At 33.7% G+C, this 69,609-nt stretch overlaps 9 protein-coding genes and 4 non-coding genes across 19 annotated transcripts; 8 read left to right on the top strand and 5 right to left on the bottom strand.

Annotated features, from left to right (window-relative positions):
* Positions 1-5,680: 5,680 nt before the first annotated feature.
* On the bottom strand, positions 5,681-7,415 carry LOC107961992 (ATP synthase gamma chain, chloroplastic). Its single transcript, XM_016898195.2, has one exon. The coding sequence runs from the start codon at positions 7,028-7,030 to the stop codon at positions 5,900-5,902; it is 1,131 nt and encodes a 376-aa protein (XP_016753684.1). The 5' UTR covers positions 7,031-7,415; the 3' UTR covers positions 5,681-5,899.
* Positions 7,416-7,530: 115 nt separating this feature from the next.
* LOC107961991 (pentatricopeptide repeat-containing protein At1g11710, mitochondrial) lies at positions 7,531-10,425 on the bottom strand. Of its 2 annotated transcripts, XM_041115963.1 has the most exons (3): positions 10,389-10,425; positions 10,142-10,243; positions 7,531-9,433 (listed from the first exon to the last, which is right to left on the bottom strand). In XM_041115963.1, exons 2-3 carry the CDS (start codon positions 10,200-10,202, stop codon positions 8,235-8,237), a joined length of 1,260 nt encoding a protein of 419 aa, XP_040971897.1. In that variant the 5' UTR covers positions 10,203-10,243; positions 10,389-10,425; the 3' UTR covers positions 7,531-8,234. The 2 variants fall into 2 exon arrangements, with proteins under 2 accessions (XP_040971897.1, XP_040971896.1); XM_041115962.1 differs by lacking the exons at positions 10,142-10,243; positions 10,389-10,425 and having other exon boundaries at positions 7,531-9,860.
* Positions 10,426-21,265: 10,840 nt separating this feature from the next.
* Positions 21,266-24,746, top strand: LOC107961990 (uncharacterized GPI-anchored protein At1g61900). 2 transcript variants are annotated; one of them, XM_016898194.2, is made up of 8 exons: positions 21,266-21,625; positions 22,222-22,401; positions 22,489-23,094; positions 23,215-23,460; positions 23,596-23,607; positions 23,788-23,931; positions 24,063-24,107; positions 24,294-24,746. In XM_016898194.2, exons 1-8 carry the CDS (start codon positions 21,565-21,567, stop codon positions 24,359-24,361), a joined length of 1,362 nt encoding a protein of 453 aa, XP_016753683.1. In that variant the 5' UTR covers positions 21,266-21,564; the 3' UTR covers positions 24,362-24,746. The 2 variants fall into 2 exon arrangements, with proteins under 2 accessions (XP_016753683.1, XP_040971895.1); XM_041115961.1 differs by lacking the exon at positions 23,596-23,607 and having other exon boundaries at positions 21,308-21,625.
* Positions 24,747-26,917: 2,171 nt separating this feature from the next.
* Positions 26,918-27,587, bottom strand: LOC107963439 (uncharacterized). The gene has a single exon (XM_016899957.2). It carries the CDS (start codon positions 27,460-27,462, stop codon positions 27,130-27,132), a length of 333 nt encoding a protein of 110 aa, XP_016755446.1. The 5' UTR covers positions 27,463-27,587; the 3' UTR covers positions 26,918-27,129.
* Positions 27,588-28,726: 1,139 nt separating this feature from the next.
* On the top strand, positions 28,727-28,799 carry TRNAR-UCU (transfer RNA arginine (anticodon UCU)). Its single transcript has one exon. It is a non-coding gene; the product is annotated as a tRNA-Arg (tRNA).
* A 122-nt stretch (positions 28,800-28,921) lies between these two features.
* On the top strand, positions 28,922-32,069 carry LOC107961988 (uncharacterized). Its single transcript, XM_016898192.2, has 2 exons — positions 28,922-29,040; positions 30,672-32,069. The coding sequence occupies exon 2, from the start codon at positions 30,673-30,675 to the stop codon at positions 31,894-31,896; it is 1,224 nt and encodes a 407-aa protein (XP_016753681.1). The 5' UTR covers positions 28,922-29,040; position 30,672; the 3' UTR covers positions 31,897-32,069.
* Positions 30,895-34,193, top strand: LOC107961989 (mediator of RNA polymerase II transcription subunit 21). The gene is made up of 4 exons (XM_016898193.2): positions 30,895-32,711; positions 32,805-32,882; positions 32,971-33,022; positions 33,884-34,193. Exons 1-4 carry the CDS (start codon positions 32,505-32,507, stop codon positions 33,958-33,960), a joined length of 414 nt encoding a protein of 137 aa, XP_016753682.1. The 5' UTR covers positions 30,895-32,504; the 3' UTR covers positions 33,961-34,193.
* Positions 34,173-41,485, bottom strand: LOC107961987 (abnormal spindle-like microcephaly-associated protein). Of its 3 annotated transcripts, none has more exons than XM_016898187.2 (18): positions 40,707-41,485; positions 40,077-40,548; positions 39,902-39,987; positions 39,566-39,679; positions 39,272-39,460; positions 39,111-39,176; positions 38,786-38,842; positions 38,473-38,595; positions 38,275-38,391; positions 37,901-38,008; positions 37,675-37,810; positions 37,165-37,302; positions 36,556-36,732; positions 35,660-36,471; positions 35,164-35,353; positions 34,747-34,972; positions 34,506-34,661; positions 34,173-34,407 (listed from the first exon to the last, which is right to left on the bottom strand). In XM_016898187.2, the coding sequence occupies exons 1-18, from the start codon at positions 41,340-41,342 to the stop codon at positions 34,308-34,310; spliced, it is 3,903 nt and encodes a 1,300-aa protein (XP_016753676.1). In that variant the 5' UTR covers positions 41,343-41,485; the 3' UTR covers positions 34,173-34,307. The 3 variants fall into 3 exon arrangements, with proteins under 3 accessions (XP_016753676.1, XP_016753679.1, XP_016753680.1); XM_016898190.2 differs by having other exon boundaries at positions 35,660-36,468; XM_016898191.2 differs by having other exon boundaries at positions 37,675-37,804; positions 40,707-41,484.
* A 6,457-nt stretch (positions 41,486-47,942) lies between these two features.
* LOC107961986 (derlin-2.2) lies at positions 47,943-50,696 on the top strand. Of its 2 annotated transcripts, XM_016898185.2 has the most exons (6): positions 47,943-48,306; positions 48,667-48,766; positions 49,108-49,322; positions 49,428-49,511; positions 49,734-49,787; positions 50,180-50,696. In XM_016898185.2, the coding sequence occupies exons 1-6, from the start codon at positions 48,208-48,210 to the stop codon at positions 50,360-50,362; spliced, it is 735 nt and encodes a 244-aa protein (XP_016753674.1). In that variant the 5' UTR covers positions 47,943-48,207; the 3' UTR covers positions 50,363-50,696. The 2 variants fall into 2 exon arrangements, with proteins under 2 accessions (XP_016753674.1, XP_016753675.1); XM_016898186.2 differs by lacking the exon at positions 49,734-49,787.
* A 1,024-nt stretch (positions 50,697-51,720) lies between these two features.
* TRNAW-CCA (transfer RNA tryptophan (anticodon CCA)) lies at positions 51,721-51,792 on the top strand. Its single transcript has one exon. It is a non-coding gene; the product is annotated as a tRNA-Trp (tRNA).
* A 622-nt stretch (positions 51,793-52,414) lies between these two features.
* TRNAW-CCA (transfer RNA tryptophan (anticodon CCA)) lies at positions 52,415-52,486 on the top strand. The gene has a single exon. It is a non-coding gene; the product is annotated as a tRNA-Trp (tRNA).
* Positions 52,487-53,343: 857 nt separating this feature from the next.
* On the top strand, positions 53,344-53,415 carry TRNAW-CCA (transfer RNA tryptophan (anticodon CCA)). Its single transcript has one exon. It is a non-coding gene; the product is annotated as a tRNA-Trp (tRNA).
* Positions 53,416-54,497: 1,082 nt separating this feature from the next.
* LOC107961985 (cardiolipin synthase (CMP-forming), mitochondrial) lies at positions 54,498-57,058 on the bottom strand. 2 transcript variants are annotated; one of them, XM_016898182.2, is made up of 8 exons: positions 56,462-57,058; positions 56,324-56,390; positions 56,141-56,215; positions 55,991-56,042; positions 55,500-55,585; positions 55,311-55,385; positions 54,999-55,093; positions 54,498-54,913 (listed from the first exon to the last, which is right to left on the bottom strand). In XM_016898182.2, exons 1-8 carry the CDS (start codon positions 56,953-56,955, stop codon positions 54,820-54,822), a joined length of 1,038 nt encoding a protein of 345 aa, XP_016753671.1. In that variant the 5' UTR covers positions 56,956-57,058; the 3' UTR covers positions 54,498-54,819. The 2 variants fall into 2 exon arrangements, with proteins under 2 accessions (XP_016753671.1, XP_016753673.1); XM_016898184.2 differs by lacking the exon at positions 56,141-56,215 and having other exon boundaries at positions 56,462-57,054.
* Positions 57,059-69,609: the final 12,551 nt, after the last annotated feature.

Here is a 69,609-nt window from a genome sequence, read left to right as displayed (position 1 = left end):
GGCCTAGACGCGCGGGCATGTCTACTAGCTGTGTGTGGTACAACGGCTGGCACACGAGCGTGTGGTCGGCCATGTGACCCAAGTCAATAACCTTTCTAAGATTTTACACGGCCTGACGCGCAGACGTGCTCTCAGCCATATGGTGCAAGTCAGTATGTATGCCCTATTTTCACACGGCCTGTGACATGGGCGTGCCTGGTAGCCATGTGAGGCACACGGCCTGTTCACACGAGCGTGTGACCCTAAAATTAAAAAAATTTATAAGTTTCTCAAAGTTTGTGAATGTTATCGGTTTAGTCCCGAACCACTTCTAAGCATATTTTAAGGTCTCGTAGAATCTTACAAGGGACAATGTGATTGATATGACTAGATTTTGATTATGAATGTATTAATGAATGTGAATTGTGTGTGATTTCTGGTAATGCCTCGTAACCTTATTCCGATGACGGATATGGGTTAAGGGTGTTACACACCCATCCCTACACACCATACTGTACCGAAATGCGACACATAATCAAAAATATGCAGCAAAGCTGCCATATAACAGGCTTAATAGCCGTTCAGACACTTCCTCCAGATAACAATAACCCACCTCGATGCAATGCAACATACAAAAGATGTCATGCTATTATGTAATTATAGTACATGCATTCAGATATCATAATTCATGCTTGGTACAGAAATCAGACAGACAGATCAATCATATAGGGGTCTGAGTAGGGTTTACCGACCCTTTAGTAGGTTCACAGTTGACTTGGGCGACCCGTCCAACCTTAAACAACTTTTCAAAAAAATGAGCTCACATGCCCGTGTGGCCCACACAGCCCACATTGGCCTTGTCCGTGTGATTCATTTTTAATGTAGCCCATGCTAGCTAAATATTCATATATGTCTTCACTATTTACTTATATGTTCATTCAAAGCTGTCTACTTGAGTCATTGTCACTAAATTATTTATATCATGAGCTACATAATTCCAAATTAAGATCTGCTTGATGTTTTTGAAACTAGACTCAAATACCTTTCTATCATAAAATTTTCAGAATTTATAATTTATCAAATAAGTACAATAAAATTTTCAAATTTATCCCTATTCTATTGTTTAACAGATTCAACCTCTCCTTACTAAAAATTATTTATCTCTTAGTACGAAATTTGGATGATGTTTCTATTTATTTATCTTAAAAATAGACTCATTAAAGATTTAAACATATAAATTTAAGCCCCTAATTATATTTTTACATTTTTTTATGATTTTCCAAATCAGATTAGGGGAACCCAAAATCATTCTGACCTTGTCTCAAAAAATTTATTATATCTTATAATTTACAATTCCATTGCTTACACTGTCTCTTCCATGAAAAACTATACTCAATAAAATTTAATTTCATATTTTATTAAACCTCTAACTCAATTTCCACTATTTTTGATGATTTTTCAAAGTTAGACTACTGCTGATGTCTAAAACTATTTTAGTGCAAAATGTTGATTTCCAAGTTTATAACATCCTTATTTTCTTTCTCTACAATTTTTCGCATCAATTTCTCTGTTTTCTCTTATTTATCGATGGCAAGCAATTTCGGCTTTTCGTCGAATCCCGTTTTCTACATTTCGGGTATACACCTGGTATCGATTCGATGTGCAAAGTAATCCGAGCCTTCTAAAACCTATATTTGACCAATATATCCCTTAATTAATCATTTGATTAATCAATCAAACCCAATATAAAACTCGAGAAACTAAAGCAACAACAATTTGAAAACTTACAGCGACGAATCCAATAACCAGCTGCCTCCATACACTGGAATATTCGCTTAAAACAATTGAACAGCACCTGAATGAGAGTAAAATGAACCCTTTGTTAATTGCATAATCGAAATATGATAAATAAGGGGAAAAATTCCACTTACAGAAAAAGATGAAGTTGAAAGTTGCACCCAAAGAGATGACTCACAAAAAATACAAAAACGAAAAGAGTAGGGAAAAGAGAAGAGAATTTCAGCTATAGAGCAAGAGATGAACCGATCAAGAAAACGAAAAGAGAGGGGAAAGAGAAGAAACAAGATTCGGCCAAAGGGGAACAAAAACCAAAAGTGAACAAGAAGGGAGAGAAACGGCAGAGAAACAAAAGTCTGACGTTAGAAAATTTGTTGGGAAAAAAGAAAATAGAAAACTGATAAGAAGAAAATCTTATTTTGATAACTTCTCCCCAATTATCTCTTAAAAACACTCCCTATTAACTCACTAAAACACAACTACTCAGCAGTCCAGTTTAATTTGAACTCCGCCATGCCACACGCCTCAAACAAAAACTAATTCCCCTACTTGCACAGGGACTCAAGCACAAGACCTCTTACACACTAACCCTCCACTTAACCACCAGACCAGTAGGCCCATTCTAATATATTTTTACCAACAATTAAATAAAAGCCTACTAAACAAGAGTAGGGCCTAATTCATTCAACATACCTAAAATTTCCCAAGTGAAAGCTTGAACTTGGGACCTCCCAAACACTCACAGAACACATAACTACTAAAGTTGACAAATATTTGTGTCATATTTTCACAATAACGAAATTAGAAATTTTGGGGAGTTACAAGTGCTATAACCTTCCCTACACGTAACTGTACTCCCGAACCCGAAATTTGGTGATGAGATCAGGTCTAAATTTTTAGGATTTTTCCATAGTATTAATTCTAGATTTTTAGACGATAGGTGGCTAACCAACCTAGCCCTAATTGGTTAGTGGTGACTCTACGTAATTTAGTCCCTCCGTGTCTAGCTTTGCTTACTAGGCCCCCGTACTCTTATGTAGGCAACGTTATGGCAGTTAGCAATAAGGTGGAATTGGAAAAATTTATGAGTAATTCCAACCAAACAGACTAGAGTGGCTAAACCATCAGTAACACCCTTTGTTATCATGGTTGCAACATTAAATCTCTTCATGAAATCAAGGAGGGATTCTTTCTCCTTCTATCAGATGGAAAATATGATAAGTTAGGGATTGTAATGGGGTTTTGTTGACTAAATCTATTCATGAATAACTCGACTAACTAATCAAAGCTGTTGATGGACCTCGAGGGAAGCGATAGGTACCACTGTCTAGCAGTGCTAGAAAGATTTATAGAGAAAGCTCTACATTTCACAACATCTAAAACCCCAAGAATATTCATATGGTTGTTGTAATAGTAAGCTAAATGGTCATTTGGGTCACTCGTACAAGTATAAGACAACTTGGGAAACTTGAAAAAAGAAGAAAGGTTATGGTCAGCACGGAAGGGGTTAAGGGTTCATTAACGTAACTCCAACAAACTTCATCAGACTTAGAACCCTTAGCCTCTTGCAAGAACTCCAATAAGAGGGTTGCAATTTGTTCTTCAATGGAAACAACCTTGTTTTAGGGTTCTCATCCTAGACAATTGATAGGCTGAAGATCTTGTACCACTTCATTATCATTGTGATCCTTCTTATCTTTACAAATAGTAGTTAGTGTCATACCTTCTGGTTCTAGCGGAAGGGGTAGACCACCACCTTCTGCAGCATCTTTGGATGCACGCAACTTCGTGATAAACTGTTCATTATTGGCATTTTGTTGATCCAATAGGCATTGACGCTTTTGTTGTTCTTGGAACTAAAGTTACTAAGCCAAAAGTTTTTCCTCCATAAGACGTATTTTTTCCTACATCTCAGTAACATAGTGTTGAAAACCAAAAAGTTGTTGTCACTTGGAAGCTTGATCTAGAGGAATAGCCACAACAGGGGGTTGAGGTTGGGAAGCTAAACAAGAGAGAATTTGTTCTATAAGGTTATCTATGAGATATTGCGGGGTAGTAGGATATGATGGGGTGTTAGAAATTGAATGAGAGGCCGCAATCGTTGGGTTAGTGGAAAGACTAATGAGGACATTCAAAAGTTGGGTCAAGGCTTCCATGGTGATCATGGCTAGGCGAGTTGATGTCTTGGTTTGTGTTAAGGGAAGTTCAATGTTGGTGGCGTTATTTCCATTCATTAAAGTGGAGGAATTGGCAGGGTTGGCGTCGTTATTCTTATTAATGGGGTTATAGGTAGCATCATTGTGATTCTGAGACATTTTGGATCCACGTACACTGCACCAATTGTTGATACAATGTATAACAAGGAAAGAGGTAAAGAGGAGCAACAAAGAATTCGTGGTGGTGCAATGGATGAAGGCTGGTTCACCTAAAGAGGCCAAGAGCCGGGACAGAGACAAAAGGACAGGTTGATCAAGAAAACAACTGCATAAAGTAGCTTTAAGGTGTTAAGAGATCAATCCTTTCTTCATTGTTTGTCAAGGCATTCATAGGAGAGATCCTCTTATCCGTTAGTATGACGTGACAGGATATACATTTATCTCGTTAAATGAATAAAAGATAATCATGGGCATGTATCATGAGACTTTATAAGTACAAGATTGTCATGCCTAAATGGAATTTTTTAAAAAAATAAAACTTAAAGAAAACAATTGAAAAAAAAATTAAAATAAATAAAAAAATATATATAAAAGATCAAGATTAAGAAATAATTTAAAAGAAAATTTTCAAAATTTTAAAAGAATTGTGAAATGAAAGGGACTAATGTTGCAATAAAAAGAAGTGGAGAAGTGGAAGATCTAAAAAGAACAACCGAAAACTGTGGAAAGGTTTATGAAGCAAAAGCCGACTCAGTTTTGTCTATAAAAAAATAAAAATTCCTTTCATTTTCGTTTCTCCCATTGAATCCTTCTCTCTTTAAATCGTTCTCCCCTATACTTTCTTCATTTACTGTATCAGCAGGTTTCCATAGTCGAAAAACTCAAGTTCTCCAATTTTCAGCGTCACAAAACTTGCATTTCGTTAGAAAATTCGAACTTTATATATATATATATATATATTTTTTACGATCATTTTCAATACTCGTATGGGAGCAGTGAAGGCCTCCTTGCGCCTAAGACTTGAACTCATATGGAGTTTGAATCTTTTGGACCTTTAAAAATCCAGCATCAACTTTGACTAGAAATGAACTTGGGCTTGACCACTAATCACACTTAGTTTGGACCTTAATGAGCTTCGCCTGATCTTAAACAACAATTAATCTAAATAGGAGTGATGCTCAAACACATTCATATGGTTAGCTTTCCAACTAGTTGCCATATATGCTTTATGCAGGATTCTGTGTTTGGTATTTTGTTCCTTTTGTCTGATATATAAATCTGCATATCATTTCGATTTTATTAGGCTCTAAATTGCCAGTAAATTAACTTAGATTCACCATATTTTGTAACCAAAACTTCGGATGTGGTCTGCACTCGGCCGCCGATTCAGGAATCCGGCCTTAAAGACTTAACTTATAAAGCTAAGAATCTAATATAAGCAATGATGTAAATGTAATGAAGCAAATTGATATCTTGGTTTCATCTAAACCCTTTTAATTGTCCAAAGAAACAGATGATAAGATTAAGTAACCAAAAGCTGCAGGGAATCAAATGAACCTGCATGAAAAAAGGCCCCTCTTGAGCAGCTCTAATGAATGAAGCCTAATGAATCTCTCACGGTTTAAATTCAAGGAAGAAAATTATTCTTGCTTGCAATATATCAAAGGCAACTGGAGCATGCGAAAGTCTGATCTTTGACGGTGACCGGACAAGTATCATACATGTAAGGAGCAAATAACATACAAAGATGGGTAAATGCTCTTATTTTTCAACTCCAAAAGACATTGCAGCTCTCACTGTGCAAAGAGTTCATAAGCATTCGAGAATTACAATGCAAAAAAAAATATCAGCATGGCTGTTCTTAAACAAGTATATAGGAATGAATAAGGAAACTACTCATAATTTAATAATTTCTTTGTAATACCTACAAGGGAACATAATTGACGGTGAAACAGGTTTCAAGTTCATTAAGCCAAAGCATTGGCACCAGCAACAATCTCCAATATCTCTCCGGTGATTTTCGCTTGACGCTGCCGGTTGTAGACAATAGACAAGGTCTTTTTCAGTTCCTGGGCATTATCAGTAGCATTGCTCATGGCACTCATCCTAGCTGCAAGCTCACTGGCTAGTGATTCCTGCAAAGCCCTCAGAACCTGGCTGTTGAGATAAAGAGGCAACAAAGCATCAAGAATCTGAACTGGGTCCTGCTCAAACTGCAAAATGGGAGAGAAATCAGCTGTCTCAGTCCTCATAACTTCTCTCTCCACCGTCAGTTTCCCTTCCCTGGTTGTCAATCTGAAGAACTCATCCTCAGCAGCATCAACACAAACACCATTTACATCACAGATTTCACCCTTTGGTGAAAGTGGAAGCAAAGTATGAATCACAGGATCAGACTTAACCAAGGATACGAATTTGGTGTACAAAAGCTCCACTTTATCGACTTCTTCACTAACAAAGAGTGAAAAAACATCATCAGCAATTGCCTGAGCTTCTTTAGCTGTAGGGAGTGAGCTACCATCTAGGAATCTGTCCACTGGGATGTAAGGCCTGCGGATGAAATATGAATTACCCTTTTTCCCCACACTGATTATTGTATAATCAAGTCCAAGCTGCTTCAATTCTGCAATTCTAGCTTCAGCTTTCTTGAGGATAGCATTGTTGAAACCTCCACAGAGACCACGATCACCAGTAACAACAACCAAAGCAACTTTTTTGACAGGCCTGACGTTTGTGAGAGGAGCATCTATGTCTTCAGTCTGGAGCTGTTCATTGATGTTGTAAAGAACTTCAACCAGGGACTCAGAGAAAGGTCTGCCATTGACAACAGCTTCTTGTGCTCTCCTAACTTTAGCAGCAGCCACAAGTTTCATAGCTTCAGTGATCTTCTGCGTGTTCTTTACTGAATCAATACGGTCTCTAAGCTCACGAAGACCACAGTGAACTGGGGTTACAGATGAGGACCTGGAAGGGTTACCGGGGGTTGAGCTCTGAGACGGGAGCTGAAAAGGGCTGATGAAAGAACGGAAAGAGAGTGAAGAAGTGTCAGAAAGAGAGGGTTTTGAGGACACCCACATTGTCAGATTTGAGCAAGACATGGTGACAATGGATCCCGGATCTCTACAAAGGATTGCAAGAGAAATTTACTCTAAAGAGAGCAAGAGAAAGAGCTTTTTCCTACAATGGCTTGTTTTTGTATTTTGATTTTTATCAAGTCTTATCCTTTTGTGTGTTGGAGAGTTGTTTCTGGTATGGAGGAAATCAGAGGGAATGTGTGGAAGTGAGAGGGAGGGAATGGATGAGGTTTTGGGATAAGGATTTTGAAAATTTGGTCCATTGATTTTTCACCATTACATCTTGATGGGGCCTTTTTGAAGTGGCAACCTCTGAATGGTTGTTTCTTGGATCTTAACTTGATAGGTTCCCTATTCTGAAAGGTATATGCTACTCCATGAATTTTGATACTTTTCAACCATACTTACAATATTTACTTGTGTTAATTTCCAGAAAATATGTGTGGAAAAGGTTATGTACCTGATAAGAAAAGCCATAGACTTTATGTTGCAAAAAAACTGATTTTCTGTAAAAATGGTTGGAGAACAGATCAAAAGAGCTTTATGATTTGAATGTCTATCATATTTCCATACAAAATAATCAAAAGATTACATTTCAGAAAACAAATGCGTTGCCTCAGACATATTGCTGGTGTTCTATACCCTGTAACAATAAGAAATGAGGGAAAATAAAGGAACAAAAAAGATGATGAAATTTCAAGGCCACACATTCATGGACCGATACATCATTAGTCAAAATTATGCAGAAGATCATTTCCAATTTAACAGGTCGAAACATCTTGCATCAGAACCGCAATGCTCCATCATCTTCCTAGATCAGTGTTGCAGGGGCTTTTTACTGTCAATGTCTACTCCTTTGAACCTATGAGATTTAAAGCTCTAAGTAATAAGAAAGGAAAGAACAGGCTAATTCAAGAACTTCCAGGCCCCTGAATCCATATCCTACTCATAAACAAAACAGAAACAATCATCATAACATCATCTTTTCCTAAAACTGTTTTTCAAGTAGAAAATTTCACATAATAATACATACAATGGCATAAATTAGCAACCTGTCGTGTTCGACAGCTGCATAATTCGCTACAATCCACACCATAGGCGAAATCTCTATATTTATTTGACATAAAGAAAAAGTTCTCAGTTGTTCATCATCTAATGACAATGAATAAGAAAGAAGGGGGAAAAAATCAAAGGCAACTGAACTAACATGAGTAAGAAAATATAAAAACTAAACTCTTGTCTCCTCATTTTCTTCCCCAAGGAGGGGTCTGACAATAGCTTGATATGTCTGTCGGGAAGGAACCACTCCGTTAAGCACCATGGAGTCATGCAATTCAATAACTTCATCTGCGCTACAATTCTTAGCAGAACATGTAATGAGCATCGTGTATGTTATAAAATCAGGAATCAGGCCATCTAGAACCATTCTCTTCGTTAGTTCTTTTGCTTGTTGAATGCACCCACACTTGCAAAGAAAGTTTATCAATGTATTGTAAGTTACTGTGTTTACAAACCTCCCTACCTTTCGCATCTCCATTAACAGAGAAAATGCCTCGTCCATATTACCACAGCTGCAATAACCGTTAATGAGAGTATTATATGTTACAGCATCAGGTAAACCCAGACTCTTTAATGAATCTATCATCCATCTTGCAGCATCCATTGACATATCCTTGCACAATCCATTAAGAATAGAGTTATATATCACTAAGTTGGGCTTTTTCTCCACCTTCATCTTTTCGTAGACCCAAACAGCACTTCCTAGTTTCCCTTCCTTGCAATACCCATCAATTAAAGCACCATACGTGACCAAGTCAGGAATTAAACCATGGATGAACATGCTACCCACAAGTTGCATGGCTCCTGATAAATCATTGCTTTTACAAAGGTAATTGATGAGAATATTGTGTGAGAATGTGTCTTCAATAACATTCTTTTCCATAATCTGGCAATGAAATTTAAAAGCTTGCATCATATATCCATTTCTGCAAAGCCCCTGTATAAGAGTAGAGTAGGTGAATTGATCAGGGAATACATGCTTGTCAATCATGTCCGATAATACTAAAGAAGATCCCCCAATATCACCTTCTGAGTAAAGCCAATGGAGGATTGAATTATAAACAACTGTATTAGGCATCAAGCCCCTTTCCACCATTTCATCACACAATCTTAATGCCTCCTCCAAACACCCTCCTCGTGCATAACCATCTATCATTGCTGCATAAGACCTTACATCAGGCTTGACACCTGCCTTAATCATATCATTAAGGACCTCTTCTGCAAACGCAACTTTCCCTAATTTGCAAAACCCGTTAATGATAGAATTATAAGTTACGGTGTTGGGCGAAACAAAGTTCTCTGACATTACTCCCATCTTTTCAACTAGCTTCAAAGCAAGCTCTATGCCACCCACCCTACAAGCTCCATCTATTATCATGTTGAAAGTAACAATATTAGGCAGGATCCCACTCTTCAACATCCGATAAAATGTCGAAATAGCTTCTAGCAATTTACATTCCTTACAAAGAGCATATACAACCAAGTTAAAAGTATTCACATTCTCAATATACCCGTAAGAAATCATTTCCTTATACATGTTCCAAAATCTAACAATTTCATTTAACTTCAATAGTTGACTCAAAAAATTATTCCAAGCATGAATAGTAACAAGACGACCCTCCATTCTCAACTTCTTAATGACTAAGTAAGCACCTTCGGTTGCACCACATCGAGTGCAAGCTCTAACCAATGCATCAAAGACGGCTGGACATGACTTACAAATTTCATAACTATCCAACAAACCATCCAAAACTTCCATTGGGATCATTCCATTTACATATATTAATTTCTCCATTAGAGACAATGCATCATCGAATCGCCTCGACTTGACCAACACATGAATTAGAGCACAACGCTATGTCAATGAGAGTGGGAACCCTTTTTTCTCCCCAACCCAATCGTAAAATTCCAAGGCTAACTGAGGTGAGTTCTGAAACTCGCCAACAACACGACTCACCAATGCATTTGTAAGACTTGAGAACACTTGATCCAAGAATTTCCATCTTCTATGCTTTAAATTAATACAAATTGCTCTGAATACAATGTCTTCACTATTTGGGCAAGAGAAGTGCTTACCTAAATGCAATCCTCGGTGGAAAAAGCAACTTCTTTTGGACAAAAAAGAGCAAAAAACCATAGAAATATCGATACCCAATTCATCAAAAGCAACACTTCTTTCTATAAAAAAGATTAAAACAGAAAAAGAAAAACCCAAATCACTATAGCAACATAAAATCTGCTTAACTTACAAGAGAGGGGGAAAGAAGAGAAAGTTGCAGCCTAAAAATGAAACACGGCAAAGAAAGAGATGAACTAAGCTTACAACAATACTACTAGCTTCTAAGCAGCTCCAACGGAGTGTGTCTTGAAGAAAGACTGCCGACGAACTTTTGAGTAAAGAAAATATAAAAGTCACTGCTAAGATTAGTGCAAACAAAAAAGGTGAAATGTTTTTAACTTTCCGGTTGCCACCGGCTCCAATGTCGGCAACTCATGATATCGTTCATGGGCATTGCAATCATGGGTTGTTTGTTATTCCTGGGCTTTAATTTTGTCCAATAATATTTTCCCTTTTTGCTGGGCTTGATCAACCTTATACTGGGATAGATTTATGGGGTTAACTTTCTCGTTGGCCATTTTAAAAATCAAACAAGATGCAAAGAAAATATCATCTGCCAGTTGGGCTAGAAATAAACTTTGTTTTTCGGCTTAATACCACTTTTGGCCCTTGTACTATAGCTAAATTTTCATTTTAGTACCTGTACTATTTTTATCAATTTGACCCTTATGCTTTATTTTTGTTATCAGTTTGGCCCCTGCTCTTAATCCCTGTTACCCATCCAAATTTTTGTTAAAAAAATTAAACAATCAATCAAACACTACCACGTGTTAAGGGGAAAAAATACATAAAATTGCTAAAATTATAAAAAAAATCATTAAAAATTCAACACCCAAAAATTCTTAAAACTCATAAATTATAAAAAAAACTAAAAAAATAATCTATTTTAAAAAAAATTATTTAAAAAATTAAAATTATAAGCATGCAAAACATAAAAAAATCATAAAATTTAAAATATATATTTATTGGGAATTTTATGTTTTTAAAATTTTTAGAATATTATGAAAGTTTTTTAGAATTTTATGGTATTTTTTACTTAAGAAAACTTAAAATTCCTTTTAAAATATCAAAAAATCATAAAAATACAAAAAAAAAATCCTAAATTTTCTCAAAATAATACATGAATTTTTAAAAATTTTCATAAAATTCTAACATTTTTATAAAAACCTTAAATTCAAAACAAATGGATTTATTTTAATTTTATGATTTTTTTTGAAGTTTCACATACTTGTAATTTTAAATAAATAGATAATGATTTTTATAATTTCCTAAGTTTTAATATTTTGGGGATTTTTTGTTTTATTTTTATTTTTTGAAAATTATCAAAAATAACATCTAAAATAACTTTAAATTCTAATAGTCGTTAGAAGTAGATCTACTTCATTTTTACTTCTTACGTATATAAATAGAGAGTTTGGAGAAGTTTTATAAATATTTTCGATTAATCAATAAAATATGCTCTCTCTTTTTCTCTCTTATGTTCTTTGTTCTTTATTTTCTGTCTTTTTATTTTATAACAGTTTGTTTGGAATTTTAATTTTTAGAAATTTTTAGAATTTTTATGAAAATTTTTTAAAATGTTATGGTTTTTTTAAAATTTTAGGAATCTTTGTTTTGCATTTTTTATGAAAATTTTAATATTTTTAAGGAATTTTGAGTTTTTTAAGTAAAAAATACCATAAAATTCTAAACAAAAATCATAATAATTTTAAATTTTCTAAAAACTAAAATTTGTAACCGCCTGTTTTTCAATAGTGTCAAAAACAGTAGTTCGAGGCCACAAATCCGACAAGCGAGCCTGTAAATATTATTATTTAATATTTACGAGTCAATTATAGTATTAAAATAAAATTTGAATTGGCAAATTATGTTGTTTGAATGAATAATTAGGTTCAAGTGATATGACCCTAAAGTTAAGTGGTTTTAGAAAATAAGGTATCGGGACCTCGTTTCTATAAACTAAACCGTAAATATTTTATTAAATATTCATGGAGTGTTATTAAGGTTGTATTAAAGTTTCGTTAAGAAACTTTAATATTTAGATAGTTAATTAATTGAAAAGAACTAAATTGTAAAAGTTGCAAAAGTTGATTTCTATTAGTTAATTGGATCAATTAGCTTTGAAAAGGTGAATTAATGGACTTAAATGGTAAATATGCAGATTGATAGTGGACAATTATGGATATGCTTTGTAAATTTTTAAATTAAAATCTTAAGGGTAAAAAGGTAATTTGATAAATAAAAAAATAAAACAAAAGCTATCTTTTCTTCTCTTCTTCTCCAACCGAAAAAAATAATGAAGAAAGACATTTTTTTTAGTGAAGGGTCGGCCAACTCCAAATTGATGCATGTAAGTCCATTTTTCATTTATTTCTTATAATTTTTATATTTTTTAAATTATTGTAATTAGACCCAGCTAACTCGTATCTCTATTTTTGAAATTATTAAATGTTTTATAATGTGCCATGGATGATTTTGAGGTGTTTTTCAATGTTTATGATAGATTGTTAAGCTTTGTTGTTAAATAGATATATTTTATTAAGTAAATTTTGATGATTTTAAAGTATAATGACTTATTTATGAAAATAGTAAATTTAAAGGAAAATATTTCAAATGGATGATAAATATGGGCTGTTATAAAAATAGGTAAAAATTGGTTTGCATGAATTTTAATTAGAAATGATGAAATTGCAAATTTCGGGTTTAGGGACTAAATTTCAAAAAGGGTAAACTTTGAGGGTAATTTTGCAAATTTTCATTATTATAGGTTATAAGCTAAATTAATTATTTTAAATGCTGGAATGGAATTAATTGAATAAAAATGGTTAATTTGCATGTTTTGAACTTAAGGACTAAATTGTATAAAAGTAAAATGTTGAGGGTAATTTTGTAATGTCAAAAAAGGACTTAATTGCATAAAATGGATTGATTTTTCTGATAGAATTAGAAAATTGAATAAAATTATTTTTTAGACCAAGAATGAGTGGAAAATCGAGGAGAACAGAAAATTACCAAATAGCTCATGTACTTAGTCATTGCTGCAATTTAGTCAGGTAAATTCGTATGAATTGTAATTATTGTAATGTTATCTAAATGGAATTTTTATTATGTATTTTTAATGTAAATAAAATCAATATATATAAACGAATCAATGCTATGATGAATTGACGGATATCTAGTCCCGGTTGAACCTTAGGAATTTTTAAGATGCAAATGCATGTCATTAGGGATTTCATGTTTTGTGTGCTGGTCTTGAATGTCTTACCGATGGCTAACGCCTTACATTTGTTGCAAATTCTCCACAGCTCACGTGAACAACATTGTGTAACTTACATTCCGACCCATAACACGTGTGAGCAGGCCCATTTCACAGCTTGTGTGAGCAATGATGTAAAGGAAATGTTACGGTTATATATAAAGGCACACTTCGTGTGAGCTTTCCCGAGTATCCGATAAAATTCTAGAGGGTTCAACAGGTAAGAAAAAGAATGGAATGATAAGTGACTAAATAGAAAGGTTCATGATTATATGGAAGAGTCTAAAGCTTATGTGATGTATTTTATGAAATTCTGTTTATGATGTAAATGAGTTTACATATGTTGTTGATAAACCTATTAACATGTGAGTTTGATGATGCTTGAATAGGCTTGTACTAAACTTATGGTATTGGAAATGTTAAATATGCAAATGAAATGAATCATGATCTTATGGTAACAATGATGAATTAAATGTTATGTTTATACATGGTTGATCTTATATGTATCATGAACAAGTATGCTAACTTGCAAGTTTGATGATGTTGTATAGGCTTTTACTAAGCTTACGACATTGGTAACGTTTGTATTTGTTCTATAAATTTCATTATTGAAATGGTAGATTATGTTTTATGTTTATACGAGCTTATTAAACATTCATTGCTTATGTAGTTATTTTCCTTGTTTTACAGATTATCGGAAGCTAGATCGGTTGGAAGTTCGTTGGAGATCTATCACACTATCCAGTGAACAATTCAATAGTTGTTGAGTAATTTGATTAAGGTTTATAATGGCATGTATAGGGTGATTTGTAATGGTATTATGGTGTATGTGTTAATGGTGTTTTGGTTTGTATAAGCTTTGGAAAGTTATGTTGGTTTGGTACACCTTGATGCCATGCCAAATTATGTGAATTTGGTTACTTAAAGTACTTCTTGATACGGTTCTCTTGGCATGTTGATGATGGTTTGAAAATAGTTACTTGTGACATGTTTTAGTTCATATTTGAACTAGGTTTTTATGTTTAGAAATGGCAATATTAACATATATAGGGTGGTTTATAATGGTGTTTTTGATAAACATGTAAATGGTAACTTGATATGTTTGAGCTTTGATGTTCTTGTATGCTTAATGGAGTTAAAATGCTTGTTTTAAGTAAGTACATTTGGTCACTTTTTGATAAAGGATATATATGGCATGTTGGTACAATTTATTGGTTAAAGAATGGTTAATATGTGGTATGTTTTAGGTAAGTAATTAAATAGGTTATCATGTATGAATTGTTACAATATTGACATGTTTGATGGTTGATGTCTTGATATAATGTGGTGCCTTTGAATGACATATTGGTTAGTTGAATTAGGGTTTTGAGAATGGTATAAATATGTGTGTGTTTAGGTGAGGTTTTGTAACACCCCTACACGTATCCATTGCCGGAATAGGTACGAGGCATTACCGGAGTTTACTGAATATTTTCAGATAATTCTAAGTCATTTATTATTCATATTTTGAAAATAATCATAACGTCTCTTTATTGGGCCCTCGAAGCCCCAAACATACATTAAAAACCAACCGGAATTAAATCGGGATCATAAAAAATTTCGCAAAATCTTAAATTTTATTTTCAGCTAAGTACTTACCATTTCAATGCTTCTTATAATTAAACATGTTACCATTCAATCAATAGCTTGACCTTTGTCTAAGCGTCAAGCCACGTCATTGTTAGTATACTTGCACATATTTCATATAAATTCAACATTGATATATTTATTTTCTCGACATGTCACACTTGAGTTTAATAATTGTCTTTACTTACATAATTTCCTTGTATCAACATATCAAAGATAATCATATATGTACATGTCATGAAACATATCATTCTCTTACCGTTTCTTCATAAGCATATATCATTCATTTCATTATATCAATATTTCATGCTCCATCATTTCCATATATTTTATGTATATTTATTCCGGTAATAGCTTATATCAATCTTAACATAAATTATATTCCATGTACTTATACTTATTTCGTTTATCTATCTTAATAATTATTTCATATAACCATTCGTCATCTGATACATATTACCTGAATATCAATTGTTCAACAGATGTCATAGTGTCTCCCATCCACGGTCTTATTTATCTTTGACATGATGCCATAGTGTCTTTCAACTATGGTCTTACTCATTTTCTGTCATGTTGCCATGGTATCTTTCAACCATGGTCTTACACATTTCATATCAGGTTGCCATGGTATCTTTCAACCATGGTCTTACACATTTCATATCAGGTTGCCATGGTATCTTTCAATCATGGTATCTTTCAACCATGGTCTTACACATTTCATATCAGGTTGCCATGGTGTCTTTCAACCATGGTCTTACACATTTCATATCAGGTTGCCATGGTATCTTTCAACCATGGTCTTACACATTTCATATTAGGCTGCCATGGTATCTTTCAACCATGGTCTTACACATTTCATTTCAGAGAGCACACTCCCGCGAACCTCATCCTTACAGTGGGATTACCAGTCCAGGCTAAATCCCCTGTAATATAAACTCATAGAGTATTGTCAAGATTACCAGTCCAGGCTAAATTCCCTGTAACGACAATTACTCTAATGAGCTTGGATCTGAATTACCAGTCCAGGCTAAATTCAAACCCTAATTTGGATTACCCGTCCGGGCTAAATCCATTTTACACGTATTCTTCGGGAGGGCTATATCAAAATAGGATCACCCGTCCGGACTAGATCCTTTTTACCGTCAATTCCTTTTCAGAGATCCATCGAATTTTCCTTTCATTCAACCGGGATTTTATTTTCAATTTATATCGAGTATTATCAATATTTCATCAAATATCATGAATTGAACATTCAAATCATATTTTCATCACATAACCACATATTTCAAGTATTTAAAATACAATTCAAGTTACACCAACTTACCTCATTGCTTGTTTGTGTTTATAATTTCATTAATCCGATATCTTTTCTTTTCCATGATCAAGTCTCATATTTGAGTCGTCCGGATCTTTATAAATAAATTTGATCATCATTTTCATTCATTTCATATTCTAATGCATTTAATTAATGCTCTAGGCAAAATTATCATTTTGCCCCTAAACTTTTAATTAATGACGATTTCATCCTTAGGGTCAGGAAAATAAAATTCTTGCAATTTAATCCTTATTTTCAGCTATTATTCTCATGCATATTGATAACAGTCCATGAATTCTATAAAATATTAGAATTTTCCAGAATTTCAACACTTTTCAATTTAATCCCTAAAACATGTTTTCCCCTATCTTGAACTAAATTAATAATTTTATTCAATTTTGTAATTTAAATAATAAAATAATCCATTTCATGCAATTTGGTCATTTTTGATATTTTTACAAAATTGCCCATAAAGTTTTACTTTTATTCAATTTAGTCCCTGAGCCTAAAATATGCAAATTAGCCATGCTAAATGAATATTCATATATTTTTTCCTCCTCTTCCTCTCCATTCCACATCCTTAATGTATATAACACACTTGTAAGTAACATTATCTATATTTTTTTTATTTACTTTTATGAATATTCAAGCTGTCCATCTATGTCATAGTCACTAAATTATTTATATCTGAAGCTATAGAGCTCCAAATTAAGATACAAAATTTTTCCTGAAACTAGACTCATATATATTCTTGCCATAAAATTTTCATAATTTTTAGTTTAGCCAATAAGTACAGTTTATTCTTTAAAGTTACCCCTGTTCTGTTGTCTGATAGTTCTGACCCTTCTTTACTAAAAATTAATTATCTCCTCGTACATAATTTTAATGGTATTCAAGTTTATTTATGTTGAAAATAGACTCATTCAATATTATAAACATATAAATTTAATCCCATAATTATTTCTATCCAATTTTTGATGATTTTCCAAAGTCAGAATAGGGGAACCCGAATTCATTCTGACCTTGTCTCACAAAATTCATTATATTTCATGATTTAAAAATCTATTACTTACACCGTTTCTTCTATAAGAAACTAGAATCAATAAGATTTAATCTCATATTTTATTCATCCTATAATTAGATTTCTACAATTTTTGGTGATTTTTCAAAGTTAGACTACTGCTGCTGTCCGTAACTGTTTTAGTGCAAGATATTAATTACCATGTTATAACACCATTATTTTCTTTTTCTACACCATTTCTCATCACTTTCTCTTATTTTCTCTTCACTAACATATCAAGAACATGGGACCTTATGTAAGAAAACTCTACTATAACATTATTTCCATGCTTTGTTAAAAATAACAAACTTAAAAACATATTGAAATCTTGATGTACTTACCTTTTCTTATTGACTTCAATCTTTAACTTGATTTTTCTCTCTCCTCCAGCTTCTATTTCTTGAATCCAACTTGATATTCTTGCTCCTCATCATCTCCTTGCTATCTTTCTCTCTTGATGGCTATGGAAATTCTTTCAATTTTTAGGTGAAAATAATGAATTTTTGGAGGAAGGACTAAATTGTAAGAAAAGGAAAACTTTCTTTCTTCTTCTTCTTCTCACGTTAGTTGCATGAGAATGGTGATCATCCTCCCCTTTCTTTCCTTACATATATATATATTAAATAAAATAATAATAAAATAATAAAATATCATTTAAAATCAATTTAAAGTATTAATAAACTAATATTTATTTATTTAATTTATCTAAAATATCTCCAACATCATCATTGTCTCTAGATTTATCTCTCTTCCAATTGACCATTTTGCCCTTTGTGATCTTTTAAACTTCCAATCTTGAGTCATCACTTAATTTGGTAAAATTGCAATTTAGTCCGTCATAATTCTTCACCTATTCAATTTGGTCCTAATTCATCAATTTTCCTTGGTTTCTAGATCATTCCACCCTTAAAATATTTGCACTATTAGTCCTTCAACTTTTCATATTTACACTTTAATCTTTCAAATTTTGAGTATTTACTCTTAGGCAACAAAACTTTTCTCACTTTTACAATTTAATCCTTTCTTGAATCAATATGTCATAATATACTTCCCAATATTGACATAACTCAAAATTTCCCTTTTTGTCACTTTATTTCCTTATTTTACTATATCACGGATAATATTTTACTATAAAAATTTTCGGGGTATTACAGTTTTGGTGCATTGAAAGTGTGCATTATTGATCTAAATATTTATGCATGACATGGTTTTGAAATGACTTGATTTTAGGTAAATTTGGGTCCACACAGCCTGAGACACGGGCATGTGACTCAGCCGTGTGAGACACAGCCATTTTCATCTAATGATTTCTTAAAGCTGCAAGTCAGTGAGTTACACAGCCTGGCACACGGGCGTGTGACCACTGTTTTCAAATTTTATAGCTTTTTCTAAACTTTCCAAATTGTTTCAAATTGGTCCTAGTTTGCTTCTAAGCTATTTTTAAGGCCTCAAGGGCTCAAGTTAATGATAGTATGCATGCGTATGAATGAATTATGATATGATTTAAATTATTGAATGTTAAAATATTTTCGATTGTACGGTAATACTCCATAACCCTAATCCGGTGACGGAGATAGGTTAGGGATGTTACCAAATTTCAAATAAACAAAATTTTAAAATTTTATGAAAATTTTTAATTTTTTTTATGTTTTGCATATTTATAAACTTAATTTTTTATACTTTTTTAAAATATATTACGATTTTTTTATATATTTTTATAATTTTCTGATTTTAAATATTTTGGGGTGGTTTTTTTATATTTTTGTTTTTAATGATTTTTTAAATATTTTTTAAACATTTTTATGTGATTTTTTTCTTGAACTGGCATGTTATTGGCTTGTTTAATTTTTTTTTAAAACGAAAATTTAGGTCAGGGTAACAAAGATTAACCGAATGAAAGTACATGCGCTAAACTAATAAAAAAATAGTATAGGTATCAAAATGATAATTTAACTATAGTATAGGGGCCAAAAAGTGGCATTAAGCCTTGCTTTTTCAACCTTAGATTTGGATCCAATTAATTTAAAAGGTAAACTACACAATTGATCGTCTAACTTTCATAAGTTTTCATTTTGATCACCAAAAATGAAAAAGTTTGCATTTTAGGCATTGCCATTAACTACCGTTTTCATTTTGGTCACCCGTAGCCGCCCTTAATTAAATATTTATTTTAGTCACTCAACTTAAATAAGTTCTCATATTGGTCACTCATTTTATCTTTTTAATTTCCCTCTTTTTAGTATTAAATTTATTTTTCCCCCAAATTTACATGAAATTACTTGATATTTATAAGAAAATTTTGGGTTTTTATAGGGAAAATCATTTTATATTCTTAATTTATTTTTTCCTTTTTTATAATTAAGATTAGTTTTTTTAAATAAAAATGAAAATTTAGGTTTTTATGTAGAATTGAGTTACATAGAAAAAACTTGAGTTTATCTTTGTAGCTAAATAATTCAATTCCTTATAAAAACTCAAGGGTTTTTTTTAAATAAAATAAAATTAATTCTAAAAATTAAATAGAGGGTTATAGGTTAAAAAAGCTCTTAAGAAGAAAATGAAAAAAATCAACTAATCCCCTACACTAATCTGCACTCAATTAATGCCTTAGCGGTAACAAAAAAAAATTAATTAAGTCTCTCTACTAACGATTTTCATCTTTGACCATATTGACCAATAAAATAAATTGATATGTCAATCAAATGGTGACATGTACCAGCTTCTAATTTAATCTTATATTTTTCTCATAAAAATAAAATATTTATTTAAAATTACAAATATTAAAAAAATTAAAATCGATATAAACTTATAAAAAAATGTTAAAAATAAAAAAATTTATAATAAAAAAATAAACTATAATAAATTATAAAATTAAATAAAGCATATTTAAAGTTTTATAGAAACATAAAAAGTTATAAAAATATAAAAATTCTAGTAAATTATATTTTTTAAATAGAAATTATAAAAAATTATTTAAATCCCTAAAATCATAATGAACACTTGACATTACACCAATAGTTGGATATGGAAATAATCACCAAATTGTTAGGGTCATGTTGAATAAAATGTTCTCAATATTACACAATAAAACGATAATTGTGAGACCTCATCCTTCTTACTGATAAATTATTTTTTTTAGTTTTAAATTTTTTATATCTAATTTTTTAAGTATAATAATAGTTTAGACATTCTAAGTATTGTATGATATAAAATATTTTTTGTACAATTAAATTCTCAAACCAAAATTTCATTAACTAACTATTAGCATATATCAATACGGAATATTCTGACCAATGTTTTCAAAATCAAATTGGTGGTTGAAATCGTTAGGCTACTAGTTCACTAATTCGATTGGTCCATCTGGTTCAATTAAATAAATTATTAAAAAATAAAAATAAAAAAAATCAGTTTAACAACCCGATTCTCGAATCAACTAGCTTAATCGCTTTCTTCGAATTGGTACTCTTGTTGATTCCACTCCAGTTCAAACAATATTAATTCTACGATTATTCTTATTATCTAACTGTTGATCTAATACTATTTTTTTCTTTAGGGATTTAATATCCGAAACCAAGGAACCAATAAATAAAATTTAAATTTTATATATTTTAGTATTTTATAATTTTATAAAAATATAATTTTAATAATTTATTAGATTTCTTATAAATTTTTATAATATTTATAAAAATATATATTAATAATATATTAAAAAATAATTTTAAAATTTCAATGCAAATAAATTTTAAAATTTAAATTACAGCCCTTATTTTTTATATTTATTAAAAAAAATTAGCTTTAATACTGGGAAAATAGTAGGTGAGTCTGAGAGTATTTAATTTGAGTGTAGGGCCTACTCTCCTTCAAGAGGACAGCTATTTTCATTAGTCATTACTCCTCGCTGCTTTGCTTTAATTGTTTTTAGTCCCCACCACTCTTTGAAGCTCATTCATGGCTTCTTTGGGCTCTCTTCTTCTCTCTGTCTGCCATGTCTTCCTCCTCTAGTTTTTCACGTTCCCAAACTCTCCTAACGTCTTAACCATTCTCCTAATCTCTTTTCCATTTTTGGCTTCCTTTAAGCTTTCTTTCCAACCTTACTTGTATTACTAAGTGAAAGAAGAAGATTATGAGTGCAGGGGTGTCTCTCCTCACTATGCTATTCCTTGAGTTGTTTATGCTTTTCGCCTGTGGGTGATTTTGCTTTCTTGTTTGCTTATTTGGGTTTTGTTTATTTTAGCATGATCTGTTAGTTTCAATAATTGGGTACTTGGGTCATTGTTTCCAAAATTTCAATTGTTTTTCTTTTTTACTAACGGGGAAATGTTAGCCTAGATTTCTTAAATTTTGCTGTGTGTATTTAGGGTTAGAGAAATGGATTCTTCTTGGATTTGTGTGGGGAAGGGTCTTCCTAGAAAATATTACTGCAATTTCCAGTAAAGAGCTACAAATTTGAGTTCTTTTAATTGCTTACCCACAAATAGGTGTTCTAGTTGTTACTCTGTTTAGCAAAACCAGTGCTTAGAAATGTATGATGGTGATTAAAACTATTTGAAAGAACTCCACATTACACCATGGAGGTGTTTGAGATCTCTTGACTAATTGTAAATTGCTTTCGTTGACGTTGTAATGAGAAATGGGAATTGTTATAGCTTCATATATGAGGAACATACATGAGACATGTCTTGTCAATGACATTTGTCTGCTCTACTATTATTTGTACTTGTTGAAAGCCACAAACTTCATGGTAAAGTGTATGATAATTTCATCCTTTCTCTCCTTTCAGGCTTCCATGAATGTTTATCCAGCCCTGTGGATCAACTTAAAAGTTATATCTTAACACAAAGAGGAGCTGATGCTTTCTTACCTGAAATTACTCCGAGTGCAGCTCCTCAGCCATTTCTTCCTCTTCTTGCACCTTCTCCGTTGTCACCATTTACAAATAGTACTATTCCGAAATTATCAGGTATTTGTTACTTGGTTCGTAACATTGGAATGTCAAAACAATTCAGATTTAAGTGTATAATTACTTATTGTACTTGGCCTTTTGTAGGACTTTGTATGTTAAACTTCACTGCTTCTCAAAGCTTAATGACCATGACCTCAACTGATTGTTGGGCTGCATTTGCTCCATTGTTGGCTAATGTAATATGTTGTCCTCAGTTGCATGCGACTCTCGTGATTCTTGTTGGTCAATTTAGTAAAGAGACCGGTGTGCTTGCTTTAAACAGAACCCTTGCGAAACCTTGCCTTTCAGATATTGAGCAAGTCTTGGAAGGCCAGGGTGCTAGTGATGATCTCAAGCAGGTGTGCTTGATTCATCCATCAAACCTTACTGAAGCGTCGTGCCCAGTAAAAGATGTTGATGAATTTGAGAACACTGTAAATTCTTCTGAGCTTCTTGCCTCATGTGAAAAGATCGATCCTGTGAAAGAATGTTGTGACCAAGTTTGTCAAGGTGCCATATCAGATGCTGCAACAAGGATTGCATTGAAAGCTTCTGATCCTTTGAGCATGGATGGAACCCATGTTCTACCGGAGCACTCGACAAGAGTAAATGATTGTAAAAGCATTGTCCTTCGGTGGTTGGCAAGTAAACTTGACCCTTATCGTGCAAAGGAAGTTCTTAGAGGACTAACCAATTGCAATGTTAACAAAGGTGAGTTTGGAATTTCTTATACATAGATAGGATTCACCTATGCATGTAAGAAAATCCCTTTCGATATTGAGTAGCATTCAAATTTTCATTACTTCTTTGTCTTTTTGTTTTCTGCTTCAGTTTGCCCTCTTGTTTTCCCCAATATGAGGCATGTCGCAAATAGCTGTGGAAATGGAATAAGTAACCAGACTGCTTGTTGTGATGCTATGGATAGCTATGTCTCTCATTTGCAAAAGCAGACCCTCATTACCAACTTACAAGCTTTGGATTGTGCTACCTCACTGGGGTTGAAGCTGCAGACATACAATATCACCAAAAATGTTTATAGCCTATGTCATATAAGCCTCAAGGATTTCTCTCTTCAAGGTTAGTTTTGTTTTTCTATATGCACCTCTAATAATGATCTTTAGTGACAATTTTGATGTGGTACTATTACTAACACTTATTTCTTTTTGTCATCACTATTGATTTCGGTACTGATTACAAATTTGTACACATCAGTTGGAAGTCAGGGTAAGATGCTTACAACACTCAGGATTTCTTCCTATTTCTTGCACCTTAAAGAAGTGCAAAATCCTATGACTTATATTTTCTCAAAGCAATAATATTTCTCATATGCCTAGATTATCTAAGACGTGCTTGATTGTTTATAATAAAGTGCATAATATGTAATTTTTTTTCTCGTGCTTTTAGTATCTGGATGTCTCCTGCCAAGCTTGCCCTCTGATGCGACATTCGATCAGTTTTCTGGAATCAGTTTCATTTGCGATCTAAATGATAATATTCCAGCTCCATGGCCGGATCCATCACTTCTACCAGCTTCATCATGCAATAAAAGTATGTACTCTCTAAGTTTATTGCTAGCTGCTAAAATATAATCTATATTAGAAAATGATTTCATATTACCATGATGCTCTTTTCCTCTCTTTTCATCTTTCATTTATTTCACCTGGGTTTTTGGCATGCAGCTGTAAGAATCCCTGCACTACCTGCGGCAACAAATGCTCAAAGCAGTAAGAAGTAGATCATTTTACTCGAATAATTGTAATCTCTTTGAGTTGAGAGGAATTTACATATGTCTTGCCATGTAAACTCTAATAGTTCAATTTATGTCAAGTAGCTGAGTTATGTTGTTGAACATAAGGTTGACACACAATCTATGCCTCTTTCACTCTCTGAGTATTCATTCTCTCTTGCAGGACTTTACAATGAATATGCTGCAGTATATCTTCTCATCGCTTCTTCATTGACCATGATTATACTCTAGTTCGAGGCTGATTCAGTCTTTTCTCCAGAACTGTATGACATAAGATCAGTCTTCTTAAGGACAAATGGATGAAATCCTCTCAAGTTTAACACTGATTCAGGCATGACCACCTGTTAATGGAATGTTCAACCAGATGCAGACTCAAGTCCATGTATCTGATCATATAACGATTCTTGCATGTTTTCTGTAATAATATTTTTGTAAAAAAAGGCTACTTGGGTGCAAGAGAAAAAGTTATGTTGTATCTACATTAGTATTTGAGTATACCATGTAAATTTTGATTGGATATCTATTTACAAGAATTTTTATTCCTGTTGCAAGACTTTGGCTTAAGCCTGTTGGAAGTTTTGTAAGCAGCCAATAAAATCCAAATTGCCTTTGTTCAGTTAGATTGTCGGTGCTTAGATCATAAGACGTGGGCATGAGCTCATTGTTTATGAAGTACTACATGCATGAAAAGGAGAACAACAGTTCAACAACTGAGGGTCGCCTTCAGATAGCATTTGAGGCTACTCTTACTCTTAAGTTGTGACCTTGGGTTGCAGAGACGTATAAATGCTGTTGGGACATGCCTCAATATTTCACATTGAACGCGCAGTACACTGTCTGCAGTTGTGGAGGTAACCCTTTCATTTCGACACGCTTGTGTTCAATTATACCTTTAGTAATAGATATAACTTTTGTTTTTGTTTTTGTTTTTTTTTTTTTTGAAAATTTCGGTATCGAATAGTTATATTGAACTCTAATTAAATCTGAAATCAAGTCGGATCGGATATTTTTGAATGTTGTTTTTTCTATCTACCTTACTTAAAAAGAAGTATGGATATTGATGAATATTTTAGTAAAGAAGTTTGTTATGGAGATAGAATAACCCAATTCACATTCATCATGTGATATCAAGCTTTACTTTAAGATATAAAGAAGTTTGTTATGAAGATACAATAACCCAATTCCTAAGCCCTTCTTTCTTTCTTTTCTTCATTCTTTAACAATAATGGTTAATTTTCAATTTAGTCCCTTTATTTTTTAATTATATAAAAATAGTTAAATTTCAATTTTGTTCTTTATACTATGTTAAAATTTGAGATTTGATCTTTGCACTTAAGTTTTTTTATATAATTTAATACTTCAATGTTTATAATCTCATTAGTTACTTTAAATGTTTTATTCTAATTAAAATGTTAACATAAATTTAAAGAGTTGTTAATATCATTAACTTTTTTGTTATTAAATTCAAGTCCATTATAATGCCATTTTTTGTGACATTATTATTGAGTGAGTATTTAAGAAAAAAAATTAAAATGTCACACCAACAAATTAACAATTGGACTTGAATTTTTAAATTCGAGAAATAAAAGGGATTAAATTCTTAAAAATAAAGATTAAATTCCAAATATACAAAAAAGAAGAAGAAATAAATAACTTAAAGTATATTGTAACCATTAAATTTTAACTATTTAATTCAAAATAATTAACTCAACACGAAGCATGATAATAATATATATGAAAGGAAGGTGGATCTTCCTCCAACTTACACCTGGCAGCCAAATTGTTTGCCCCTTTCTTTGTTTCTTCCTTCTTTTCATTTTAGCAAACCATGCTCCTTTCTTTGTAATTTGGTGCCCAGATTTAACTGCTATATTTTATCAAATAATTAATTAGTATAAATAATTAATATAATTAAATTTTTACTAAAATATTATGTGATAATATAATTGAAGAAAGTCTTAGATATGGATACCAAAATTTCTATTCCTTTTAGGTTTACCTTGTTGTTTTTTTATTTTCTTTAAATTATAAGATAATGATTAAACTTCAAATTCAATTTTCTAATTTTATGATATCATTAGTTAGCCTAAATATTTAATATTGTTAACTATTTCAGTCAAAATACTAATATTAATTTTTCGTAGGGACAATATTCCAACAAAAAATATATATATCGAGCATGATGAGCTCAAATCAATGTTTTTTAAAAAAAAATCCATATAAACATTTTCAATATTATTTTTATTGTTACATGATTAACATGTAATTTTTTTTTAATTTTAAAATGTTACATCAATGAATTTAATAGAAAAAATTAACCATGATAATAATTGGCCCTAAAATTTTAAATTAAAAAAAATATAGAAGATCTAGATTTCTGAAATTAAAAGTAGAATTAAAATATAATTTAATATTCAAATTTATACCTTATAATTTTACACAAATAAATAATGGATTTGATTTTTTACTCCAAACATCACTTTGTTGTTTGTTTCAAAGGTGCTTATGTTATTGCTAGCTACAAATTAGTAGGCATATGCACAGCGGATTATAACTCTTGAAGCATATTTTCGAGAATAAAAGGTTTTTTTTTAATAATTTTATTATAAGTTTCGATTTTTTTTAATATATTGCTTAAAACTATTCATAGCCCATCCCAACTTATAAATAAGAGAATAATGCGCTTCAGCGCACTCGAATTTACGTCCTTCTGCATTGACAATAATACCCATACTAATCTAGTTAAGACTGAATTTATTTTTAAAAATATATGTTATTTGACTGCGAGTTGCAAGTTGTAGTTTTATTGGTTTTTTAAGATTTTTATTTATTTAAAGGGTTTTCACAAAATCTTATTTTCACCATAAATTCTGAAAACCCTGATATTGGCATTCAACAAAAAGAAATAATGCCAAGTCCAACACTTGATAAAAAAAAATGAAAACAATCAAAATTTCTCACTGCAAAATCGAGAAAACCACAACGTATGCATGTGTATATCAAGTGAACAAAGGACGAGGAAGGGTGGCATTAATGGTTCCACCACCACCACGCTTCTTCTTCTTGTTGTTGTTGTTAAACAAGCGTCTCCAAATTTTCAATCCATCAACCACCTGCTTATAAACGCCACCACACTTCCTTAGCTTCTTCAACCTTGCTCCAATCTTCACCTTTAGCCTACACAATCTCATTCCTAGGAACGATGGTTTTCTTCTACAATCAGCTTGATCCATCACCTTGTAGATCAAGAACTGAGCTCGTCGATGGATAATGTCTTGTGGGTCTTCCTTATTCATCTTTGAGTAACCATTTGATCTCCTCATAACACCCATTGTTGTATATGCCAGGTGCTGTGTGACTTAGGGGTGAACCAAATACTTATAGAAGCCATTGAAGATGTCATGTGCATGTGATGATGAAGCTTTTAACATGTGCAGTGGTTTCAGTTTTGCAGAAAATTTTTAATTAGCTAACCTCTTTGGTCAGTGTGAAATGCAGCAATTTAGTTTGAGTCTCTAGGAATTTATATCTTATTATATTGTGATCAAATCATAGTCCATTTAATCATAATATATGCCAAGTCTATCAAATGTTGGATATTAATGTCACTGCATATGATATTCCAGCTGTTTGTGTGTGGGGTTTTGACTTTTGAGAGAGAGGATGGAAGTAACATTTGAGTGTAACAACAAAGCCGACATCATTTAGTTAATTGGATGGGAACAAAGACATGGTGTGAAAATGGTATAGAAGTCAAAAGAGTTTAAGTACTATAAAAGAGACCAAATTTCCACCGCCAGACATTAAGCATCTTTTAATCAGTGGTGAAGTTAAGTCTTCGGTTGGAGCCAAACATAATTTTCGTAATTAAGCAGGAATAATGGTAAAAATGCTAAGAATAGTAAAAGCAAGATTTAATATAAACTTAAAATTGTAAATTAGGGTCTATTATATTAAATTATTAAGAATAAATTTAAAATAAAATTAGATGTGTTAAATATTTGGTCTTTCTCTTAAAGATGAGATATTAAAAATATATATTGTATGTAGTTTGAGACCATAATTCAAATATATAATTTTTGCATCATTAATTAGAAATTAGTTACTAGAATATTTACACATATTTAACCCATTAGGTGATATATATATATATATATATATATGAGCATATGCAGTGTGCAAAGATATGAGCATATGCAGTGTGCAAAGATATGACAAGGAGATGGGAAAGACACAAGTATTTTAACCCAATACAAGGAAAGAAAAATGATAAACAAATCAAATATGTATATAAAGATATATAGGTGGATGTGATAGGATAGGTGTCTACAGCAGTAATATCAGCAATTAGATGCATTGAAACACTATGAAATAAAACATGTTGTGTTGCTCTCTAAGTCTTCCTATGTGCAGTAGCAATTGAAACACTATCAACAGCCATATCAATTGCTAAATTACCCACAATCTAGCTACGTTTATTCAAAGGGATACCCAATTGAAACACTAGAAGCTATTCAAAGTTGGCTTCTTTGTTGGGGTATAGCTTATTACACATACTTGGGGCAATAAGTAAATAATTTGGAAAGCGAAACAGAAGCGCCTGTGGCCTAATGGATAAGGCGTCTGACTTCTAATCAGACGATTGTGGGTTCGAGTCCCACCAGGCGTGAGCTGTTGTTTTATTATAGTTTTTGAGTTGTTTCAAATGGGCCCATTTCAGGCCCAATGAACCAAACAACTGCTCCAATGGAAATCTCGAAAAGTAAAAAAGGTACAAAACAATTAAAAAATGAGTAAAATTTTTGGTTTGCTTACTTACTTTACTGATTATTATTATCTTGATAATTGATCTCACCCACCATTTTTTTCACTCAGCTGATTTGGATTTTAGAATCTCCAACAGAACAAAGGTACAGTATCCTTTCTTTTCTTTCTTTCAATTTAAATACTGTAGCTTTTGTGGAAACATGGCGTTAACAATTTTGTTTTAAGTGAAATAAACACAATTCAATAGTAATTTGTTTTTCTTTTATATTATTGTATTTGGGATTATTTTGGGTTAGTTCATAACTTAGCTGAAAAAGCCTCAGATTCATTACCCTCTTTAGATTGTTAACAAATAATAAAATAAGATGGTACTTTCTTTGATTTCTACCCCATTGAAAAAATCTGAGATACTTGAAATGTGTCAAAAAAGCTGTATTTTCTGTTTTTAAGGTTATGATTAAGGGCTCAAAACAATGTTGTTTTGTTGCAAATGGGAAGTTTGCCCCCTTCGAATGTTTTTCGGATTCGAGTTTCGGGTTTTATGTCTGTTATGCACAGATATTAGAACTGTCTGTTTCATCCTTGTTTTTTTTTTCCTTAAATATATGACAACATTGTTGTTTTCTCAAGTCTCAATATCCTTTGATAATATGAGAACTTGGGATAAGAAATCATCGTTTAAAGTTTAAAATGGGGATTTGCTTAGCATTTTCAGTGGCTGGTATATTGCTGCATGCACAATTTAGACAATCAAGCAAAACCTATGGACTTGAAAAAGACTTTAGCTCTGTGTCAGAATTTCTTGTATCTGCTTACACATCCTTGACAAATCATGTCTGTATTTTTATCTTATCCCAAAAATTGTTCCAGAAAATGACTGTTCTCTTAGGCTTTGCTTGGTAGAGTGGAAAGAAAATTGGAAAGATGGAAGATTGAAGGGGTAGAAAACTAGAGGGATGGAAAACATAATTTTTCTTTCCATACGTGTGCTTGGTAGGAAAGATGAAAAACTGGATCCATTGCTTGGTAGAGTTGAAAAATGAAAGGAAAGCAAATAAAATTTTTGAAAAATATATAATTTTGATCTAACAGACACCTCTCTTGCATTTTCTCTCCTCTCATCTTCCCTATTTGGAAGGATTGGTTTCTATGCATTAGGATGGAAATGGTCATCTCTCCTATTTTTCTTCCTCACTTTTCTTCCCTACCAAGCACACCCTTAGAGATGGCAAGGTCTTAGAGATCCTGATATCCATAGCTCTTATTTTGTGAGCTTTTGTTCCAACTGTTTGTAGCATTAGCAACACCTATCATGAATGTATATTGCCTGCTTAGCTGTACAAATTTTTCGGAACCATCGGTGTAAGATTGAATATGACAAGACATGTCATAATCAAATCTATATCCATCAGGTTTGTTCTTGGGTCTAACTATATGGCATTTAGCACTTATCAATATTGAAATTTTAGACCAGAAACTGACTCTACTCCAAGAAAGACACTTACCTAATGCACCAATAGGTGGTCATCTTATGTTAATAATGATCTAGAGGGTCTTTTGTTATAGTTTGGTACACTTGATTCTTCTGAAATATGGTTGATTAGTATGGCAAAAGAAGCGGTATCTTGATCAACAACAAATTTGTATGATTTTTCTAATGCACTCTGTTCTTATTTGCTCATTGCAATTCTTTTCTGATTGCTAGTAAACTCGAAAAGCTTATTGCAAAAAGAATTATGATAAGATGGTATAAATTGTGCATCCATCTTTGCAGGATGAGCAGCAAGAATCAAGGGGTAAGCTTAACTTCCTCAGCAGAAACCCCTATGAAGCGGGAACGTGGGGACTACACACCTGCAACACCTGAATCTGACAATCTGAAGAGAAACAAGCAGAGTGAGTGGATAAGTGACCCTGCCTCTTCTGACATGTTAGGTCAGATGGTTTCTGGTGTTATTGAAGGTTCATTTGATGCTGGGTATGTTCTTCATGTTAAGGTAGGTGATACCAACACACATCTTAGAGGTCTTGTTTTTCTACCGGGGCTATTTGCTCCCATTACCAATGCGAACGATGTGGCTCCTCATGCTAAGATGCACAAAAGAAAAGATATTCCTATCCCATTTGTAAACCTCCATGGTCATCTCCATGTTTTGAGTCCATCAGGGAAAAGTGAGAAGCCGGTTGAGCAAAAAAATGACGCATCTAACCGTCATGACCGAGGTCTACACATGGGGCTTGAGCCTGGTGCCTCGGTTGCTGGTGAGAGCCAATTTGCTTCTATTCTAATTCCTCCAGCTAGTAACTTGCCAATAAATGAAGCTGGTCTTCCCTTACGACAAAAGGTCATGCAAGAACAAAGCTCGGATTCTGGATTACATAATGAGAAAGCTGTTGGACAGCATCAGTCACTTCAGGGATTTGAAGCCTTCAAACAGATGAAAGGGCCAAGTATTAATGTAGAGGCAACTAAAGCTTCTGAGCTATCTGCAGAATTTGCTGCTACTTTGCAAGCTACTGAAACAATAAATCTGAAGCCTCAGATTCAATACAAAGCCCTGAGTTCTGAGCTTAAGCCGCAGGCATTGATTCATGATCATGACACGATAAGCCTTGACATTGGCAACAACCAAACTCCCCAAATTTCTGAATCTGAAACTCAGGCCATGGCTTGTGACGCTGGAATCAACATGTTTGGTAAACAGGCTTCATCAAGGCAAGACACCCAGTCAGAGCTTGGTCAGAAGTACATGGACGGATTATTTGCTAGTGATGATGTTACGACTAGTGCAACAGCTCCATGCTCTGCATCCATGACTGGCCTACCAGTAATGATATGTGGGGCAGATACTATTCCATTTGAACCCAAGTCTGGTGCCGAAGAATCTGTTCTTCCAACAATGGTTGTCCCTGAAGTTAACAGTTCCCTAGTTACCACTGCCAACACTTACAGTGTGGAATCCAATGCCAAAGATGCCACTCCACCACCACATTCTTAGGTTTTTCGAGTTACAAAAATAGAATGAGGCTTGCAAGGCAAGGCTTGAAAGATGGGCAGTGAATGTCGTGACCGAGAATAGTTGAGAGAGTTTTTAAGGCAAATGCTTAATTTAGGTACTATTTGTCTCTAATTTGGATTATTTATGATTGTGACGGAAACTCTTTGCAGTCTTATGACTTGGTTTCTAGTTCCATTCCCATATGCTTCTATTATATGGCAAAAAAATCAGCAATCAAAACCCAGTTATTAGAAGGAAAATCTCCCAAAACAGGATAATTGATTCAACATGGTGCAACGAATAAACAAATGGGTCTAGTGAGGCCTTTTTCTTTTGATCAAACAATTCCAAATCCATGGGGTTTAGGGTTTGAAACTATACATAATTTCGTGGGCCAAATGACTCCCTATTTTTAACCTACTTAAGCCCATGTGATTTTTCCCCTTCGAGGCTGGCTCCCTACTCAAAGTTGAGCTCCCCTTCAAAGTTGATACTTTACCTGCATCCCGTCTTTGGGTTCTCAGATTTAAGCAGTTTACGAAGCTCCAAGATCGAATTTTCTGAAAGTTAAGATTCGTAAGATTTGAGTTTTTTCTCGCGGTTTTAAGATGGATATCATTTCCCAATTACAAGAACAAGTAAATTCTATAGCAGCCCTAACTTTCAACACATTTGGGACACTGCAACGAGATGCTCCACCCGTTAGGCTCTCCCCTAATTACCCAGAACCCCCTTCCAATCCCACCGAGGACTCTGCCAATTTCGCCGATCAACCTAAGCTCATGAGTGCTGCTCTTGTTAAGGCTGCTAAACAGGTCAGAATTTCTGGGAATCAATCAGTACTCTAATTACAGTTAGATCCCATGTGGGGATGATATTAGTGATTATTGCTCCCGGTATTTCCACAGTTCGATGCATTGGTTGCTGCACTTCCACCTTCAGAAGGCGGTGAAGAAGCTCAACTTAGAAGGATTGCTGAACTCCAAGTAATATAGTTTGTTCAATAATGTTGTTCGTTTTAAATTAGTTGTTGGAATTTTCTGTTTTCATTTTCATTTTACCCCTGTTGTCTAGGCTGAAAATGATGCTGTAGGCCAAGAACTTCAGAAACAACTGGAGGCTGCTGGTACCTTTCCCCCATCCTTTTTACATTCTTTTTTATGTAGACTTGGCTTGGGAGTGAATGTGTAGATTTGCTTTTCCAAGTCCTTGAAAAGCTATATTCCCCGAATCCAGATATGCATTGAGTAGTCGTGTTGTAGCAACATAATCATCTTCCATCTTCTTATAGATAAATAAGAGAGTGAGTTAGGCTGCGCATTTTCAATATATGTTTGAGCAGTGGCTAAGGGCCAGTTCTTTATTGCTTGCTTTTGAAAAGTTACGTGGAGAAGTGCTTTTTGAGAAGTACTTTTGAAAAATGCTTTGGAAAAATTTATGTTGTATGCAAGACATAGGATGTTTGCTTCATCTCTCATTCCTTTAAACTTTCAGTTCATTTTGATCTACTAGTATTTGTGTTGTTTGGTCAAATTCAGCTATTAGACTTTGTACTTTGCTTAAGTTTTGGATTTAGTACTTGGTACTTTTTCGAATTTTGAAATTGTAGTCTTAACAGCAGTTAAATCTGTTTGGTTAAATTCTACTATTAGCCCTGAATTATGCTTAAAAGTTGTAAATTTAGTCCATGTTATCCGACACAACCATTTTTAGTCATTACATTTTTCAAGTTTCAAATTTTCAATCTTAATGCAAACTTCAGTCATTAAATCTATTAATTAGTTTTCTTTATTTTGAATAATATGTTAAAATAGCAAGCTGACATGGTATTACACATGCAATAACCTATTTGCCGCTTCAAAATTTTAAAATAGCAAATCAAAGTACAGGGACTAATAGCAGATTTTAACCTATGTTGTTTTTTACCTAGAGAAATTAAGCTCCCCAGTTTAAAGTTCTAACTATCTGTATGTTATTTCCTTACCAGAGAAGGAACTGAAACAGGTTCAGGAGTTATTCAGTCAAGCAGCAGATAATTGTCTCAACCTGAAGAAACCAGATTGAATTCATTTCCTTGAACAATCCCTCCTTCCATGTTTAATTTTATTGTCTTTATATTTGTTTAATCCTAGGTTTCTAAAGGTTTATTTATATACTCAAAAGTTTGTACAAAATGTTCCACCTGGGCTTTTGATTCTCTGCACTAGAATTCAATCAAATTACTCTTTTATGTTTGTGAAAAAACCATGTTTACTGTTCCAATAGCAGTGTCAGTGTGCATCTAACAATTCAAATCATATTCATTTGCAAAGAATAGAATCTGAATCAGTCACACATACAACAACAAACACAACCTTTGCATTGAGGATGCAAATCAGTCACATATCAACATTTGCTAACAGATACGATAATTACTGGATTCGATAACCATTTGTTATCAGTCTAAGAAGTTGGACTGCCTTCTTCAATCTTCTATCTGTGTTCTCTTTTAGGACAACAGTACGAGGATTCCTGTAGGATAAGAAAACGTCAGTTGTAGGTCATTTTTCTTCCAACAAGAGACATGTTTCTAAAGGGAAATTAGCTTTTATAGTAAAAAAAAGTCTGACCTTTTTTCAGTGTTCAATTTCCTTGTAAGCTCTTCAACAAGAGTGTGTAGTCTCTTCAAAAGAGCAGGAAACTTGTGTACAGCTTTCACACCTTTCGGATTTGAACATATCTTCTTCAAGATCTCGGAAGCAATAAAGTAACCTTCTTCCTTGTTCCTGGAAATATGTATATTATAACCAAATCAGGAACAAAACAACATAAGATGTACCATTTTCTGATTAAGTTGGAAAATAGGAAAACCTGAGCATCTCCCATAAGATTATCTCAACTGATGGAGGAGTGTCGATTAACACTTCGGCCAAATGGGGATATCGGGCTAAGTTTCTGAGGGTTGAGAGTGCATGCTTTAGAACCTGCTGATCAGGGATGCTTCGACTGGCTGACCGAATCTGTTTCAGTAGAATGCCGATTGCACCCGCAGCCACAAGTTCTTCACAGCATTTCTGAGAATGGGCTGTTGCCATATCTGCAAATTGAGTATAATCATAAGCATGTAGATTCAAATCTCATTTTAGCTTTATCAAACTAGCCTCTGCTCATTAATAGGTGCCCTTTATATTCGATCATATTATTTTAGTGTATGTCAAATCATGATGATTATATTTTCATCTATGTTGATCCGACTCTTTATTTTCTTGAATATATGGAAAAACATACCCAAGGTCTCACAATGGTGAAGAATGCCACTGATGCTTTTCATGCTTAGTAGTACTGAAAGTGCTGATAAAAGCCTGTTAATAATACGTTTGCTATCATCAACGTTCTTAGCAGACTCCACCATTCTCAAGCGTAAATCCTTTAGCTGCCCTCTCGATTCTTTCCGGGCAACATAACCTTTCCAATGAGACTACCAAATTCACAAGGAAAAATGAAGTAGAATAAATTTACTTAAAATTGGGTAAGACATGCAAGTGAACATTCAAAGAATATATATTAAGCACATTAGCAAAAGGATGCGTATTGATTAAGCCAGCAATTTTAACTAAATGTGCCATAGTTCCAAATATAAACCAAGCCAAATATTTAGTGCAATCGATTGTAACAAGTAGAAACATCTTATTCTTATAGAGATATATCAGTTTGACCATAGGATGAAGGCAGCTTAAGAAATACGAGGAAACTTCATAACATAAACATGGGAGAGACAACTTACTTGGATCATAACAACAAGATACCTATATCTCCGAGCTTCTCTCCTTGCCATCCATCCACGCACAAAAGATTGAATGATGATCGCTGAACTGTTGGGATTTTTATATTGTTGATAAGTTCTCAAGCATTTTTGCAGTCGGAAATTGCTCTGAATTTTAATTATTGCTTGCTTTTTCTTCATACAATTCCTTCTTAACTGCCAACCACGGAAATGACTCTGAATTTTAATTATTGCTTGCTTCTTCTTCATAAAATTCCTTCTTAACTGCCAACCACGGAAATGACTCTGAATTCTGGTTGCAGCTAAGCTCTGGTTCTGAAGAGTTCTACAGATAAATTCCTTCCAAGCATTCTGAAAGGCCCTCCAACATTTTAGCCGTCGGAAATTACTTTGAATTTTTGTTATTGCTTGCTTCTGCTTCATAAACCTCATCCTCAACCTCCAACCGCGACAATTGCTCTGAATTTTAGTTGCAGCGTAAGTTCGTTTGTGTAGAGATCTGTGAAGAAAATTCTTCCATGCAATCTGAATCCTGGTTGCCGCTTCTATTTCTCTATTATTTAGACCCTTGACTTGGCACTTAGGAGATGCATTCTCAGTGCAAGCATGACCAAGAATGTGGTATGACCTCACCATCCAACCACGAACATATTTTTGAATTACAATGGCAGCTTTGACAGGGTCAAGACAGGATGCATCTCGTCTTTGAGCTATATAAATCTTTGCTGGTTGCTGTGTGAGCAACACCGATTTTCTTAAATTAACAAAATTGTGTCTCTCAACAATAAGCGTTGCAACTCTCTTGAGTTCTTCTGGCAAAGCGAGGGTCAAAAATTGAAGTGAGAAACTTGGAAATGAAAAATGTATATAACAAAAATGCTTACAAGAGCAAATACCAGCTCGAAATTCCTGACCACTGGCAGAACAGAATTTGTTGATCTTTGTATTTTTCTTTATGGTCAACCAGGTCCTTACAACAGTTTGGACTAAACAGATTGCTTTCATCATCTTCAGAAAATTACGACGCTCTTTCAGTCGTCTATAGTGAGACTGTATGATTGTTGCAGCATTTTCTGGAGCATCATGCAGGAGTTGCAAGGTTAAACGAAGAATATTACTTTCCACAAAGATGCTATTTATGGTGAATGCAATGAAAGGTCATAGAAGTCAAAGATACCATATTAAGTTAAATTTGAGTAAGCGATAAAATCAAGACAACCTTAGAAAAATGCATAAATTTTCAAGTATAGTTTCCATATCCAGAGTTTTGAACTCGCTGTGAACAGATTTCCCATGATAACTTGAATTAACAAGAATGCGACAACAATCAATGAATATCAAAATCAAATTGCTTAAGAAGAAAAAACAGCTAAATAATACTGAGAAAATGTCATAGCTAACCGTATTGAGCTCCTAGTTAGTGTTGACAATACATCAACCTGAAGCAGGATAATGGAAAAAGAAAACTATTACCAAAATTAACTAGAGAAGGAGCACAAAGTAACCTCTTAAAATGTCAAAGCTTGTCTTCTGAGCTGTGGAACAATTCGAAATAGAAGTGGCGGATCTTACAGAACTCCTGTAGTTTTGTTCTGTCATATTTCGCCACCAAGCCTGAATGGCCTTAAACTTTTTAGCAGCATCTGCATAAATGGAATGCAAGAGGGAATAAAGACCAGATTTAGTGCCCGATTCCAAAGGCTTGAACATTTAGTTTCCCGTTGATACAAAAAAAAAAAAAACATTTAGTTTCCTGGAAAATGTGAAAACTTCTCATAATAATTTCCTTAAACTAATCACATCAAAAAAGTACATAAGCACACAAATATATATATCTACTCATGCCAATGCACATCACACACAGACTGTATATAAAATATTTAAAATGCTTTGCTCATCACTAACATTAAAAGCCACGAAAAACAACCCTAAAGGATCAAACAGACTAATACTCTGGATTCTGTCAAAAAAAAAAACTAATACTCTGGATTGACAAGAACCATTATTAGAATAACCTTTAGTGGTATCTATGTCTCTTTCCTTATTGTGCACAACGGTATCTGAACTTGCTGACTGTCTTTGAGTTAATGAATGCCTCCTCTCTAGGCTTTGGCAACCGCAACCCAGTAGTTTATGGAAATTCAACTGATCCTGGCAAAAAAATAGAAGAGCTCTTGAAGTGTTTTCTTAGCTATGACAAGATCAAATTGTTCATAAAAGACTTCTGGGATCAGGCGTTACCACATTTTTCTTGACAATAAGCTGGGACAACAGGAAAACGAGCAAAATTACTACACTCTGATCACTGACTGCGCCATTATGCTCAAGTAAGTCGCTTATTTGCAGAACCTATACAACACCACATGCAGACAGTAAGATGTACAATAATATTTTGACAAATAAACAAGTAAATTCCACATGCACAATCACCATTTAAACCACAATTTATCACTTAACACTGTTTTACCTCAAAGGGGGAAAAATCAGCTTTTAAAACATTAGCAGCATCTCTCATAATCTCACTTTTACCACACTTTATCAAGATTTTTAAGTAAATCAGAAATGTATAAGTAAACGGTACATAATCACTTAATAAGCACTAAACCAAACATTACCTCAGGAAAATTTCCCAATAATGTTGTCAGCTTCTGTGATAATATAAAATTGTGAACTGCATCTGTGTAATCAGTAGCAGACATGATTGATTTTTCACCTCTTGGTTCATGAGAATCCTGTTAAGGCATAATAATAAGATAATAATACATATCACAGTAGAAAAGAATGAAAACATTGGGACAGAGAATCTGCAGTACCTTGTTAGAACAAGAACAAGACAGTTCTCTGCGGAAGTAATAATCAAGCAAACACCATATGGCTTTTCCATTATCCAGAGAAGAAAAGCTATCAATCTTAAGATCATACTTTCCACAAATTGCCTACAACATTCATTTATATTCTTATTAACTGCAATGAAAAGAATAAAAATGCAAATTTTAAAGAGTAAACATGAAGAAAAAGAAAATTCCCTAAGCACAACTATTTTGATTAACAAGTATATCAGACAAAAAGTTACCTGAAAGGTGCAGAAGAAGAAGAAAGTAGTATGGTTATGAAATAACAGAATACCTGGATCCAGTTTAAAAGTATTCCCATAAGAGTGGAATTGATTACATTCAAGCTATCCTGTAGTAACCATAGAAAAATGAAACTGAAAATATGAACACTAGGAAACCTTAATATACAAAAGAAAAAAAAAACATTAAAAAATGAACTTATCTAGGTTTTCTAGTACTTAAGCATAAAGCTACTTGCTATACTTCCTACATGCACTTCTTTTTTTCTGTAATGAATTGAAAAACTAAATCAATTATCCAGACCTCCCAATTCCCCACTTCCCACACTTATCACCCCCCTTTTTCTCATAAGAACTCAAGGAAAGTCTCAAGCGTACCATTTTAAAGCCACCTATTTTGGATATCTCATCAGCAATAGTTGTTTTATCAATCAGAAGAGGCAGCTGCAAGTTCAATGAAAACAGAAATGAGAGAGAATGGTATTAACATTGGCAAAAAAAAACTTATCTAAAAATTTCAGATAGATGAATTAGCAAACCTGTAAGTGAACAAATATATTCCACAGCAAGGACAGAGTGAGTTCCTTATCCCCACTAGCAACATCATCTCCTGTAATCCTCAATCCGTCTTCATCACATAGCATGACACCAGCCTGTTTCAAATATTCCAGGGCAACACCACAATTGGCCAAATTCTTTTTCTGCGTATCTGAAGGAACTACTATTTTCTGCACATGCAACAAGCTGCTGAGTTAAAATTACATTCCATGGGCTGCTTAAAATAACTAATTTATCCTGATGTGTTAATTTTAGGGGATGTGAGAAATACTAACCATGAGGATAGAGGGGTCATGTCGCAAAAGTTGAATTACTCTACAGAGCCGCACCCCGTCTTGAAAATCCAAGAATAAATCCGATACTTGGAAATTGAACTCAACAAGGGCAGACTGCATCAAGGTATATTTGGATAGTAAAAAGAATAAGAAAAGGAGCTGAACTTATAATTTCGTACTTCAAGTATGATATAGAGTTGATGATGTATAATCATCAGCATAAAGTGCCCCCAAAATAAGTTAAAGATGATTAGTGTTCAAAACATGCAAATGGTATATACATATGAATCCACAAGCACATAAGAACTATACATGGATTAAATGTAAACCGCATACCTGCTGATGAGAAACTTTGTAACCTACAATCACTAGATGTGCGAGAAGATTACCTTCTCCATGCATAACATCAGATGACAGAAAATCTAGTTCCATATCATAATTAAGACAAAGTTAGCATATATAGCTTTAAATTACGCAACAAAAACATTCAAGCAAGAAGCAATAGAATTACCATTAAGGACTTGACGACTTGATTTTATACCAGATGAAACTGTGAACAGAAGAGGAGAACCTCCATCCACTCCATCAATACCGTACTTAAGACGAAGAGTGGTCTGAGATTTAGCTCGATCAAGGATAAGAACAAGCAACAAAATTCTCTTCAATATAACATTCCCCAAATTCTCATAGTATCCCGGTCTGTATAAGCCTTCGACCTTCTTGTTATAAGCATAAGCCTTTGCGAGCCCAGAGTGCGAGAAAAAATGCTTTTCTATAACCATCTTCAAAAATGAAATATCTTGCATGGAACTATTATCTCCATCAGATGATAACAGGGAATCACCGCCAAAAATAATATACAACCCGATTCGGAGCCAAATAGGGTTGTAAGACATCAGAAGTTTAGTAGCATTTTCCTTCATTCTAACATCAGTAACTATAGGGCAATGTGCCTTCATTTTTAGCCTCCCTTCATCTATATTCTGAAAATTAATTAAGAACGACAATAAGACTGCAATGCCACCACTAACTAATTAAAAATATACTTACATATGAGCAAATCATCACTAGTTTAACAGTCATTCCTACATAGAAAAGTGAAGAGAAAAAGAAAAAAGAAACGAAATTAGAGAAGTGAAACCTTAACGACTTGAGTCATGGCATTGAGAATCTCCTTGCAATTTCCCAAACTCAAATAAACCCGCATCCGCAGCTTCAAATCATCGAAACTACAAACTTCCTTCAAGGAAGACCTCAAAATCGAATACTTGGTGCTGGAGATATCCGCGGCTATGTTTTCCTCTGATTCATCCCCTCTCCACCACAACTCCCTCATCCTTTTGGGGCTTCTCCAGGTACTATCCACTCGAACAACATTGCTATCGTCGCTGCCATTAATGGAGAGATCACATCCACAAGACTTGGGATTCTGGAAGAGGAAATTCAACCAAACGGTGAGAGATTTGGACAATGACTTAAGCGATTGTTCTTTCTTGAGCTGTTCCTTGCGAGCCGACTGAGATTGCTGCAGCTCGAAGGCTTTGAGCTTCGCTGCGGCAGCGGCTTTGGATCTGGAGCGGGAAGAGGAAGGAGCAAAGGAAGGTCGAGAACGGTGACGAAATGACGAAGAAGTCCTCGGGGTTTGCTTGGAAGCAGTGAAGTACTGAGGACATGGTGAGTGGAAAATGGGAAGCTTGGAAGGGCGATTGGGGGTCTTGAAGTTGGAAATGTCTTTGAAAATGAAAGAAGAAGACGAAGTAAGATGTTCTTCCTCCATTTTTGGTTTAAATTTGATCAATAAATTCAAAATTTTCAGCGAATTTATTGGGAGAGAAAGAGGTCTTTTGCAGCAGAGAAAGAATTAATTTAGTGGGTGAGCAGTGCAGGGAAGAGGAAAAGGAGAGGGAGGTTCTTTTTTTGAATTTGAATATCAGGAGCTGGCCAGTAACGTTACAATGAAGCCGGGTCCGGAGACACGTGGGGAAGCCGGCTAATAGCTTTCACTCGTGTTTTTTGTGATTGAGTTTTAAAAGATTGAGTTAGCCCCCGAAGCTGTATCTTAAAGAATATTTTATATTAGTAGTGTAAATTGCGATCCTGTCAATCCAACCCAAACAAAAATGGTATGTTTGTACCCTCGTCGTAATTTTGACACGTATTCAAGTTGATCACTATATTATTTTTAGGGTGTCATTCAATTTTAAAATTTTTCATTTTAATCACTTCCATTAAATTTGTAAAGGGAAATCTCTCGTGGCATTCTAGCTAATTTTTGTTGTTTTCTACCTTTGGATATTAATATACACCTCATGCCTCCAAATAATTATTTTCCTTTATTTTTAACTGTTGGAGATCAACTCGATTGAGCAATGAACAAGTAAAAATAGTAGAAGAAATTGAGAAATTGAACACACAAATTTAACGTAAAAAAACCCTCTCCAAAGAGGATAAAAAATCATGGGTAAAGATAATTTTAGTATAATGACAAAAAAAACAAAGAGTATAAAAGATAGAGATAAAAATTAAACCCCGAAACCCAAAAACAAAGAACCCTCAAAACGTAAATATAAAATTCTCCAAAAGTGTTATGAGTTCTAATATTTTAATGGGTGTATTTTTTAAGGTTATAAAAGAACCTATTTCTAGGCTAAATTAGTAGGTCAAATAAATTATGTTAATAAATACTAAATATATTATAGTAATAAATACTAAATCTTTTAGTAAAAAAAATATATTTTGTTTAACTTTACTTGTAAGCAATTACTTATTTTATTTAACAATCTTTACTTTGACACGAATTCTCACAACGCCATCTTTGTCAAAACCTGCCACAGGCCTATCTTAAACTATGCAGGAAATTAACTGAGTTGAATATGTACTTAGAAATTAGTAGACTTTTAGTGTTCAACTTGTGCACTGCCAAATTAAAACTAACCTGAGTTTAATTTTCACGAACACAATGTCTTAACTTTTCAAAATCTGCATAAAAAAGAGAATCTCTCGTCAACGAAATGATCATACATTTTTCCCTCCTATAACCAAGTTACCTCTACTCCAAACGAGTTGATTTCGACTCCATAACCAATGAGGGACATCCGATTTCACCGGTCACTATAGAACCTTCCAGAATATAAAGACTATTAGTCCTTTTACTTTTTAACAAAACGAGAGCCCTACAATGCACCTTAATGTCGCTTGACTCGATGTTGATTCTACAACCTTTTGAATCTAAAATACTCATAACATAAGGAAGACGTATCATTTTGTTTTGTGTCCATATCAGTAAAACATGCATGCATCTTGTTTTTAACCTAGTAATAGATATCACCGAAAACTATAATTTACCAAATTATAATTGTGCGAAAATGAAAAAGAAAACCCAGCAAATCAATTTTTATCAATCGAAAGTCCACAAAATTGAAAATAAAAACCTTAAAATTTCAACCTAAATTCAATAAGATTTAACATGTGTATGACCCAAACACTAAATCTATATATTAAATTTATAAAATATTAAGAATAAATTATTTTAAAAAAAATCAATTCACTCTCAATTATTTGACATGACGAAGTTTAAATGCCACTTGTTAAAATTGTAAAACTCTGATATAAAATTTAATAAACTAAGATATGTTATGTCAGATCATTAAGAATAAAAACTAGATGCGGTAACATATCTTGTAGTATTAATTTTCCAAAGTAACATATGAGTGTTTTAGAGAAGGTAGATGGAACATATATATAATTTGAGGACTATAACCCTACTATGCACATTAACCTTAATTTTTTATCAACTTATCATTTATTTTGCCCATGCTTTTATTTAATAACTGAAGTTGATTATTTTTTATTCAACTAATATTTTATGATGCTAAATAATAACATATAAATCTTTTTATTATATATGTGATATCTATATTATCCAACAATATAGTATAAAATTGTATATTTAAAATATCAATATAGCTTTATAAAAAGAATTTATTTTAAATCACATATTTTTTATGTTTAAAAAATATTAATATTAATCGATTGAGTCTTAGTTTGATTGACATCAACATTGTTGCCTGTGCAGAGGACATGAGTTCGAGTGTGTGAAGTACATTATCCTCCTATTTTAAGGTTGGGAGAGACTATAAATAATTTTAGGTATTGTACAAAAAGAACAGATATGATAATAACATATACTAAAATTAATGTTAAAAATATTAATATTAAAAATTAAAAAACAAAAAACCTTATTAATTTGTTAACTTTTTATTTATACCTAACAATAAAAGCTGAAGTCGCTTCGATTAGAAAATTTAAGTTATGAAGAGCCTGCCACGTAATCTTATAGTAATTTTGGATATTAACTTGAGTTCAACTAGTCCCTCTAATGTAATTAAATTTAAGGTTTAATATTTATATTTTAATTTGATAAAATTTATAAAATTTATTCAATTTAAAAAAAGTTATATTTGTATTGTTTAATGTTTAAAATAATAAAGTATATAAATTTTTATACATTAATAATTTATTTTTCTTAAATTTTAACAATTTTTTTTATATTTGTGTATGTTTATATTATCTTTCATAATGTGACATATTTACTTAATAATTATATTATCATATATTAAATAAATATTATATTTAAAATTTTAATATAATTTGTCGATCGATTTTTAATTCAATTGATATCGACTCAATAAAAGAGGAGGTGAATTCAAGTATACTGAAATACATTTCTCTTCTTATTTAAAAGTTAGGAGAGATTATACTTAGGCCATTGTATAAAAAAAAAAACATAAATTCCTGAACCATGATGAGAGGCATATTTCTAGTATTGTCGCTAAAAGTAGGCGGTGGCCTTATGTCATAAGGCAATTAACCTCTAACAGAATAAGTAGTGCTACACCTAATTATATCCTTAAAGTCGAAGTATTTTCTCATTCCAATTTGTGATGCCCTTGTCATGAACTCTTTTATCATGATTGATGTAAACTGTCAATCCAACTTATTAAAGCATTTGGCATGAAACACACGATATGAAATTGAGCAGTCAAAGGGTCACTTTGATACTATATTCAAATTGTCACTTAGATACGAGGCCATTATCCTTTTTCTAAATGACATGTGTAATAGGATATGCAACTACTTAAATGGTTTGAGACTTGCCACTTGGTAAACTAAGATGATTGTAGTTTTAGTCTTTGATAATAGTTAATTATTCGATTTAAGTTTTTAACTGTAACAATTCGTTTTTAGTGAAATCGAAACAGTGGTTTTAGGACCACAAATCCGATTCCGTAAGAAAATTATTTTAATATTATTATATGGTCTGCATTATGATAGGAATGTCGTATAAAAATTTCATTAAGAAAATTTTACTAATTACATGTCTAATTTGAAAAAAGGACCAAATTGCATGAAATGCAAAAGTTGAGTTCTAGTAGCTATAAGTATCAAATAGCTATGGAATTTAAAATTGGAGGTCCTTATATAGCAAATAGACCATTAAGAGGAGTTAGTAGATAAGAATGCTTAGTCATCCATGGAAAATTAAATAAAGAAAAGACTAAATTGGAAAGTAAAATTAATAAAAGATGATAAATGATTAAATAAAGAAATATCATTTTTTTTCATCATATTTCTGAAATATTTTTACATGGAAACGCTAGTTAGAAGAGCTTGAAGGTAGCAAGCTTATTTGGCTCAATTAAATGAGTATTGAAGTCCCGTTTTTAATAATTTTTATATTTCTGAGACCGTAATAGCTTAATCTAGCTATCTCGGGGATTAATTTGTAAAGTTATCAAAGTAATAGGGTTTTTCCATGGATGAGTATGCATGAATTATGAAGTTTTATGGTATAAAATTAAAGGTTGTTGATAGATAAATAATTTTTGTAAAGTGAATTTTGATGAAATTGTGATTTAGGGACTAAACTGTAAAGATGCAAAATTCATGGAAACATTCTAAATTTTATGAAAAACACGGACTGTTATTGTGACATATGAAATTCAGCTAGGCTTGGAATAAGGATTAAATTGTATGAATTTCATTTTTTGAGCCTAGGGACGAAACCAGAATTAAATAAAAATATTGGGGAAAAATGGTAATTTTGCCTAAGATGTGAATTGAATTGAATTGAATATGAATTGTATTAAACTGAGCTAAATTTACTCGTATAGATCCGGATAGATCAAATACAGAGCTAAATCAATGTAAAGAAAAAGTAACGGATTAGTAGCATACAAGTTCACGAGCATTATCGAGGTAAGTTCGTGTAACTAAATTGTGTATATTTATATGCTTGAATTGAATGTTGTGTATGTGATTGTATTGTTGCTATGAATATGAAAATTAATATTATGTCCGACAATGCCTGACAAACATAAAGTCCCGATTGAATAAATGAAATTTGATGGATATAGGATTTTTCGTATTGGTTGTGATCCTACATATGTTACGGACACACCACATCTTGAAAGAGCGTCCCGTTATTAGCCCTCTTGAGCTTCCCGTTATATGGTTCTTGCGAGCTTTCCATTAATAGCTCTTCAGAGCATCCCGATTGGTTGTGATCCTGCATGTGTTGTGGACATGCCGCAGCTCTTATGAGCGTCCTGTTATATGGCTTACATGAGCTTTCTGTTATATGGCTCGAGAGAGGGCTTCCCGATTATGTGCTTTAATGAGCACTCCAGAATATGAATTGACAAATTATAAATTTATACACTTCGTGTGTATCACTGTGTATCCATCGATATTTCAAATGGTTTAACGGACAAAGTTTTGATATAAGTTAAGGTGAATTTTGAATGAGATATTACCTGTATCACCCAAAATCACATGGAAATTTGATATTTGATGAGCTCATTCCTGATTCTTGATATTCAAATGAAATACATGACTAGCATGTTGATGAAGTTGTGTATTTAGGCTATTAGCCAAATTGCTTGGATGCATTTTGTATGCTTACCTTAAATGTAAATGAATGGTAAGTTTATTTCCTATTATACGAACTTACTAAGCATTAAATACTTACTCGATTTTATTTCCTCTATTTTATAGTAGCTCGGAAGCTCGTTAAGGTTGGAAGCTAGTCGGAGACACATCACATTATCCATCGACTTATTTCAGTATAAATAGTAAATTAATTTTTGGTTATAATGGCATGTATAAGTTTAAATAGCCAATATTGGCATATAAATGTTTTAGTTGTAATTAGCCATTGGTATGACTTGTGATGAATGTGTTTTAATGTATGTATATATATATATACACGAGATAATGTCATGTTTGATATGAGTGTTAAGTATGAACAATTGATAGTAAATTTCATAAGTTGTCTAAATGTATTTTTGGTAAAATAGGTAAGTTCGGATATATGGATTTATGAAGTAATATATCATGCATAAGACTTAATTTTTGGCTTGGTTTAAATGTCTTGGATTGGCTTGTGTATGTGTTAAAGTGTTTATTTAGGTGGAAGACTAATTGGGTGAGAAAAGAAAATGGCTATTTTTGCCCACATGAGTAGAGACACGAGCGTGTGTCTTAGCCGTGTATGACTCATGGTCTAGCACATGGGCGTGTGGTTTGGCTGTGTGTCCCCTGCATCTTTAAAATTTAAAACAAAATGCTCAGGATTTTTCATACGGCCTGACACATGGGCGTGTGGCTTGGCCTTGTGGCCCCTACACTTACACATGCCCTAACACACAGGCGTGTGACTTGGTCGTGTGACCCAAGTTAGAGAGTTACACGGGTACAAACACGGGCTGGGACACGGCCGTATGCCCCATTTCGAATGCCCACACGGCTTGACCACACGCGCGTGTACCTTGTACTTAGGAAAATTTTGATATTTCGCGAAAAATTCTCTGAGTACCCGGTTTAGTCCCTACTTTTTTTAATGTATGTTTTGGGCCTCGAGGGTTCATATAATGGACTTTATGAATAATATCTGACATGGATGTAAATAATTTGAAATGCCTGTTTTTGATCTGTTTATTCTAGTAATGCTCCGTAACCCTGTTTTGACGACGGATACGGATTAGAGGTGTTACATTAACTATTGATTAATAGTAAAATTATATTTTCGTCTTTCTTAAAAAAAATTTAAAAAATTCAATTTAGGTTTTCTTAACAAAATTTTTTAACCCCTCAAAATAATTTTTGATTCCATCCCTGGATATTTTAATAGAACATAAAATTTCATCTTGATTTAACTTGTATGTAAAAATTTTAAAAACTCTTAAAATAGGTCTAATTTAATCATTTTAGGATATAAATATAAATTTAATTTGATAACACTTATTTAGTGATTAGAATGGTAAGGCTTAGCATAGGGTTCATTATGTAATTAATCCTAAACGAAAGCAATTTGATTGGTTCGTATCAACCACGCGCGTTCTGATTCGCCTTGGATTTGTCATTTAAAAAAATGGTATATAAGTAGGATAATATTTTGTACGCCATTAATCACTTCATTCGGTTCTTCTTTTTGTTTCGTTGAAAAACCAAATCTCTGTTTCGATCTTCAAAGCCCCCCCAATCCATAGTGAAAATCAAATAAACAATTTGATCCAGTTAGTCTTTCTTGGGTTGAATTTTATTGCTATTATAGAAATTTCAAAAAAAAAAAAAAACCCTCAATGGCTCAAGCTATTGAAGAATGGTATAAGCAGATGCCCGTCATCACCCGTTCTTATCTCACAGCTGCTGTAGCTATCACTATTGGCTGTTCTCTCGAAGTATGCCTCTTTTTTTTTATTATATGTGTTTTTATTTTCTCTTTTTGGATTTTCTTTTTCAATCTGGGCAATGGGATTTCGATTTTGCCCTTTCAATTTTCAATGATTTAGGCATGCTTTTTCAAGTTTTTATGCTAATGGGTATAATTATTATAGAATGATTTGATCTGCGTTTATCCCAATGTCGTGAATTTAGTGATTCCCATTGGATTTGATCCATGGGTTTCTATTCATGTTTTAAAGTTGGAAATTTGGGCAGGCAAAGTTTGCGATATATGATTGAGTTTCCCGTCTTGATTTGAGAAGAATATAGAACATGTTTGCATTGTTGTGCTAATCTGATTTAGTTTTCTTTTGCAGATAATATCACCTTATCATCTGTACTTGAACCCTAAACTTGTGGTTAAGCATTATCAATTCTGGCGCCTAATTACTAACTTCCTGTACTTCCGCAAGATGGGTAAATTTCATGTCCTTTTTATCTCGGGTTTGTAATTTCTTTTTCCATGGAACGATGTTATGTAATTTGTCGTGGATGTTTTTGCTTAAATATGTAAAAGTTTCCTGTTGTTTTAAAAGCTTGAATAAGTGTAGATAAAAGTAAAAAGGAGTATGCTTTAAAGACAACAATAACTTCAAATCAACCTTCCTTTTATATACTTTCTTCGGAGTTTAAACCATCAATGACATTAAAGATATTTAAAGTTGGCATTGCTTATCCAGGCATATCTGTATGATTAGGATTGAAGCTAGTACACAAATTGTCGAGCACCTTTAACATGGTATCCATTTATATGCCAGATTTGGATTTCATGTTTCACATGTTCTTTCTCGCCCGATACTGCAAGCTTCTTGAAGAGAACACATTCAGGGGAAGGACTGCAGATTTTTTTTACATGCTTTTGTTTGGAGCTTCTGTCTTAACTGGCATTGTGCTTATAGGAGGAATGATACCTTATCTGTCAGCATCATTTGCCCGAATCATATTTCTAAGCAATTCATTGACATTCATGATGGTAAGCCGATCTGCCTTTGTTTACATGCAAAATTTGTTTTATTTTGTAGTTTATGATCTCTGTTAATAGCCATTTGGAAGCCATCTTATTTACTACTACTTGTAGGTTTATGTATGGAGCAAACAGAATCCTTTTATACATATGAGTTTTCTGGGTCTTTTTACCTTCACAGCAGCTTACTTGCCCTGGGTGAGTGCTTCAATTCACTCCATCCTTTTTTTATGATTGTTATTGCTCTTGATTATGCATCTTCTATTTCGAAGTATTTAAAGGTTTTCAAAAAAAGAAATGTGGTTATTGGTGGAATTTTCCATTTGGAGAAAGTTCAGCCTTCTTTTTGCATTTTTGGGTCTTATCATACTTCATCTAGTTGTTGAGTATAATTACTTCTTTTCCTTGTATATCTTTTAGGTGCTTTTGGGATTCTCTGTTCTTGTTGGTGCTAGTGCTTGGGTGGATCTGTTGGTGTGTTCCTATTTCCAGAGCCTGCTTTAATGTTGGGATTAGTATTATTTGTATGAATTCTCTGTATATATCTGAAATCCATTGTACGTTCACTGAAGTGACTACTAGGCACAAGCTATACTAGTATAATTAAGCTTTTCATAATAGCCATATATCGTCACTGCTGGATCGGTCTTGTTGTGACTAGTGTGGAAAAGGAAAGTGTTAGGATTTGGGGGGAGTAAGTTGCTTGGTCTCATCCGCTGGGTGATAACCGAGAGACTCCCTTATAATTATGCAATGGTCCTATAGACCGCCCCCGGTTCTTGTCCCACGCTTCAGATTCTCAATGCGGCCATGTTTAATTTTTGAATGCCATCTCTTTGTTAAACTAAATATTTTTGTTAATCCAGGGAATGATAGCTGGTCATGCATACTATTTTCTTGAAGATGTATATCCCCAAATGACTGGTCGCAGACCCCTAAAGACTCCATCTCTCATCAAAGCGCTGTTTGCAGATGAGGATGTAGTGGTAGCACAGCCGCAAAATGTGAGATTTGCTCCACCACCTGCAGAGGAACTTCACAGGGATTAATCTGCCGTATGGAAACTAGACCAACGAAGTGTACCTTGGTGGGGTTGATCTCTGCTTGGACACGACAATTGCCTAAAGAAGTGTAGTTTGCCCCTTCGTAAAAGCGTTCAAGCTTACATTGCTAATCATGAAAACAATATATCTTGATTCGCATTAGAGGTTAGCTATTGTATATATGACCTACTACAGTTATGCTGATTTGGAGATTTGAGTTTTGTAATTTTATACCTACACTGAGTGCTTTTGGTTGGTATATGATGCCCTTTGTGCATCTGCTATGACCCAAGCAGCATTTACTCACAAATTTAATGTTTTACCCTCTTTCGTGGCGGAACTCTGATCTTATTGTCTTAGTGGCTTTGGTTTAGTTTATTGGTGACCTCTGTTACATGAAACAAAATGAACCCTGAACTTGTGCAAATTATAGGGGAAAAAATGCCTACCACAAAGCTGACATAGTGGCAACCAGTTGATTGATGTCCCATGTTATTGGAAGACGGTTAACATGATTTTAGGCATGTTTGAAGGGAATATTAGGAGTCCCAATGATAAAATGTGATTTGGGGTTAATTTAAAAGTTTTAGCTACTTGGTCGTCGCTTTTGTTGTACCCACAGCATGAAAAACAATTGAAAGGAGGGTAACAGTAGCACTAATCAACCCAATAAGCACTCCAATTAGTACATTGGAGATTATCTTTAAACCAATTTAGTGTAAAATAATGTTTTACAAGCAGAGAACGTCCTTAATGAGCTCTTACATGTGGGGTTTTTAAATAGGAAAATATTTGACTTGATTTTATTCTGAATGCAAACAAAAGTCGCTATAGGTTTCTATCTAATCTGAAAGGATCTCTAAATTCATGCATACTACACTGTTCAGATTATTAATTTGCCTAAGATATAGGTACAATACTCAAACAGATTGTGAACAAAGACACTGCTGTTTGACTTGCATACAAGAGTAGCTTCAAGTGCAATAAGTCGTATAGTTTTGAAGCTAAGCGCAAGGTTTCAACAAAAATGAAAAACTTACCATAAAGCACCTAATAAGGAAGCTTGTGAAACAAATGAGACTTAACAGATCCACCCTACGGAAATCCAAAATACTAAAGGCTTATTAAGTGCTACAACAACAAACAAAGACTTTTCTAGTCCATACACTAGGCTATATAGTGCCAAGTTAAACAAACCAAGAAATTAGCAGGGACTTAGAATGAACATTAAACTTATGCCATTTTAGAATGTTACTGGAAATTAAGGAAAATACTTCATGGAAAGGAGCCTCCTCTTTTGATTCAGAGTTTAAAAACTTTACTGTGACCAAACAAATATAACTATTTTAAGGCAATGGACAGCAGGATCCGTGGCGCAATGGTAGCGCGTCTGACTCCAGATCAGAAGGTTGCGTGTTCGATTCACGTCGGGTTCAATTTCCCATTACTTAAAGATCCTTTCTCTTTTGTTCTGAAATGAGAAACAAAGACTGCATCAGAATTGCTTGTTGAAACAGTGAAAAACATCCCCTCCCATACTTTTTTGAATCAAATGTCCTGGAATCATTTCCATCAAACACCAGGAAGAATTGACTCACATATATATATCTATATCTATATCAAACAGATGGTGAGCAGTTGAACACTGCCGTACAAGAGTTTGGAACTTAAAACACCTAACAAGGAAGCAGGTGGAGCAATTGACTCTTCCAACAGATCCACCCACCAAAAATGAAATCAAAATACTAAATGCCTTGTAAAGTCCTACAACAACAGACAATGTCCCGGGACAATACCCTTTTTCTAAAAACTATGTTTGACTGCATCTGCTTATATATCCTACCACCTTCCATTTCCTGGCATGACACATACACTAGGCTATATGGTGTGAAGTTAAAAACCAATAAATTAGCAGTGACTTAGAATGCACATTAAACTTATGCAATGTTAAAATTTTACTGGAAACTAACGAAAACACCTCATGGAACTTCTTCCTTTTGATTCAGAGATGCTACAAAATGACTATTTGAAAATAAATGAACCCCTCTAAGAGCAAAAGGATCCGTGGCGCAATGGTTGCGCGTCTGACTCCAGATCAGAAGGTTGCGTGTTCGATTCACGTCGGGTTCAATACCCAGCTAAATCCTGCATATTTTCTCTTTTTTCTGAATTTGGGATAAAATCGCTTTGTCCAAGGACTTTACGAGCAGATTTAAGTTTATCCAGAAATGTTAAAAAAGGGGAAGGTAAGCAAGGTGTCCTACAGTTTTTCATTTACATCATCAATTTTGGAACCTAATCAGGCCTTTTATATTGGAATGAAAGATGAAAATTGCAGTTCTCTCATTAATTCGTTCGTTGAATTAGTAAAAAACATATCTTCTCTGAAACTTATTCGATAAAATGTTGTGGAATAATCATTTCCTTTAAACACCAGGTTTAGTTTATTGGATAAACTATCATGGAACCAAGGTTAATTATAAACAATATAAAATTTTGATTGTGTGTAGTACCTATGAAACTTTAGTCTCATGCAGCATTAGTTACTTTGTTGCATGCATGTTCCTAAAGTGAAGCGGTAGTAATGTCATACTCCTTTGCTTGTGAGTAGAATTATGGTGCATTCTCACAATTATCTTGTCTTGCTTAATTGTTTCTGTCGCTTTTAGTGCAAGATGGAGCAGGCCTTTTATAAGCAACCACTAAGCTCCTTTGGCTCCACATCCGGTTTTCCTTTCTTCCCCATCTACAGCTCTATATGCTCACACACCCTAGAAACTCATCAACTCTGCTCTCTTTCTCCATATGCAATGGTAGAACCTCTGTTGTGGTGGCAGCCACTAACCAACCGTCGATGTGCATATGTCATCAATATAAGCTGTTAAAGAAAATACCTCATGGAGTCTCTTCCTTTTGAATCAGAGCTAGTAATGATTTACTATTATAAAACCAATCAAAATGATCTCTTTCTAAAAGAGTAAACAACGGGATCCGTGGCGCAATAGTAGCGCGTCTGACTCCAGATCAGAAGGTTGCGTGTTCAATTCACGTCGGGTTCAAATCTCCGTTAAACTTTGATCCCGCTTTTTGTTTTCTGCTGTCAAAAGGGAATGAAGCCGAATTTGGGTTTTTCTTTATCGATTTTGATTGATGGGTTGTGTAAGGGAGTGAATTTGGAGGAAGCTAGGGAGTTATTGTATGAGGAATGGAGATTTGGAGGTGGACTCTCACTGTTACTTTGCTTCGCTGTATTGCTTGTGGGGAATTCTGTAATGAGAGTATGGAATTGAAATCGGTTTGTGAGAAGACTTTGCTAGCATCTTTAAACGTTGAGGAGGCAAATGAACTCGTCCACAATTGTCGAGGAGAAGTTCCCAGGTGTAAGCAAGGTGTCCATACTTCTTCAGAGCAAATAAACGGAAGGTATTGTGCACTTGGATGGGTAGTGTCTCGTATATCACCTGCAAGTTTACGGAAAAAGTGTCGTAGTATTAGAAATATCAATTATGCAAGTTTTGCCTGCAGGGGATTGAACCAACAACCAAAGCTTAAATGTCTCATTTTGCAGATCATATTTACATCAACCAACGCATTCCTTAAGGGCTTAAGGGAGATAAAACTCTCTAGTGGGACAATACCTACATTGAAATGAAAATGAACAGTGTAGTTTTCTTAGCGACACCCTGAATTATTTTCATTTTGTTTGTTGAATTACTGAATAATATCTCTTCTCTGAAACACTAAAATGCTGTTTCAGTGGAACTTTAGCGCCGTGGAATCATCACTTTAAATAGCTTGTTTAGTTTATTGGATAAACTATATCAGCTTCTTGTATCATGGAACCAAGGTTAACAGAGGAAAAAAATAAGTCTTGATTCTCTGTGTTACCTATATTAGTGTCATAAAGCAAGTTATGCTTTATTGCATGTATTTTTGTGAATTAGTGGAATTAGTACACCAACTTTTTCCTTAAGAGTAGCAGTAATGTCATATCCTCTTGCAAATTGTGGTGCATTCTGACAATTATCTTGGATCAGCTTCGAGATTTTTTTTTTCATCAAAAGTTAAAAGAGTGTTTACCCTGATCCTCATATCCTCGAATGGAAGCTTTTTTTTTTCATGTTTGAACCAAAACTTGGCATAATTCAAATCACCCCCATTAAAATTGTTGACCAAGACATTATAGAAATCAACATAATTTCTTGAACGGAGCTTAAACACCAATGACAAAACTTTACAAGTTATACTAATAGGATGCTTTGCCAAACCCTGTATTCTTAAATTGTTTCTGTTGCTGTTGTTACAAGATAGTGCAGGCCATTTACAGGTAACCGGTAAGCTCCTTTGGCTCAACATCTGGTTTGTATCCTATGCAATCATTCTTTTCTTCCCATCTACAGCTCTATAAGCTCACACACTGAAGGAACTCATCGATTGTCCTAGTGTTGCACTAGGAATTCAACCTAATGCTTTCTAGTCATCGACCCTGGTCTCTTTCTCATGTGTTGTGCTCCATATGCAAAGGTAGAACCTACTGTTGTGGCAGCCACTAACCAACTGTCGATATGTCATGAAGTATATCAGCTTTTGTGACATCATATATTTAAGTATGATCTAATTAGCTAAGGGGCAGTTTGTTTACCTTAAGTATGTGATGCATGATTGAGTTTCTAGTGTTCCAAACTCAGGTTGAAGGAGAGCTGAAGCAACTAATATCAGCTGGAAAACTGTGTTAACCTGCAAAATTTTGAAATCTTTTCAGATATGGAAGCATTAATGGTCTTCACATGCTGCAGCATTTGGGGTTTTCTGCATTCCGTAGATGGCTTTCACCCGTGTCTTGCCACTTGTTCTCACCGTCTTTTACAGTGTTAAAATACTAAAGAATTGCAGAATCCATTGCTAACTCCAATCCATACTCCCCTCAATTGGGAAATGAAAATATGATACTTACTTTGCTTATAAAGAGAGGCTCAACCTTCTGTGGACTAGTCCCATCAAGATTAAAGAAATCTAGTCGACTTTTCCACTGAATAAAAAAAAAAAAAAGACCCAAGATTTAGATCAATGATTCACAAAGTTTGCCAAGCCATTAAAGAATTGGAACAAAAACATGTGCGACTAAAGTTCAAGTTAAGCCCACCTGCCAACCCAAGCTACTGGCTCTTTGGTACACAGCACCACTAACAAGGGCAACATCTCGAAAGACAACAAGCCCGACAAGTCCAGCTTTACATCACAGAAAACTAATAAGATCAGCATCACCAAACATTTGCAGATAATAGAGTACCTCATGTGTGTAAAATTTAAATATCAAATAACATACACAGATAATTACTGCTCTAAACATCCACAATTCCCTGTATTAAAGGTAGGTGAAGCAGAAATCAAGATGAAGGATTCTGTGGCAATTACTAGAAAAAATTGTTGCTGATATAATCTATAACAAGTACAAACCTTAAACATTTAGTCCAGTTATGATAATTTTAGCATTAGACTGAGTAAAAATCATGTATTTCCAAGATGGAAAGCTTGTTTATGAATTGTATGTGTAAGCGGGGCATATTGATTAAAACATTAATACCAATAACCAGAGAATCGAAGAAGATCTAAACGAATACAGATTAAACTTACTGTGCAAAAGATGGTTATGTACCATTGACAAAGCAACACATCCAATAAGAACCTATACCAAAAAGATGAAAAGTAAACCACTTGTCAAATGAAGCTCATAAGCGAAGTCACAAAAGCATACAAAGAAGTAAAGTGGCATTAATCATTTACCTTATCAGCAAGAGGATCAAGATAAGAACCCACCACAGAATTAATCCTCATCTTTCTAGCTATATAACCATCCAACTAGAAAAAATCAATAGAAATGATAAAAAACTTATATTCTCATCATTTATTCAAAAAAAAATTACTTGGTTTCAATTAACATCTGAAAAATGTCAAGAGAATCCTTACCCAATCAGTTGCACCAGAGATAGCCAATCCCACAAATGCAAGACCATACATTTCATTTACAATCATCCTACAATTAACCCATTGAATTAATAACTGCAACAATCAATTAACAAAAACAAATTTGAATTAATAACTTACCATCCAAGCAAAGGACCAGAAACCAATCGACTCATTGAAATGAAATTGGGCAAATTCACGAAACTCTCAAGCACAGCTTCCCTCTCCTTATTACTTTGCTTCTGGGTTTCCACCCGATCCAAGGCTGTCGGGTTCGATAGGACAGACCCAAATCGTAGCTTGACTGGGAATTTAGCTCCGCCGCCTCTGATCAAGTCAAGATTCAACGCTTGGACTTTTCTTAAAACGGTGACGTTGCCCCAGAAGGGAGTGGCGGATTGGGAGAGCTTCCAGGGAGGAGAAGCGAGGAAGAGAGGGCCATTGAAAGGAGCGATCCATTTAGAAAGAGACGGAGAAAAGGGGGAGACTCGGGTGTGAAAGAGAGGGGAGGATAGAGGTGGAATTACATAAGTGGCTGTTGTAGCAGTTGAATTCGTAGATGCTGAGGTCAAAAAAGTTCGAGCTTTCTTAGGGTTTTTGGTGATTAGGGTTTGCAGAGATCTGTAAATCCCCATTGATAAAGCATCGCTTTTTTTGAATTCTAGGACAAGACTGAGAAAGGGATGCGTCTTTGGAAAATTATGAATGTCTTTTTGTCTTCATTTTTCCTTCATAGGTTTTGCAAGGGTTTAACAAATATTTTTTGATAAATCTAAGTTTAATCACTTAAGTTTGTTTCAAATTCCATTTTAGTTATTAAATTTTTAAAAATTATTATATAGTGATTAACATTATCGATTTGTTATATTATTGTTATTATGTTACTATCATAAAATAAAATAAAAAATAGTTTAAATTGTATAGTTTTTTATTTTCTTTTGAGTAATTTAAATATTTTATGTTACTTTATTCTTTTTAATTTCTTTTTTTTCCTCATCAAAAGTCCTATATTACTGTTCATATTCTAAATTGGTTTGTAGGTTTCAAAATATTCTAACGGAGTCCTCAAAATATTAACATTATACTAATAAAATCCTTCTATCAATCTAACAATTAATTTAAGTGTTAAATATCCGTTCAGATTTGATGTAAGGCATATATATAAGTAAAGATGACAAAACTCGAATTACTTAATGGAATTCAAATCACCCAACTTCAAATGGAGTGATTTTTTTTCTTTTCTTTTTTGAATAGTGGAGATGGGGTGGGGATGAGTTGTTTTTTATAAGATGGGTTTGGGGCGATTTTGATAATTGCTTGTCTTGCCCCATATATGAAATTACGTTTTTATCTTTATATATATAGTTGTTAAAAGGATAAAAATATAAAACTACATCATAAAATAAACCCTAAATTCTTCTAATTTCTTATATAACTATTAAAAAGATAATATTATTTTATCTATATAATGTAATAAAATTGTGTATTATGTATTTCCTTAAACGGGTCAAAGTGAGGATAGATGTATCTAATAGTTATAAAGGTAGTAGTGGTTTTTTTTTGTAAGAAAAAGAAGAGTAGCACATTATAGAACAATAATTACATCAATATCATATTGCAAATTATTCAGAACGAAAGTATCAATTTGTTGGGGAGAAGAAGCAAACTCATTGAGACCCAATTGATAGTCAAATATCATACCAACTAAGGCATTAGTCAGTCTATTAGATTCCTTATAAATATGCTCAATGCGAACCACCCATGCTCGAGCGTAAAGCTCTTTTATTCTACATATCAGTGCCTCGTTCAATATGCCTTTATAGTCACCATTTATTGCTTGAACTACAGTTAAACAATCACATTCTAAGATAACCTATTTCCACCCTTTAGATCAAATTAGTTTAAGTCCATCGTAGATTTCCTAAAGTTCTACTTGTTCAACATTACATTTCCCAGTATTGCGACTGTAGACAAATATCCATCTACCATGGCTATCTCTAGCAATCCTAATTGATAAGGCAAGTCTGGTATGAGGTTTCTTTGTACCATATATGTTCATTTTGACGCAACCAACTATTGGTGGCTGCCAGGTGCTTGGTGTGATTCAGTTTTTAACCTTGACCGTTGGTTTTTTATTAGCTTTCACATTCACAACGCAACTCCAAGCGGATCCTACAAGCATACCAAAATTATGAGGAACATTTCCCAAAACAAAAGAATTCCTTTGTTTCCATACAACCCAACACAGTATACTTAACAAGGTGTTCCAATTAACATATTTGAGTTGTAAATTCAGTTCATTAGAAAGATTGACAGTCACCCAAGATAAAAGTGACAGAGATAAGAACCTGGAGTAAATTGAATTTGGAATGAATTGCTTCCATACTTCCTAAGCTTTGGGACAATCATGAAGTATATGAAGAATATTTTCTTCTGCAGATCCACAAAATTAGCAACTGGAGTCATCCTCCAGTCTGCGTCTGAGTCTGCATTTTTCCACGTTTGAGAGGAGCCACAATTTTAAAACTAGCCATAAAAATTGTCGAACATGTCACAGACTATTATAAGACCAAGCAAGTTCTCATTTATTGTCCAGAATATCATAGGATTCATGAGATAAGAAAGTAGAGGATATTTTAGTAGTTAATTCTCTATTTGTAAACCATTTAGATACTAATGAATTCGATCCAGCGAGTGCACTATGAGGTGGAACACTAACTATTTTATCAAATAAAGATTCGTCTAAATGGTTTCTAATATACCCCAAATTCCATTCACCATCATTTGTAACCAAATCTTTGAGGATGAGATTATTGTCTCGAGCCATGTTATTCAAGTCAAGTAGTATCAAAGGACCTACCTTAGGGATCCAATCATCAACCCAAAATTTGACTGAATTCTCATCTCCTATGGACCAATAGAAGCTATCTCGTAAAAGTGGCCAAACTTTGGCAATGGACTTCTATACAAAGGAGCTTTTATTTCACGTAATTACCATTGGACATACCTTGTGAATTTTGTATTTAACTCTCATCACTTGAACCCATAAAGCATCCTTGTTAGTAATGAAATTAAACCCTAACTTTAAGAGGAAAGACTCATTTTGCTGCCTTAAACGTCGAAGACCCAGTCCTCCATTAGCCTGAGGTTGGCAGCAGTCATCCTATCGCACTAATGTTGGTTTAGATCTTAAGGAAGAACTTTCCCAAATAAAACCCCTTGTGATCTTTTCAATCTCCATACATGTACTGCTGGGAACTAAAGTTGTTTGCATAAAGTAATTAGGGATTGGCATAATAACATATTGCACCAAAGTAACATGACTCGCCATTGAAAGAAGTTTAGCACCCCAACTATCAAGTCTTCTACGGACCTTATCAAGGACAAACTTAAAGGTACTAGTAGTGACACGATTGTGAAAGAGTGGCATGCCAAGATAAACACCAAGGTCAGGAACTTCATTAAATCCTAGAACCATGAAGATTTGTGAGGCAATATTAGCTAGAGTATTCTTTGAATAGAAAATATTGGTTTTTTGGGCATTAATTTTGTGACTTGAGAAAGCCCAAAAGTTTTCAATCTATCTTTAACAACTTTTGCTTTTTCTATATCAGTTTCAATAAACTGAAACAAATCATCCGTAAAAAATAAATACAAAACTTTAGGGCATCCTTTTGATAAAAAGATTCCTTTCCAAACCCCCTCTCCAACCAATTTTTCAATATATTGTCCTAATTTTTCCATACATAGAAAAAATAAATATAGAGATTAATGACACCTCTGCCTGATACCTCTTGAGGGTTGGAACTCATCCGATAAAGCATCATTCCTCAAAATTTGCATAGAACCTAAAGAAATGCTGTAACATCCCATTTTTCAGTGGTTTCAGGATCACAATTTTAAAAAGTAAGTTTGTTTTTTATTGGTTAATTAATATTTATAGGAAATCTATAATGTCGTATTAGAGTTTGATTAAGAAATTTTAGCATTTAGTTAGTAATTAAGTTAAAAGGACTAAAGCGTAAATATTGTGAAAATTAGTGGTTATTAGTTAAAAGTATTAAATGGTTAAAGTAATTTGAATTTATGGCCTTAAATGGTAATTATACCATGAAATAGTTAATGGACGGTTGTGGGCTTGAAATGGTTAAAATAGATATTAATTAATAATTGTAAATAAGTAAATAAATAATAAAATATTAAAAAATGAAGAAAAGAAAGAAATTATCATATTCTTTGTTAGCTTGTCGAAAATTAAAGAAGGAAACAAGCATGTTTTTAATTTGAATATTCAGTCACTTGGAGGGCTTGCATGTAAGTGATTTTCATATCCATTTTTGGTAAATTTTATGTTTTTGAGATCGTTGCAACTTGGTCCAACTAACCCGAGCGTAAATTCGTGAAATTGTTAAATGTTTTGACATGTGAAATTGTTGAGTTTATGAGATTTTTGAAGTTTTCTGATGGTTTTGCAAGCTTGATAGTTAAATGATATTATTTTGTGAAACAATTTTAAATGCTTTTGATGATTAAGGACTTAATTGTTAAATTAGTAAAATTTCTTGGATTTAGGGTGAAATTGAGAATTTTATGGGCTGTTATAGAGTTATAAGAAATTCAGTTAGTTAGGATTTTGGCTTAAGCATGTTAATTGATTAAAATTTGCAGTATGGATGAAATAAAATAAAGTTGAATTATTGAGGGTAAATGTGTAAAATTATAATTGTAGGATGAACTTTTTGAGTTTAAGTATTGTATGGAATTTGAATTAATTAATTAAATTAAGTTATTTTGTTTAGATCAAGAAACGAGTGGATCGGTTGTTAATCGTGAAAAAGAGAAGGTCGTTGAGTAATCGTCTTCGACCATTGTAAGTTATCGCAAGTCAGTAAATTCTTAAGATTATTTTCTTTATAATTCATTATTAAATGTTGTTATTGATATAATTACATAATTTGAAACTGTTGAAATAAAATTGGTTTATATGAAATATTTTGAATTCCTGAAATGATATCGATGGATCGAGTAAAAGTTTCATAAGTGAGATTTCTGATTGATTTTTTGTTTTGGAACAAGCTCCTGCATGTGTTGCAGGCTTAGATATACATGTGAATCATATTTAGCCTGGACTGGTAATCCATTGTCGATTTACATGTATACCTATCTCTGGCCAGGTTAGTTTATCTGTGTTGTCATTGGTTTAGCTCGGACGGGTAACGTAACATATTTAATCTGTATTTGGTTAGCTATTATGAGCATTGTCTATTTCTAGACTCATGTATTTGAATGCTTTCACAAAGATCCATTGGAAGAACAAAGATTAATTGATACGAAACTGTTTAAATTAAATAAGTGAGTTACGAATTTTGATTATCCATACATTTAAATGTTACTGACATGAAATTTGTTGGATTGTGTTGTATAAGGTTGAGATTTATTTTCTATATGCAAAATAACATTTAAATGAGTTTGGTAAGTTAATATGTTAAATTGTGGAAACTTACTAAGTAATTCATATACTTACTTTGTTATTATTTTTTGTAGATTTTGAACTTTTGGAGCGTGTTGATCGGACCATCGGAGCTCACACATATCATCAACTATCATCAGTAGATTTTGAAGTCTTTGTTGGTGGTTATTTGTGGGATGTATATAGGATGCTTTATTGTGAATGTTTGGACATGTTTTGTATTAGGTTGCAAATGCTTGAATATATAAAATAGATATATGTTTTATAAGTTGGTTCTTTTGATAGTGTATTATAGGACATGTTGAATTAATACTTAGGTTGATATATGGTTTGAAGTTGTGATGATAATGTATATAGTTCTTAATGTTTAAATAGATGGAACGTATGAATTTGTTAAGGTTGAATGCAAATTTATTTGATGATTGAATTGTGATGTCAATGAGGGCACATTGGTTAGGCACATAGGTTATGTGTTTTTGACATGTTTTAATCTTGTTTGAAGGTGTTTTTGATAGTACATAAGGGTCGGTTTTAAACTTGGTTTGGTACCCAAGTAAAGTGAGAAATTTGTCTTGTTTTAGAAGCAATTTTAGGTTTATACGTCCTGAGACACGGGTTGTCACACAGCCGTGTGCCACATGCGGTGTGCTACACGTGGTCTCATCACACGGCTTTGTGTCATTTAAATTTTAAGTGCAAGATTGTTTACACAGTCTTAGAGGGTTACACGGCCTGGCAACATGGTTGTGCGGCCATACTTCAAATATACACACCATCTACGACATGGTGGTGTAACCCTCTTTCGAATACCACACGGGCGGACACATGGGTTGGGACATAGATGTGTATCCTATACTTTGAATTGTAAACGGTTGGCCACACGGACTGACCACACGGCCGTGTGATCCCTATTTCTAAAATTTTCTATTTTGTTTCAAATTAGTCCCTAAATGTTCCCAAACTATTTTTAGGGCCTCGTAGGCTTGGTTTAAAGCCCGTAAATGCCTTTATGCTATAAATAAAATGTGTATTTGAATATTTGTATTTAACTTGAATAACTGTTTATGTTTAAAGTTAAATGATTTTAATTGTACTGTAATACTCTGTAATACTAATCCGGCGACAGAGACGGGTTAAGGGTGTTACAAATACATTCCATAATAATTTGAGATATCTGAGAAGGAATACCTGCATCTGAGAGGGTATCTTCTATAAGCTCCCATTGTAGTCTATCATAAGCTCTCTCTATATCAACTTTGATAACCATCCAACACTTCTTCCCTTTCTTGATTTGCATAGAATGAATAATTTCTTAAGCTATAAGGATATTATCCATTTATTTCGTCCAGATGTAAAATTGACTTGATTAGCCGCAATCAACTTAAGAAAGATAGGTTTGAATCGATTGACAATTAGTTTCATCACCAACTTATAGAGAACATTACAAATGTTGATTAGACGAAACTGATTAATAGTTTCTGGACTTTGGCTTTTTGGGATCAAAATCAAAAGTATCTTGCTAATACTGCGATCTATGAGTCAACCTGAAAAAATATATCTCACCTATTCGCAAACCAAATGCTCAACCACATGCCATTGGTTTTGGGAAAAAATAACATATAAGCCATCTGGTCCCGGAGCTTTAAATGGTCTCATATCAAAAAGAACTTTTTGGATTTCCCTGTTAGAAACTTCCATAACAAGATAATCAAGAATAGAAGAATTCAATTTAGAAAATTTACCTGTTAAAGGAAAAGTACCTCGTAGCATGTATCAAAAGAATATAGGTCTTTGAAAAAAGTAAGAGGCACATCTTGTAAGCAATACTCACCATAGCACCAAGACCTATCATCGATTTTCAGAGTCAAAATATGATTCATCTTACGTCTCAACAAAGCTTTACTATGAAAGTATTTCGTGTTCCTATCTCCTAGGGATAACAAATCCACTTGAGATTTTTGCCTCCAAAAAAGCTCATCATCATCTAAAATGAGCTCAAATTTAGGCCGGAGGTCTGGTTCAAGATCAAAAAGAGAATTTGACCATTTTTTTTATCAAGAGCATTTTGGACGCCTTTAAATGTTCGGGAGATTATATGCGTCATTGTATGAATAGTATTATAAATCTCCTTATTCCATCTCTTCAAGTTCAAAGCAAGTGAATTAATTGAGTCTGTAATAGGAAGAGTGGGATCCTATTTTCTATTGATAAATGTAACACCCTAAAAATTTGGATGTTAAACTATTGGATTCAGTCATAATTGAGCCTCTGTATATGTGGTTTTGTGCTCTGTTTACGTAATTGCGGTTAGGAGTTTAAGTTGTATCTTTAAGAATTTTGTCATTTTAATTTAAGATATCCTCTATCCTTGAATGACATATTTAAGTTTAATTCAGTGTAAACCTGTGTCAAGAATGAGCCTGCTAGTTCACTAGTTAAGCCTTTATATTCTGTTTGGTCCTGTGTTTGAGTCTCGGAGTATGCGATAGGGAACATTTGTGCTAAATGCTAGGAATATGAGTGGAATTTAATTAATAATTAACGTTAGTTATTCTTCTTCCATTTTTCCTTCCTTATTCTTTTTTTATTTAATTTCTTTTCTTTTTTGGTCCTTTTTTTTTCTTCTTTATTTTAATCACTGTCATATGAAATACGAGACTAGTTGAAGTTACGTTGTAAGTTTTCTCAATTGAAAGGTTATTAAGTAAGTTTCATTGTCAATTCGTTTCTTTCCTGGGTTTTTTCCTTTTGTTATTCGTAGCATACTCTGAATTGGTTGTTTCGAGTTTATTGTGTGAATATCTGACAGTCAATCGTTTGGTTTCCCTGTTAGGTAGAGATATTAAAAGTAGTAAACCTCATCACATCAATTTGAGTAATTATCATTGATCTTCGGTAAGTATTGATTTTGTTAAAAGTTTATGTCGAAACTTTCGACATAGGTATTTTGAGTATAATTCTGCATTGTTGTTGATAAAGTTGGTTGATTGAGTTATTGGATGGTCGTTTTAGGCTTCAAAACTCTTCTACGTTGTTACTGCTTCAAAATCGTTTTAGGTGCATATTGAAAACCTCAAATTTTATGAGTTTTCGACGTAAAAAAACATGGCATTCGATGCCACACGGCCATATGGTAGGCCGTGTAACACATTATTTACCTAATTTGAGCAATACGAGTAGGGGACACGGGCGTGTGCATTGATCATGTGTGGGCATGCTAGTGTAGGGTTCACATGGGCCAAAGACATGGGCATGTGTCTAGGTCGTGGGACTCATTGTTTGTAATTTAGAGACCACATGGACCAAAGACACGGGCGTATATCCAGGCCATGTGCCTCACTATCTATGATTTAGGATCACACGGGTAGACCACACGGGCATGTAGGTCAGTTTTGGAATTAATCTTTGGGGACGTAAGCTTTGTTAACGCAAATGTAGGCCATCTGTAATGTATATGTGTGATCCGAATTAGACCGTATGAATACTATCTAATAATTTGAAATTGAGATTTTGATTATACAAATGTTTACTGAATCTGAATAACTATGTGTATATTTTGACATCTGTAATCTGCAACTGCATTGAGTGGGAAGTCATGTAAAGAAGGAAGTGATTTATTCTGATTCGGTGGCTAGACCACTACTCATAGGTGAAATCGACGTTATTCACCTATTGATCTGGCAGCTAAGCTGAAAATATTTTGAAAAGTGTCATATCGAAACTAAGTGGTGTGTAGGGCTAGATGAGCATTCAATACCTTAAACGGTATGTTGGGATGGTAGGAGATGGTGTGCAACGGATAGGGGTAGGAATAACTACATCTGTTACTAATTTGTTCTGTATTTGAACTGGAATTATTCTGTTATAAAACTGATAAGATAAATCAGTACTGAATGTCTTCTAATTCTGATTGAAACCTAATATTTGATAACTATTATTGTAATTGTGCTTTCGCTAAATCTATTACTATTATGCACTAGGTTCACAATTCATTTTGTGTTGACTGAATTTCAGATGGGTCACAGATTTGATTGGGTTGGCATTCTGGAAACTCGGTCAATTACTTTATCACCATTTAATTATACTATTAGTAAATTTCAATACTCTTTAGTAGTACGATGTTTTATTATAGTTGAATAATTAGTTAATTTCTATGATTTCTATGACGTGTTGAATAATTTCTTTATGTTTTATCTGCGACTATAAATGTGGATTTCTAGTATCGTTAATGTAACTTTTCTGACTTGGTCTTGACGTCTAAGCCGAGTTTTGGATGTAACATTTAGTGGTATCAGATCCAGGTTAGTCAACACTCGAATTGTATTTTGGGCTCACAATGTATGTTACAAAGGGTAGTTAAATGAAAATAAGATATCTGAATTATTCTGAAAACCAATTTTTGTAAATCACTGAGCCTCCGGTGCCGAACCTATAAGTATTTCTGCACCGTTGTTGCGACTAGTAAAGATACTATAGTGGTTAAGCTACTATTTGGTTAAATACTCTGATATGTGCTGTTAGGAGCTCTTAAGGCTCGAACTGATTTGTGCACTGACATTGTAGATAAACTGATATTATGAGTTTGCATAGTAGTCATGGATATGGGTCACGTGGGCATCGTGGGCGCTGAAGAGCTCGAGCAAAGTCATCCTATATGGGTAGCATGCTCAAGCTAGAGACCAGTAAGATAGTTGGTACTCTTACTGAGACAGGGTCCTAGACTCTGACGACCAGGGATGATATGCTATCTCAGGCTATGATTCGGCTGCTGGAAAGAGTTACTGAGACCTATTCTGGATTTGGAGGCCGAGGGTCAATTACTGAGCGACTCCGGTCAAATGGTGCTAAGTTGTTTAGGAATGTCATTAGAGTTGCCCCTACTATTTTTGAATATTAGTTGAAGGCTACCGAACGTATCATGACCGGTATTGACTTCGCTCTCACTTAGAAATTGAGGTGTTGTGTCCCTGCTCTAGGACGAAGCCTACTAGTAGTGGCTGACAGTTGAGCAAGGTGCTCAGCTTGAACAAGTTGACTGAGAGTATTTCAAGAACGCCTTCCAGAGAAAATATGTGGGGGCGAGTTATGTGGAGGCTTGCCAACGCGAGTTTATGAGCCTGGTTCAAGGCGATCGATCTATGGCCAAGTATAAAGCCGAGTTTTTAATGCTAAGCAGTTATGTACAAGCTCTAGTAGAGTCTGACGATGATAAGTGTGTGAGATTTGAGGAATGATTACGTTATGATCTGCGAGTTCTGATAGTTCCTCAGATGAAGTAGTTTTCTGCAACCTTAGTTGAGAAGGCTAAGATCGTGGAAGAGGTAAAGCGCTTTGAGCACGAGAGGCGCGACTGTGAGAGAGATCAGAGTAAGGCTAAGAGAGATTCGGGTCCCTTTAGTTCTGCACACCGCTTTAAAAAATGAGTGAGGTTTGACAGGCCTCCGAGACCAATGCATCAGCTGCAATGAGCAAGATTCAACCTTATAGTGATTGTAGGAAGCGCCATCTGGGCGAGTGCTAGAGAAGATTAGAAGCATGCTTCTGTTGTGGGTCGATGGAGCATCAGGTTAGGGATTGTCCCCGTCAACTACATCAAGTACCAGTTGGGGCATAGACTACAACTTAGGGTTCTGTTCAGCCTCTGAGAGTGGTTCAGCAACCACCTAGGGGTCGTGGTGTTGGTAGATCAGGTAAATGTGAGAGTCAGATTGAGGCGCGATAGCCTGCACTGGTTTATACAACGAGTCACCGAGAGGATAGTGATGATGCTGATGACATAACAGGTATATTATTTATTTATTCTGTTTTGTATTTTGCTCTTATTGACATTGGGTCTACTTAGTCATATATAGCTAGTACAATTTTTACAAATTTGGGTTTAACTGTTGAGAATATTGCTAGAGAGTTTTCTATAATTAATCCTTTGGGTTAGTCGGTACGGGTTGACATGGTATTTAGACGAATACCCTTAGAGATTTAGAGTATGGTATTCCTAGTGGACCTAATAGAGTTGTCTTTTGATGAATTTGATCTGATTCTGGGAATAGATTCGCTCGTAAAGTATCGGGTCAGTCTAGATTATTCATCTAAAAGAGTTATTCTGAGGATAGATGAGAATGTCGAGGTTGTCATGGTTAGTGAGTATCGAGATTATCTTTTCAATGTAATGTCTGCCCTTGTAGCTAATAAGCTAGTCTGAAAAGAGTGTGAGGCATACGTTGCTTACGTATCCAGCTCTTGATAATACTCTAGAACGACATATTTTATTTGCTAATTGCATGATTATTTTGAGTATGATCCTACTAATTTGGATTATTTTGTGGTCTTTTATCTTTTAGGGGCTAAATTGGAGGCAAGAGGAAATTTAAAGGCAAAAAGTATGAATTTGAAGATATAATGGGCCAACATGCAAAGAAATAGAGAAGTGGTGCCAAAAATGCAAGTATGGAAGACTCAACGACAAAAATGCAAAAAAAAGAGATTTTATAGCACAAGACTTTATTTTAATTTCAATTATATTAGGATTTATTAAGGATTTTTATTTCGATTTAATTTTAGGATTTATTTTCATTTATCTTTAATTATCTTTAATTATTTGTATTTATCTTTTAGAATTTAATTAGGAATAGACTAGGTTTTCTAGTACTATAAATAGGGGATGGAGTGGCATATATTGATCATCTCTTTTTCTGTAATCACTCTCTCTCCCAAAAACTCTGTCTTTTGTTCTCTCCATCTTTTCTTCAATAAAAATCCCATATCTATTTTATTTATTTCTTTCCCAAAAATCATGAGCCACTAAACCAATCTAGTTGAAGGTTGTCAAAATTCCTCAAAAAGGTTCATGAGGCTTAGAATCTGCGCTTAACCTTCTCAACAGGGTATTCATCGCTTCTCCGCATTACGGGGTTGAAGATTCCGTCCATGTCCCTTAATAAGTGATCTTTTCAACTTGTCTACGGAACGGTTGCTTTGTACGTTTTGGGAAGGTTACACAGTTGGTTTGTTGGCTTTCTGCGTCAGAGGTTGGCGAATTCAAGAGACAAAACAGTGTGGAATTCACCGTTGAGAAGTGGTGATACAGTAGAAGATAGTTCCACAAAAGCGATTATTGGCTAGATTCAGGTTCCACCAAATCTTAAGTCTAAATCTTTGGAGTTGGTGGTTGTAGGCATCCTGTTCCACTATAACTGGATTATCTTGCCCGAGAAAGGTTACTGAAAAGCCAAGGATTGAACCCAAGGCGGAACAAGACAACCAGAGGCTGGAATCTCGCCACATAAGAAACTTTCTCTTTTCCCAACTCTATTTATTTTTTATATTCCTCATTTTAATTTCTGCAATTTATTTAATTTTGCATTTTCAATTCACTTTTAATTTTATTTTTATTTTTCCAAATTCTTAATTCTATTTTTTATTTTTCAGGAACGTATGTTTCCTTAGCCAAGAAATTGTCCAGGATTTCAAGAAACGAGCATTCGTACAATCCGGTCCCTGAAGATTCGACCCTACTTCCCCTTTACTGTTATTTTTACTATTTTACAGGGAATATGATATTTTTGGTGCTCTCAACGGCGCATCAACTCTATTCCTCCAAAGCTTTCTGTAGGAGGCATTCGTACTGTAAGAGTCTTTCTGGATATTTTTCTTAAAGAATTGCTTAGAATACCTTCAGATAGAGAGGTTGAGTTCAGCATCACTTTATTATCGAGCACTGCTCCGGTGTCCATTTTACTCTACTGCATGGCACCGAAGGAGCTGGCAAAACTGAAAGCTCAGCTCTAAAAACTTCTCGACAAAAGGTTAATCCGACCGAGTG

This window comes from Gossypium hirsutum, chromosome A06, assembly GCF_007990345.1.
Source record: "Gossypium hirsutum isolate 1008001.06 chromosome A06, Gossypium_hirsutum_v2.1, whole genome shotgun sequence".
NCBI lineage: Eukaryota > Viridiplantae > Streptophyta > Magnoliopsida > Malvales > Malvaceae > Gossypium > Gossypium hirsutum.
Note: the sequence above shows the minus strand (reverse complement) of the source record. Positions and strands in the feature narration are given on the sequence as shown.

Coding starts and splice junctions, on each gene's coding strand:
- LOC107961992 (XM_016898195.2), bottom strand. CDS start 7,030: ATGTCTTGCTCAAATCTGACAATGTGGGTGTCCTCAAAACCCTCTCTT.
- LOC107961991 (XM_041115962.1), bottom strand. CDS start 9,860: ATGGAGAAATTAATATATGTAAATGGAATGATCCCAATGGAAGTTTTG.
- LOC107961990 (XM_016898194.2), top strand. CDS start 21,565: ATGAGTGCAGGGGTGTCTCTCCTCACTATGCTATTCCTTGAGTTGTTT. Junction 21,626..22,221: donor GTTGTTTATGCTTTTCGCCT/GTGGGTGATTTT, acceptor CTCTCCTTTCAG/GCTTCCATGAATGTTTATCC. Junction 24,108..24,293: donor GGCAACAAATGCTCAAAGCA/GTAAGAAGTAGA, acceptor TCTCTCTTGCAG/GACTTTACAATGAATATGCT.
- LOC107963439 (XM_016899957.2), bottom strand. CDS start 27,462: ATGGGTGTTATGAGGAGATCAAATGGTTACTCAAAGATGAATAAGGAA.
- LOC107961988 (XM_016898192.2), top strand. CDS start 30,673: ATGAGCAGCAAGAATCAAGGGGTAAGCTTAACTTCCTCAGCAGAAACC.
- LOC107961989 (XM_016898193.2), top strand. CDS start 32,505: ATGGATATCATTTCCCAATTACAAGAACAAGTAAATTCTATAGCAGCC. Junction 32,712..32,804: donor TTGTTAAGGCTGCTAAACAG/GTCAGAATTTCT, acceptor GTATTTCCACAG/TTCGATGCATTGGTTGCTGC. Junction 32,883..32,970: donor GAAGGATTGCTGAACTCCAA/GTAATATAGTTT, acceptor CCTGTTGTCTAG/GCTGAAAATGATGCTGTAGG.
- LOC107961987 (XM_016898187.2), bottom strand. CDS start 41,342: ATGGAGGAAGAACATCTTACTTCGTCTTCTTCTTTCATTTTCAAAGAC. Junction 40,549..40,706: donor CCATGACTCAAGTCGTTAAG/GTTTCACTTCTC, acceptor ATTAATTTTCAG/AATATAGATGAAGGGAGGCT. Junction 38,009..38,274: donor TATTGGGAAATTTTCCTGAG/GTAATGTTTGGT, acceptor GGTGTTGTATAG/GTTCTGCAAATAAGCGACTT.
- LOC107961986 (XM_016898185.2), top strand. CDS start 48,208: ATGGCTCAAGCTATTGAAGAATGGTATAAGCAGATGCCCGTCATCACC. Junction 48,307..48,666: donor CTATTGGCTGTTCTCTCGAA/GTATGCCTCTTT, acceptor TTTCTTTTGCAG/ATAATATCACCTTATCATCT. Junction 48,767..49,107: donor CCTGTACTTCCGCAAGATGG/GTAAATTTCATG, acceptor TTTATATGCCAG/ATTTGGATTTCATGTTTCAC.
- LOC107961985 (XM_016898182.2), bottom strand. CDS start 56,955: ATGGGGATTTACAGATCTCTGCAAACCCTAATCACCAAAAACCCTAAG. Junction 56,216..56,323: donor TCTCTGGTGCAACTGATTGG/GTAAGGATTCTC, acceptor GATTTTTTCTAG/TTGGATGGTTATATAGCTAG. Junction 54,914..54,998: donor TCATGCATCACATACTTAAG/GTAAACAAACTG, acceptor ACATATCGACAG/TTGGTTAGTGGCTGCCACAA.